The 58256-nt window shown below is 34.5% G+C and overlaps 4 protein-coding genes and 1 long non-coding RNA gene across 10 annotated transcripts; 2 read left to right on the top strand and 3 right to left on the bottom strand.

Moving 5' to 3' along the window:
* Window positions 2406–5458, bottom strand: LOC109720075 (probable leucine-rich repeat receptor-like protein kinase At5g63930). The gene is given in 2 exon segments (XM_020246954.1): window positions 2406–3254; window positions 3256–5458. Coding segments are annotated over 2 exon segments (2898 nt in total). The 5' UTR covers window positions 5395–5458; the 3' UTR covers window positions 2406–2495.
* LOC109720269 (GBF-interacting protein 1-like) lies at window positions 8304–22175 on the bottom strand. 2 transcript variants are annotated; one of them, XM_020247259.1, is made up of 10 exons: window positions 21910–22175; window positions 21200–21243; window positions 18620–18719; window positions 17669–17789; window positions 14363–14673; window positions 13119–13509; window positions 11561–11867; window positions 11096–11263; window positions 9991–10506; window positions 8304–9452 (listed from the first exon to the last, which is right to left on the bottom strand). In XM_020247259.1, exons 1-10 carry the CDS (start codon window positions 22070–22072, stop codon window positions 9159–9161), a joined length of 2415 nt encoding a protein of 804 aa, XP_020102848.1. In that variant the 5' UTR covers window positions 22073–22175; the 3' UTR covers window positions 8304–9158. The 2 variants fall into 2 exon arrangements, with proteins under 2 accessions (XP_020102848.1, XP_020102847.1); XM_020247258.1 differs by having other exon boundaries at window positions 11096–11107; window positions 21910–22170.
* LOC109720650 (phosphoglycolate phosphatase 2) lies at window positions 28498–40876 on the top strand. Of its 5 annotated transcripts, XM_020247899.1 has the most exons (12): window positions 28609–28676; window positions 28777–28844; window positions 30207–30238; window positions 30846–30938; window positions 31215–31286; window positions 32008–32079; window positions 32505–32564; window positions 32697–32749; window positions 33887–33984; window positions 39637–39736; window positions 40114–40217; window positions 40533–40876. In XM_020247899.1, exons 3-12 carry the CDS (start codon window positions 30212–30214, stop codon window positions 40631–40633), a joined length of 780 nt encoding a protein of 259 aa, XP_020103488.1. In that variant the 5' UTR covers window positions 28609–28676; window positions 28777–28844; window positions 30207–30211; the 3' UTR covers window positions 40634–40876. The 5 variants fall into 5 exon arrangements, 4 of the variants coding, with proteins under 4 accessions (XP_020103484.1, XP_020103485.1, XP_020103483.1 ...); XM_020247895.1 differs by lacking the exon at window positions 30207–30238 and having other exon boundaries at window positions 28499–28676; window positions 40646–40876; XM_020247896.1 differs by lacking the exon at window positions 30207–30238 and having other exon boundaries at window positions 28499–28676; window positions 40559–40876.
* On the top strand, window positions 51232–56217 carry LOC109720846 (oligopeptide transporter 5-like). Its single transcript, XM_020248196.1, has 7 exons — window positions 51232–51381; window positions 53324–53766; window positions 53858–53955; window positions 54039–54611; window positions 54684–54951; window positions 55043–55225; window positions 55336–56217. The coding sequence occupies exons 1-7, from the start codon at window positions 51327–51329 to the stop codon at window positions 55957–55959; spliced, it is 2244 nt and encodes a 747-aa protein (XP_020103785.1). The 5' UTR covers window positions 51232–51326; the 3' UTR covers window positions 55960–56217.
* On the bottom strand, window positions 57244–57899 carry LOC109720847. Its single transcript, XR_002219081.1, has 2 exons — window positions 57611–57899; window positions 57244–57501 (listed from the first exon to the last, which is right to left on the bottom strand). It is a non-coding gene; the product is annotated as an uncharacterized LOC109720847 (long non-coding RNA).

Below are 58256 nucleotides of genomic sequence, written 5' to 3'. Positions count from 1 at the left end.
CTTAAAGGTCTGAATGATCAGTTATTGATTTAGCTGATACTAGTTTACAACAATCAGATCTATTCTCCTTGGATTCGCTCATAATCATGGTTATTAAAAAGTAAAAAAAACATTATGATTAGTTTTATTCAAAAAGAACGTGTGATGACATGGATAAGAAAATGAGGGTATAAATGTTACAAGGATAGGAGTCGGCTAACTAAACTCATTATAAGTGACGATCGGCCCGTACTTAAGTTGCTTTTCGATGATGAGCTTCCAAATCGACGATCCACACGAAACTATTACAGGCATTTGAAACTTCTAGAATCAAATTTGTATAATTTTTTCGAATTTCATTTACTTACATCAGAGGTCAAAATTTGACAATTTTTAACGCAGTATGGGTACTTTGCTCAGTTTAACGGCTGTAAAGAATCGAAATTTGTTGAATTTTTTGATGAAGAAATTCTATTCACTAATAGTAAACGATAATAACTCCGATCTTGAATTGTAAGGATCGACATTACTTTTTAGATGACAGTCGGTTCGATTTTGCACCGTTCTTTTATTGCACCGCCTTGATGAATTTATTTTTCATTATAATTTCAAAATTTACGAATTATTTTCTTAGAAAATTCAAATACTCTAATCATATTTAACGGAGTGGATCGTCGATTCGGAAGCTCCATCATTGAAAACAACTTATGAGTACGAGGACTCCAATACTCATAATAGTATAGTAGCCTTGGCCACAATATAGACTTTCTTCTAGAGGTGCATGGCTTGGAACAAGTCAAATGATTACGATTTAGAACAGTATAAACAAATCGAAGTTTACCATTTAAAAAAAAAAAGTAAACTATAGACCTATGGTGGTCCTTTATGAATATCCTCACCTTTCGGAAATGTTAAGAAAATAAAATACAAGTTTTTAAAAATTAGAAAAGTAAAAAAAAAAATATTTATATGAGGATTTTTTATATTTTATCCAAAAAAAATTAGTATAGTGTAGAAAGTGAAAAAAAAAAAAATAAAGTACAGTGTAGCATAATATAATTAAATCTTTTAAATGTTAATTTTTTTTTTAATTTTATTTTTAAAATCTTTTTTTAACATGAGTTTTGCATAGTATGTATATAATTATTTATTCAGTAATTTATTATTAGATAATTTTTTAAAAACTATTTAAATTTTGAATAGTTTAAGTCATGCTTAAGAGAAATAAAACCCAAAAAACAAGAAAATTAAATGGGTGCTCCATTTTGCTAACTTGAGATGAAAAGTAAATTAATCTTGGCCTTTAAAACCTTCAATTTGATCACCTTAATTAATTCTGTATAGCTTTTATTAGTAACGTTTCAACCTGAGGAAGTTTAAAAGCCTTCTATGAGGTGTTTAACACTTCAGTCCTCGAACTTTGATTTGTTCTGAATTATTGCAATCAAGTACCACAACTCAACTTAGTTGGTTAAATATTGACAAAATATTGATGTAGAAATGATGTAACATTTTAATTATTGACGCATTTTCAATCAGAATACCAATAATTTGCCAACATTTGGCAAGTTAAATAAGATTGTGAGACTTAATTGCAGTAATTCAGAAAGTTCAAGCCAAAAACTAGAAATTAAAATTTAAAGACCAAAGTGTCACGCTCTTTATAGTTTGAGGACCAAAGTGTAATTTTACCCAAACTAAAACTATCCCCAGTATTACTTTGTTGCCTGCATCTTGCTGCATCCATCTCGTACTTTCAATTCAGCGCTATAATTTTCTAAATTGAAAAAGAAAAATATATATAACTGATAAGTGGCAGGATTAAAATACAGTGCTTGAGACTCTAAATTCTGGAGATATGTGAAGTTCATAGTATCTGCTTGTTTTAGAGGGTTAATTACACTATTGGTCCCCAGTGCTTAACTAATTTATCACTTTAATCCCTGACTTTTCTTTTTATTAATTTGGCAATTAGGTCAACTTTTTTATTATTTATACCGTCCAAAACTTTTGCTAAATTTGACAAAAGTCACCACATCATAAGGTTAGTCGGTATCTGCTAATATGGCAAATATTGTTCGGTGCTAAAGTGACAATTCTTGTTAGTGTGAATGATTTTTTTGACAACAGAGAATTAATTGAAAGAAATGATGAAGGTTAGGTATTTGATTGCAAAAATTAAAGAGTCTTAGACAAAAGCAAAAAAATTAAGTAAAAGTCGGGAACCAATGGTGCAATTAACCTAATTCGATAGGAAGACTAAGAGCAATTTCTTCTTTTTTTTTTTTTTCTTTTTGGGAAAACAGTGGTACTACAATCCCACATATATAAGAGTTAAGATGTTATCACGCAGGAAAAATTAAATTAAAAAAATGAATATTCCACTAACAGCAAGTTTATGAGAACAGAAACTTCAAAATCCATTTCGATTAGCATACAACAGATTATTGCATACCTTTACTGGTATGTATACAAACTTCTACAACTTCTAATACATATGATGATCTTACTGTGTCTCAATTGCCAGCAAAAAACTTGTAGTACATCTTGTCAATAATGTAGAAGTAAGTATTTCTCCATGCAGATTTGAAGAGCAAGACGCCATAAACTCCCCAAAGCCCCACAATAAATCCCAATCCCATAACGAGATAAATTTCTATGTTCTCCAAGCCACCATTGTGCTGTTTCTTCTCATCAGGAGTATATGTCGGTTCATTTCCAGAGCAATTCTTCGAAATCGGGGGACCGCAGAGATAGGGATTGCCAGCATATATAGTAGGATCAACCAATGTCTGTATTTGATCTCCAGATGGAATCCTTCCTGAGAGGTTATTGTATGATAAATTCAAGTTGCTCAGAGATTTCAAGGCCGTTATACTTTGGGGGATGGTTCCATTTAATTCGTTCATAGAAAGATCGAGAGACTCCAAAGATTGTAAGTTTCCTATCTTATCAGGAATCCTTCCTTTTAAGTGATTTCTTGATAAGTTCAAATTGTGCAGCGCTGATAGATCGGCTAGTTCCGCAGGGATCGCACCATCAAGTTTGTTACCTGAGAGGTCTATGCTCTTCTCGAAGAACAGATTCTTCGAAAATTGAAGATTTGACCCTTTTGTTGCAATATATAATCTTTGACTAGAATAATTATACAACATGCAGTTGAATCGATATCCATAGATTGTTTGTACTAGAAAAAAATTAACGTAAAGCCAATGTATATCAATCATGTATTTAGATAACTCGATTGAAGCCATCGCCGGGAAACTACCAAAAAGATTGAGGTATGTTTCCAGATAAATTGTTCCAAGAAAGATCCAATATTTGAAGATTCTCAAGTTGTCCGAGCTCTGCAGGAATGTTGCCGGCAAACATATTTGACATCAACCGAAGAACTATAAGATTTGTTAACTTTCCTAGCCACATAGGAATCTCACCTGATAACTTGTTTTGCCCGAGATCAAGTAGTACTAAGGGACAATTTTGTAAAGCCGAAGGAAGTTCCCCATATAAGCTGTTATTGTTTAAGTGCAAGAACTCAAGTTTACTGGCACAGCCCAATGAATCAGGAAGTTGTCCTGATAGCTTGTTACTGGATAGGTCTATAACATTCAAACTATTTGATACACCATTCCAGCAATTTGGCAGCTCACCAAATAAATTGTTGTTCGACATGTCAAGTATGGACAAAGATTGCATATTGCATATAGATGATGGGATGCCATCATCACTAATGGAGTTGTTCGATAAAAGAACGCCTATTAGGTTTGGCTTGAAGAAGGACTGTGAAAGTGATCCAAAAAACTCATTGCTTGAGAAATCAACCCATTTCAAAGAATCAGGCAAAAATGGTAAGAATCCTCGTAAATAATTAGAACGCAAATTTAACACCTCTAATGATGTCATGTTTCGCAAAGAAGATGGCAAAATGCCGCTAATTTGGTTATTGTAAAGGCCTAAGCTCCTGATAGATGAAGATATGTCCCAAAACCAATAAGGAATAGTGCCAGCGATCCAGTTGTTTGACAAATCTAAGACTTCAATTTCTTGTTGCAATCGGAGCCATCTTGGAAATCGTGGACCCAATCGACATGACCTCAAAACTAATTCTTGCACTTGAAAAGGGGGCACCCAATTATCCTCCACCTTCAACTCAAGAGATGTACCGCTCACCCGAAGAAACTTTAATCTTGTGAAGTTCATAAGATGAGTTTCAAGTATAACCCCAGCAAACGAATTTCCATGAAGATCAAGAAAAGCTAGATTAGATAGTTTATTTATTCCTACAGGTATCGAACCATTGAGGAAATTATTGCTGACATCGAGATATTTAAGACTCGTCATATGTTCAAGCCAGCCAGACAAATTTCCCTTTATATTTGTGTTCTGCAAATCCAATAGTCGCCAATTATTAAGAGAGACGCAAGAGAGTTCTGACAAAAATTCGATTATATCTCTATCTAGATTGCATCCTGACAAACTTAAAGTGTTTAATTTGCAAAGGTTCTTGATTGAATTCGGTACCGGGCCGGCCAAGTTGTTGGATCCTAAACACAAGGAAGTAAGTGAAGTCAAATTGCCTAATTCAACAGGAATTGGACCATAAAAATTGTTATGATTGAGATTGAGATCAGTTAGGCTAGTGAAGCTCCATAGCCAATCAGGCAAGGTCGAGTTGAAGTAGTTTTCTCGAAGATCAAGTGTGCTCAAACTTGTCAAGTTGAAACCAAAAGTGGGGTCGGGATTGCTTGGAAGAGAGCAACTCCCTAAGCGGAGCACTTGCAATGAAGACAACATGTTCACTGCTTGTAACCAATCATATGCATTTTGTAGCATCACAAAGGTCAAGTCAAGGTACTTCAAAGAAGAGAGACCTTTGATCCACGATAGTTTGCCATGAGAGGTAGTACTATCGTTATAGTATCTATTACTAAGGTCAAGATAACGAAGAGTTGACAAGTTTCCGAATTCAAGAGGTATCATTCCAGTAAAACCCGCATTAGAGAGGTCAAGATATCTTAACTTCTTATACGAAGCGATGAAATTAGGAAAACTGGTACTAAAGTTATTCATGCTGAGATCTAAGTGCTTCAAGTGGCTTAAAGATAGCAATGATGGATTGACCTCACCACCAAAACCTCCGTAGCTTGTGTCTGAGGAAGTTCCACAAGCCAATCTAAGGATGAGCTTCTCAACTCTGCTAGTCTTATTGTTGCACCGAACTCCCTTCCATCTGCAGCAGTCAGAGCCTTCCCAAGAAGACAAGCAGTTTCGTGGATCGACGACACCGGACTTGAATGCGAGAAGCGCCTCGCGCTCTACGCTGAGGCATCCATAGCTCTCCAAGATTTGGTTTTTTAGAAGCCAAACCACAAGTAATATTATAAAAAGTTGCATGCTTGTAGCTCTAGCCCTCATGCTTCAAGTGCCAGTTTAAAGCTTTTTATGATCAGAAGGTATGTAGAATTGTGTGCTCAAGCTATGTACATATTATTGCTATATATATTAGATTGATCAAACTTTTCGAACGAATCATTGGAGTATAAGATTACTATATTGTCCCTGATTGGACTCTCCATCAGCTTATTTAGCACGATATGAATGTTTTTTGGTATATCCTACGTACTTCATCCGCTGTAAGTAATACTTTTCTCTTTTCACACAGCTTGACCTAACTTTGGGTAGACTACTTGAGTTTTGTAATTTAATTATCTAACTCGTAATTTGTTTTACAATCCATTTTAAAATCAAATCTAAATAGCATTCAAGTGATTCAAATTTAGAGAAATTGAATTCAGAGCAATTAAGGGTGATTATTTTTGCTTGGAATAAATTGGAATTTAATAGAGTTCAACTCCAAATTATTGTTTGCAATGGGATGAAAAGTCATTTTAATATGTCGATGTCTCTTAATATATATCTTTATTTAAATTGTAAGAAAATTAATATCCATTTTGGGAAGGAATTATTTGGAAAATGGATATGAAATAACTCTCGGCGATTTAATTCTTACCAAACCAAAATCAATTGAAGGAAATTGATCCTATTTAGCATCGCGGGTTTATGTTAACAATACTTGTTTAAAATATTGGTTTGTTACTAGATCAGAGGTTCGAATCTCGGCATTGATATTTCGAAAAATTAGGAGCTGTAGCACTCCCAACTTTTCAGGTAGCATCTTAGCTTATAATCAAGAGCAATATGATAAATATAATAATTTTATAGTAAAGTAATGTTTAAAAAATAAATTATCTTTGTTCTTAGACAATCTTTGAATGCATGCCATTATTACTACGTGAAATAGTGCATCTCATTTCATGATCAAATTGTTTTTCATAATTTTATTTGCTAATGGAATTCCAAGCTAAAGATTGGTTTCAAACTGAAACAAAAAAAAAAAAAAAGAACCAAACTAAATAATGCAATTTGGTTCGGTCTTAAGTCATGAGCTAATTCAGTGCGGTTCGGGTCGGTCCTGGGAATAAATTGTTTTGGTCCACTTCTAATCAAATAAAAAAAAATTTAAAATCCGAACCAAATTGAACTGAACTAGCACACCCTTAACCATGACAAAGTTTTTTTTTTTTTTTTTTTTTTTTTTTTTGTGAGGTGTGAAATAGAGAAAATATGTTAAAAGAGGGTGTTGGACTTTGGGAGTCATCTAACAATAAGCAGCCCACGTTTTAAGTGTTTGATATTGAATTCATTTAAAACGTAAACATCAAAATATAAATTTAAGTGCACAATTTGGGATCTTTGTGTACTGCTTATGCAATTCCTAGTCATGATGATAATTAATTTTGTCACAGGAAAACGCCAAAAACTTAAAGTGGGGAGCGAATTATTGTCTCTATATATTCACTGTATCCATAATACATCCCCGAAACACATGAACATCGAGTACGAAGTAGACATTGTTCGATTGTAACTTGTAAGAGAACGGTGTCCAAATATTTATGACTTTTTTTTTTTATTTACAGGTCTTTTAAATTTTAATGAATATAATATCTAATTAATTAGATTTTAATTTTGAGGCCTTCGTCGATGATTCGAAGCGAAGTGAACAGGACGGATCCAAGCTGACTTCTTAATAGACAAATCAAACAGAACGCAAGTTGAATTTTTCAGCTAGATATTTTTACCGAGTCGGCTAGTGTTCGGCTCGTTTAATAAACGAGCGATCACGAGCCGGCCCGAGCTCGGTCGTGCTCGGCTTATCGACGGCCCTGACCTTAAAGGCAAAGCCAAGAAAGCACATAATAACGAGCCGAACACGAGTTGGCTCGTTAAAATATCGAGTCGAAAAATTCAGCTCGTGTTCGGCTCATTTATTAAACGAGCCGAACACGAGCCGGCCCCAACTTGCTCATGTTCGGCTCGTTTATTAACGAGCTGAACACGAGCTGGCTCACGAGCTGGCCAACAAACAATAAATTAAAAAAAAAATAGATTAAATATATATAAAAAATAAATTTATAAAATCTTATTCATTAGACTTTGATCTAATAATTGAAACTTTACATATAAATGAATCTTTTTATAATTAAGCTAGTATTTTTATTTTTATTTTGCTAAAATTTAAAAAATAAAAATATATATTATATATAATTATTTATTTATATATAAAAATATAAATTAAATAAATTATATAAATATAAAATATATGTATTCGAGCTGTTATCGAGCCGAACACGAGCGAGCTGACCCCAGCTCATGTTCGGCTTGTTTATTAAACGAGCTAAAATATCCAGCTTGTGTTCGGCTCATTTACTAAACGAGCAAGCTGATCTCAAGCTCATCTCGAACTGAACACGAACTGGCTCGCGAACAGCGAGCTAGATTGCCACCCCTACACACAGATTAGTCCCCATTCTTCAGTACTCATTTACTAAAGGTAAACTTTGACTACAAAACATAAGAGCAGAAGCATTGAACAGCTGAACAGTAACAAGCATTTTTTGCAATTAGTTAAAAGGTGCAGACACCATAACACTATATTCAGCTCAATATGAATATTTACAAAAAAACACTTACTACAAAAGAGACAAGCAGAAGCATTAAACAGCTGAATAGTGAAATAGTATAGAAAGCATTTTTCACAATTGTTAGATAAAAACTGTAAACAACAATCGTTTGCGAGGAGATTTTCCATAATATCTTTTGTCGATACCGTTTACTACGATCGACGCAACAGTAATGTGGAATCCTGTATGCTTCTTTACTTTCCTTGTCAATAACATTTAGTAATTATTACAAATGTAAATGCGCAGGGAACCAAATTATTTCAACTTTAGACCATGAAGGAACAGCACAAAAAGACAAGCATCTTACGAATTTCTTTTAGAGAAATGAAACTCAAGAAGGGAAAAAGTTGTTATCACACAAGTCTTTCTAGCACTATATCAATGTCTCTTATAAATAATGTCGACAACCCTAACTGTTCTTACAGGACAAACATGCTTCAAGAAACAGATCTCACTCAACTAATAAAAACCCGAAACTGATTAAAAAGCTTTAGGGTTGTTACCTCCTCCTCGGATGACCATCCTGGAGCTTAAAAGCAGCAAGAGGAATCCTACAGCTTATTGTCGGGAGCAAATCTGACTACAGCTTTTCGGCTGAAAAAAAAGGTATCAGAAGAGGTAGTTTTTCTAATGTTTCCAGAAGCACCGAGTACAACAAGTGTGATACATTCTCAAAACTATCAAAATTTAATTTACATAAAAAGGCATCGTAAAGAATGAAAAACCCCACTAGCTTTAAGCTCTTACCTTCCAAAGTTTATCTACTAATAATTCATTGGGAAGGATAGGTGGAACAGAAAAATCACAACACTTCACTACCCCTACCGAATTTTAGGGTTATAAAGATAAGAAGAAAGGAAGCTGAGTAAAACCTCTCGACTAACTTAAGAATGGGTCAGTTTTTGTCACAAGTTGAAAACCTCAACTATCAACTTCTTTCCAAACAACTTGGAATCCTCTGCCTTAAACTGCAGGTTGGCCACCCTTCAGATAAGTATATACATGTATACTCTTCGATTTCAGGGCCTTGTATGCCCAATACTTTAAAACCAATCCTTTAAATCACACTCAAGAATAGTAGTAGCCATAATCGTTTGTTTGCATATATAGCCGGAGCTTTTTTTGCCATTTGGCTACTACCAACATTTTGGGGGGATTTCAATAATTATTGGTCCAATTGATCTGCGGTCGTTGCGGCTGTTGGTAAAGACCGGTTGGAGGCACCATTTCGACGACTCCGGCTACGGACTGGGACTGCTGAAGAAGAGGATGAACAGCTTGTGCGGTAACCGTCTGAGTCGGGTGGTAGATCCCGCTGAAGGCGCCGTGGCCGGCTTGTGGAGGTGCAAAAGCCATGGGTTGGCCTTGTGGGGGAAGGCCATAGAAGGAACCTGCCTGAAGGCTGGAGATGTCCCGCCCATGCGTCGGTATCCACACGGCAGAGCCTTCGTTCTGACAGAAAACATAACTCGTTAGATAGAAGATACAAGATCAGGAACTTGAAACATAGATGAAAAGAATTACATCTATGCTTGCTCTGATGCTCTCTAAGAAAACCTTTTTTTTCTCTCGAAAGCCAGAAAAAAGAAGAAGAAAAAAAAAAAAAAAGGCATTAATCCACTTCTATAATTTTCAGATACAACTTTTCTCGCCATCTTTGTGTGTAGCCAAACAAGATAAGAGAAATTTATTCTTCATTTCTCCTCATTCGTTTTCTTTTCCTCTCTTTTCTCTTGCTCTCTTCTTCCCTCAATATCCGACAGAGACTAGAAGGACACGTTCCATAGATTTATACAATGGTCAGTTCTATTTTCTTATGCATCTGAGTGACACAGTTTTATATCATGTTTCCACTTTCCTGTGATTTGTGAACAATGATATACACTGACTAAGTATATCAAAGATTCCTCATAATCAGCAATCTGCGGTAGAACTCTTGCATTAACAGAGCAGACACCAATATAGCAAATCTATGTCAGGAAGTAATCACCTGCTGGCCAGCGATATAGACATTACTTTCCTTGAACTGTGCCGAGCTGATATCATCATTTCCACCTGAGTTTCCGCTGGCCGCAGCAGCGCTAGTAGAGTAGCCCGCTGAGCTCGAACTGTACGCTCCATAGCTAGTCGGCATTCCAACATGATTTGCTTGATTACCAGCATTACCACCAGACTTGTATTGAGAGAAGGGGTATTTGAGCGGGGCTGCAGCTGTTGCTGCTGCTGCTGCTGCTCCAGGTGGATATATGCCTCCGCTGGGAGGTTGTTGGGGAAATGCAGCGGCATTGCTTAAGAAATGGTGAAGAGGAGGAGGAACATAGTAGGGAGAGAAATATTGGTTGTAGGGGAAATAGTTGGGGGGATAATGGGATATGTGTACGCCGGTCGGCTGACGTAGGACAGGAACTGGTTGCGGCGGAATAGCAATAGAGCTTTGTGCGACACCAGCGGCTTGGGTGGTTAGAGGAGTAGAGGCAGATGAAGAAAAGACCAGCGAGTTCCCACTCTGCAGTAGCATAAAATAACAGCATCAGTAACTTAGGCAAAAAGTGAAGTTATACTGTCTTTCTGCAATTGCATTTTAACTTCTTCAACTGCAAATTTTGGCTGGAAAGGATCCCCAAACAATGTTACTTTTTCTTTTTCTTTTCACCAAAACACAGAGTTTAACTGATGTGCACATGATAGGACGTGACAAGTCCCAAGAGAACTCAGATTGCAGTAAAGATAAGCAAAATCATTGAGAAATCCCAGTTTACATGGCTTCATTCACCCCGAAATCCAGTTAAAAAGTCTTTCTCGTCATTGCAGTATTGTACATGTGAAGAAATAGTGAGTCATCATGAAAGCCAACAGCCTTTTACACTGTCAATGCGAAGAAGTGCCGAGTATCTATACTATTGTATAAGTAATGGAGTTCAGAGAAATTTAGGCCAAAACCATTTAATTTTATGGAGCTCAACACTTAAATCTTCAAATTAAATATTATAGAATAGACTGCTGATATACTTTGACAGCATAGTGAACAGAATAACAAATAGTAGTCTAAGGAAAACCAACATGTACCATGCAAAGTCCAACGTTGATGCACAAACCTCTTGAGAAGCCTGGCCAGTTTGAGAAGGCAGGACAGCAACGTTCCCATTGTATTTGGCAGCAGCACCGGGTGCAAGAAAGGGAGAGAAACGGCCATCAGCATCAGTTGTGGGTCGATAAAATTGGGTGTAATAGCTTGCAAACATATCAAATGGTTGCTGCTGGACCTAAATAAAAAACCACTTCACAATGATATGTAAAACGGAGAAACAAAATAAAATGAAATCCACGACTTCCAATCAAGAATGAGGTTTGAAGTACCAATACTAGGGATCACTCCCTTAAACTAGCAACTAACTGATAGGGGAAGGGAAAAAAAGAAGAAAGAGTGAACAGGCTGGCAATGTATATTGTGGATCATGCTACAAGGGAAGAATCATTGTGGGCAATAAACAAAAAGAACCAAAATAAATTGTCTACAATTGAACATAGGAATAATTAGTGATATGAAACTGAAGACATACCATGATGTTTGGTATGCGATTGGTGTCATGTGCCTGACTGTCAGAGGTCTCAAAGGATCCAAACTGATTTCCGAGCATCTGTGGTACCAACCCATATGTCGAATAAGACGGTGCAGTTTGAAGAAGGGGGTGGTGAGAAGCTTCCGGAGGTAAAGCAGCTGCTTCTTTGGATTGATCAGCTTCTTCTGTTTCATTGGTGCTGGATGACTTCTCCACCTCCCTAGATATATTTTCCGGCATCTCTGTAGGTGACTGCTCATGATCCAAAGCTTCTGTTTCTTCAACAGCAGAGGATGCATTCTGCATGCTGCAATGGAATATAAAAGGAAGTAATAAATGCAGTGCTTGGAAGACATATAGCCAAAAATGAAAAAGAAAAATAAGCTTCTCTGCCAGAATGAAACAGAATTTTGTACGATCCGACCCAAACACCTCATTCGGATTGCACATTTTTCAGAGAGCAATTGATAATTCCAACAATTAAGTGGTGAGATATAAGTTGCCAAAGCTTTACAAAAAGTTGATCGACAAATTTCAGAATGATGAGATCCTTCGAATTCTATGAAGAGAAAGTTCCCTCTGTTCTAAGTATATCATTTTCAGCTGATTAGTTCATTAATATGAAGCTAAAAGGGAGGTTTTAATTTTCAAATATACTTAAATTCATCAAGTGTAAGCTGAATCACTGAGTGTGTTATAGAATTCAGTGACCAAACGGACTAACGAAAGTACAGCCGATAAATAACAGCAGAGAATTTATCATTTGAATGCAAGATAGAGAAAAGTAAAAACCTGCTACTCGTTTAGGTGAACCATTTGTGTATTATACGCTCATTACATGGAAAACTGGCTGATGTAATTTGTTCTTAGCAGATCACATAATACATTTGAAAAATATAAAAGATAAATATAGAGTAAGGCCAGTATGCTTCTAGAAGACGGAGTCCTCCGTGCTTCCAAGTTGTTTTCGAAGTTGAGACTTTCGAATTGAAGATCGGCTCCGTTAAACTTGATCTAGAGTATTTGAAGTATCTAGAAAATAAATTTTGCAATTTTTCGATATCATTTGCCTAATCGAAGGGGCTCAAAATCAACGGCTGAAAATAAAAATTTTACAAAGTGTGATGATATGATATTAAAATTTTAGATCAAAGATATTGATCTTGTTTTATATAGTATAAAGAATTTTCTATAAAAATTTCACGTGATTTGGATATTTCTACACCGTTAAACTTGCAAACAGCGCACCACGGCCATTAAAATTATTGATTTTGAGCCCCTTCGATCACTAGGGGAATGATATCGAAAAATCACAAAATTTATTTTCTAGGTACTTCAATTACTCTAGATCAAGTCTAACGGAGCCGATCGTCGATTCGAAAATCCCAACATCAAAAATGACTTGGAAGCACGGAAGGCTCTGTGCTTCCAGAAGCATACCAGCCTCACTTGAGAAATATATACATTTCTTTTCAACAAAATACCAAAAACCCAACAAAGATGAAGAAAAGAGAACAAAACATTGATGTTGAAGGGAGAAAGCTAGAATATAACTAACCTTGAAAATGGCTCCTCAACAGTCCCCTCAATCCCCTGTGACAACTCAGAGTCAGATGGCACAGAATATTTGTCACTTGCCGGGCCATTTGCTGTGGTAATTTCAAAACCAGCATCGAAGCTCCCGAAACTCAAGCCATATCTCTCTGATTCTGGGACCTGAAGGTGGTCTGGGATGATAACATGTTGCCTGTCCAATAACTGCAAATCAGCGAGCTTTTTCTCGACCTTCAAAGCAGCTTCCTCCGTTGTCACGGAGCTCGATGCCTCAAGCGACCAAGTTACAGCTACAGCGGGGTTAGGGAGAATATCAGAAGCAGCAGCAGTAGCAGGTGCTTGAGCTGGATTCGCATTTGTTGTTTTTGGTTTCCACTCTTTGTTAGGACCAACTCCTGCATGAAAATTTGCATGACCGCCACTTTCTTTTGGAATAACATAATCTTCCAAAATAAACGTTTTTACAGAAAAACAGTTTGCACAAGCTAGCATGCACCTGGCACACAATGATAGCAAAATAGAGAAGGAAAAGAGGACAAAAACATAAATCAATTGCTTAGCAAGTTTTATAACTCAATTAGATTTACAGCAAATCCAGAATAAATATTTGTTCTTTCCATCAATCTCTTAGTACCACAATTCCCAACTCCTCAGGACATTATTAGTTCTCTTTGTTACTTATGGCCCCCCTGGGAATGAAAAATTCAGTAGACGAACAATGTTTTTCGTCCTCAAACCAATCTATCTTCCTTTTCCAAGACAATATCCTGGTGATTTTCTTTGTGTGAATCCTTCCATTAAACTATGGGGGGAGAGCACCTGAGAGATTTGTTGCTTAGACGCCACCCTAACTTTAGGCAAGAAAAATAGGCCAATTTTACAAATCTAACCTTAACTGCATAATTTCATCCTACAGTCACTTGTCTCCTTTTGTTACTCTTTCCATCGTTATTCCAAATTTCCATCTACATTTTCCTCATCATCGCATTTATATTCTCTCGTTCCCCAAGATCAGCCACTAGATAACACTATCTTTCCAGCTAGACTACTAATCTTTTATCGACACATAATATATGAATACTAACTGAGTATCATAAAACAAAAACAGAGATAAAGAACAGAACACAAACACTGAGACAAGATATCAAAGTACCTACTTTTAGCTCTTATACACCTAATAGAACACGAAAGCTTCCAAGAGATGGCGTATAAATGTTATGGAATGGGTCAAAGAACATAGATAACTACCTTTTTGCGGACCACCTAGCTGTTGTGACCGACTGCTGTAACTAGAAGAGGGCCTACTCCCAGAAGCCCGACCATGAGAAGATGAAGAAGGTCTACTTCCAGGACCTGATGCAAATTGTCCACCAGCAGAACCAATCTTGTTATCAATGGTAGTTGATGATGTGGAACTCGTCTTATTGTTGCTTTTAGAAGTAGAACTATTTTCTTCCGTCGAAACAGAACCACCAAGCCCAGGCAATTGAGGTGCATGGCCCTGAGAGGAAGTTGGATTGTTTATATTGCCCACACCATTCGCCAGGCCACCTGCTAAGCTGAAAACCAGATAGAATAGTACAAGTTTAGCGGTGCCTACATAGAAAGAATGTGAACAGCAAACCTTTTTTTTTTTTCAAATTCACAGTATATACTGGGAGTCTATGCGACGCTGTGATCCTATATAAATATATAGATGGACCTTTAGATTGCTATTCCAGAATCAATATAAGTTCCGTCCAAAAATGTGGTCCTGACGTGTCTTTTCTCTTTTCCTCATTTTCTAGGTTCTCCAGTAACCAGTGTTTGAAAAGGCGCAAGGCGTAAAAAGCGCAAAGGCCTTATGGAGCCTAGGCGCTAGGCGTACTGTGAAGCGCGCGCCTCAAGAAGGTGAGACACATATATAATAAAAATAAAACTCTTAATAAGCCTATTTTAAATGAATGTTTTATGTTAAAAAAATTCTAAAATAGCTATATACAAAAATAAAATAACCATAAAAAAGTAAAGAAATCGCATGCATAAATGTTCTCAGCCTAAAAATAAAAAAATTATATTTCAACTTTCAACTTAAAAGTATTTGCTGCTGCTTCTTGCTTCTTGCCGCTACTACTTATTGCCACTTGGGGGCGAAAAGAGAACGACCAAGAGAAAAGGGAAAGAAAACGTTCAATTCGAAATTTGTTTATATTGAAGAAACTCAAAATCCGAAAACCCAAACCCTAGACACATTAAACATAAATATCACAAGGCGCAACTGAGGCGCCCGCCTCACTCCTTGAGGCACCGAGACTCGCGCCTCGCGCCTAGGAGGCGCGCCTTTTCAAACACCGTCAGTAACTAACTCGAATTACAAGAAATGTAGTTCAGAACATGAAGAAGCACAAGCAATGAAATTTTAGAGAAAATAAGCAGCAGAATAAAGATGATTGCACCTATTTTTTGTAGAACAATGACAATGCTGCCATGTCCAAAAAGGATAAGAGAGTGAATCATTGTGAGCAATTTATTGAAACTTACAATCACAAAATAGGGAAAAATAAGGCCAAAAAGCACGGGATGAACTGAAAAAGGATTATGCAACAAAACCAAGTACGCAAAACTAGATGTTGAATTTTTCTTCTATAGTGTTCGTGAAATATTGAATAAGGATATTACCCTCTAGAATAAAATAATGTAATACTCGCAACAATTTGCCAATAAACTCTAATTAAATTAACACTTCATTAAAAGTTTTGTAAAATGCATCCAATCAAGTAATTAGGCAAATAATAGACGAGAATTTTCGTTCTCTTTTGTACCTCCAAATAAATGAGATTATATACTGAGTTACGTTTACTAACTCTTCCTCAAGTCACATGCAAAAGCAATGAAAATCCATCAATTCTAATTCAAGTTATACCATCTTTCTTTTCAATATCGTACGATCCAAAATGGTGCTTTAACAGACTGAGTTTAACACTAGAAATTAACCTATTGCACTCCCCCCATTTTCATCCATGCTTGGGACCTGCATTGACAATCTCGAAATCATTTTATAACCCCATCTATTATTGCGATAAGCAGGAATAAACAATAGGGATTAAAAAAAAAATAAATAAGGCATTTGCTCTAAGGTAGGAATAGGCCCTAAAGAGAATAAATTTAAAAAAAAATACTCTGACCATAAGAAACATGACGATGCAACAACATCAATTTGAAAATTGAAATGTTAAAGAAGTTGATGATATAAGAAGAACAACTCAAGTACTCAACTCAATTTGACCTTTGCCTCACACTAGGTGATGTTGCCCATGTGACTCCCCAAAAGAAATTATGTATGATCAATCACATTAATCCTTTTCTGCCACCAACTTAAGATAACAAATAACTTTCAAACGGACCATAGTTCATCAAGTTCAGAAAGTTAGAATGATTACTAAAATGTTACACCATTTTTGGAGGTTCTAAATACTGGCCAATATGAGAACTTCACTATTTGAAGTGTAACGAGGTAAAGCACAGACTTCCATGAGAAAGGTCATTAAGATATCAAAAAACCATGTTTGATTTGAGCAAAGATAGTCATATTCCTGAGAATGATAGAACTTCCCATGAATGCAGCGGTAATGTGTTGATAACAGCAGTGTATAATTACTAATTTAGCAAAAATTCACTGTACTAATTATATAAATCAAAAATACAGGAATTAAAACACTAAATCCAAAAAAGTCTTGCATCATACAATAAATTATCAGACACAATACAATGTGGTGGTAGAAGAGCACATATCAAACTAGATAATACTATATGATTTCACATAAGACACAATGTAGAATATATTTGATTCATAAACATGTAAAAAGTATAATATGTTTACTGCTGACCATGAAATTGCGTCGACCTGTATGCCCCTACAGGAGGCTACAAGATGCCTAGGTTAGACAAAGAAACATAAGAAGTCATCTGACTAACGTATCTGAGATTTTACTAGATATTATGTTTTTCTAAATATTTGTTTAAATATTTAGAAAAACTAAAAGACAAAGAAACATAATTAGTCATCTGACTAACGTATCTGAGGTTTTACTAGAAATATGATTCACAAGATCAATATGGTATGAACCTCAAATTGCTCAGCAGAAGGAAAAATAAAAACTATGCTGGACGAGTAAAATGCTAACTACAAGAGCTTACTAATGGTAAATTATAAAAATTATATAGTTTACGATCAAAAAGTTAGACACCAAAGAACTACTTTCGCAGGGTTTTACAACATCATACCAACCATATTGTAAACCAAGCATCACTAAAGTTGGCATCAGTGTTTAATTGCCTTAGACCCCTCTTAAAATGAAACCACAAGTAGCTCAATAACAGCTGTTAAATTTACCGTATGTAATAAATCTTTAAAAATTGAAAAGGCACATTGCTATAGTACAAGTATATGAACACAAGCAAATACAGAATCACATTCTTCCAGGAAACTACAGCTGAAGAAAATTTAACAGGATCTAGCTTAAAACGGAATATGATATTTCGATCAAAACAGCTGCTCAAGACTAAAGTAGTTACCTGGATATAGAAATTGATGGTTTGATCTCAGTGTCAATGGGAGTTGAAGTCGTACTACCTTTGTCTGTGCTTTGATTGGCTCCGTTCTCCTTTCCAGATGAAACATTTCTTCCACCAACATCTTATAGAAGAACAAGAATATTCAAATTGTATCAAACTATTAATGAAGGCGTAACCAGCATCCCTTATTCACAGCACGATAACACTGCGAATAAAGGCAAAGTAAAAATGTACAGACCATACCTGAACAATAGCACATTTTGAAATTGGGAACTAGACTTCAAAATTTATAATTTTTACCACCTATCCTTAAATAGATTTTAGTTAATTACTGCATTATTAGAACTTAATGATATTTTAAACTTTTCCTAACAGAATATTCTGTACCCTGATGGAATACACTTGTTAGGATCACCTTAGAGCCCAACCGGATGCTTCTTAGTAGATAAAGACTATTTAGTTTCCTCATCATATTAGGATCCTCAATTGCAATAGGAGGCTTTGAAGGAAAAACCTAGGCGACCATATTGTAACATGTAAGTTAGTTGATCAGTAAAGAGATTATTCTCTCAGGCTTCCTAATGGCAGAACAAGGCTTGTGGCTTAGGGTAAGTTAGAAGAGGGGGCTTCTTCTTCCCCTCGGAGTCGATGGATTCTTTGTAAGAGGACACCAGCCAAAAAAAATGGGTACCAGAGAGACTATTAGGAGGGTATCCTGACAAGTTCTGTTTCTTGGCACAATAATCTACAACTTGAACTTTTCTAACAAAAATCAGAACTTGACAGAATTTCTGAGATCGTAAGTTACAAAATGTGAGATTAAAACAAAAAAAAAAAAAAAATTTGAAGTTCAAGTACCCATTTTATAATATGCTATAGTTCTTACAAAGTATATACATTTTTATTTAGATGCAAAAAGGAAGATTTGGTATTAGAAGAGCATGCACATACCATTAACCAAATAGCGGGAAGGAAAGCTTCCTCGACCTCCCCTTCCCCCTCGCCCCTGTGGGCCTGGTCTCCACCTAGATTCACCAGATTCCTTGTTGGTCTGTTGAGCCAACGAAAACAAAATATATCAGTGAATATGCAGCACAGAATTACCAAAATAGTGCTCTATTTCATTATACATAAAATTTAAAAAAGTAATGGTATCATACAGAAGATCTGGTGTTCACAAACCAGATGACCAAAACCAAGTAAAGAGCATCTATGTCAAAGCATAAACAAGAATATAGCATAACAGCGAATGGTGAAAATGATTCAGACTATCCTTGCAGAAAATTGCCAACAAATGCAATAATAATATACTCTCAAACATAACTACAAATGAATTTAGATAAAGAAAAATTAGTACAGATAGACAAGTAAAAGTTTAAGATCATGCAAGTCAATAGACAATAAAGGACATATATGCAAGATGCAATACAGCAGAATGAGATTCAGGTATCAAAATTGGTCAATTACTTACATATTATCGGATGCTTGTAGAACTTGCTAACATCTAATCTTAACTGGAAAGTTTGTTCAAAAGCTTTAAATTAATTCGTTATGAAGGACAATCAATTTCTAAACCTTTATGGGTAATCAACCAACAATAAAATGGATCAGCACAAGACACTACTTACGTCACAATCCAGCCAAAAATATGATGTAAACTTAAACCCAAGGCCTGAACCCTATCGATGAGGTTTAGGCATCAAATTGCTACTAATAATAATCAAGTTGCCAACATTCTTTGTGCACCACCATAAAGGTGTACACTTCAAACAGGTCATGAAGCTTTGATGCTAAAAGGATTTGATATCTAAAAATACGCCTTATAACCATCTGCAATCAGCAGAATATCCATGTTCCAGCAACATCTTTCCAACATATTAAAGTATTAACCAAGCAAGTCATCGCATCTGACGTATCAATCGCTTCAGTACTCACAGGGAAAAGCCATCTATGCTAGGTTCCTTTGGTGTTTCATCAGACTGCTTGTCCTGTTTGAGGATAAAATAGTGGTAACATTTTGTTACAACTTCTATTGTTTTAAACTATCGAGTTCCAAAATCAATACATATTGCCAGGCTAAAAGTAAGTATCCTAAGGAAACTTTGCATCGACAAGACACAAGAAAACCAGAAAACTGTCCATCTAATAGAAGTCAGCCAGATATTAAAGCATGTCCATCCCACAGAAAAGTTGGGCCCCTATCTTAGTCCTATAGAATGCAATTATAACCAACCTTGGCATAGGTCAAAATAGCAAACTAGATTCAAAGAACTACTTTCAAAAGAAGATCAAGAACTGCCTCCAAAAATGATTTAAAGCAACAATAAATAGGTCAAAATGAAATGTCGTTTTAAAATGTAGAAAAAGTTAATTATTTTCCATTTGTCACTTGTTATTTATCTTTCTACTTTCTTTTCTTCTTCTTTATTTGTTCAATCTGCCTAAATCTTCTTACCCTGCATCTACAGCCACATCTTTCATTACCTGGAAACAACAGTTATCCCACCAACATAATTTGATTGTCTTAAACTCCAGAGTCCAGATAAGTTAATACTGAATTTTAATTCTTCATATTTTGCAACTTTGCCATTCTTACGAAACCCACAAGACAAATCCGCCTTTTATGGCTCCTGCAATATGGTTTGTTGGAAACAGAATGAGGAAAGTAGAACTCAAACATCTCACAATCCGTAGCTGTGGCTTGAACACTGCATGCAAGTTCTTCAAGAGGAGAGCCCATTTTGCCACTGTACAACAGCATTTTGAACTTGCCAGGGCGACAGCTGCCTTCCTGTCTGAAAATGACCTCTTTTTTTTTTAAAGAGAAAATGACCTCTTTTTTTTTTGAAAGAGAAAATGACCTCTTTAGCTTACTTTCAATACATAGAACACCTATCTTAGATCTCTCAAACTCCGGATTCTAAAATCTCAGCCTCCACTCCTCTAAATCCCTGTCCTCAATAAAAGACACTAAAACAACATTTGCTTCTCGACTCCTATGTTTTTAAAAGGTTTAATAATGATGCTTAAAACATGTGATACTGATTCTAAGGAATGTTTTCAACAAACTTTTGCATAGCAAACCAAACAGGAGGATATAGCTAAGATGATTTTTAAGATGTTAAAGAGCTTTTCTGTCTGTCCCAACCAATCCATCTATGCAGAATTTTACCAGAAGCCTATAGCCATGTGTAACATATGTAGTTATGATTTTGGTTGCTTAATGTCACGTTTCATTGCATGATTACTGTTGTTGGTTGAATGGCATACATCATTTAATGCCCTAAATAGCCCCATAAAGGAAAATAACTTATAACCAATGTTAATATGCTTACACTTTCTCTGCTGTATCATACAAAAGGAGTTACTCTCTTGAATCAAGAACAATCTTTTCTCGCTTCATGGCAAAATACAAATTACCACAAGAAACTAAAGCATTATTTCAAATCCTAATGGCTCACAACTAAAAAGCACAAAAGAAAATAAATGAAAATGTTTGACTAATGAAAATCAAAAGAGTAAAAAGTATACCTCTTTTTTCTTGTCGCGCTTCTTCTTGACCTCATGGAAAGTATCTGAAATCGATATGAATTAGTTACAAAACTAGCCGTGCTTCAAAATTCCTTCTTTTATGCTAAAAAAGAGTTACAGACATAAATAAATTTGCTATAATCATACTGGTCAAGTACTGTAAAGTGTCACTACACTGAAGAAGCTTCTATCCACCTCAAAGTCAACAATGATGTAATTCATCACAGAAACCAAGTAGAACTCCATTGAAAACATTGGTGGCAAACAGATCTGCGGCTTAAATCTATTAATTTGATAGATAAACACAAAAGAAGCAGCTATATATACGAAAGATACTACAACTGATGAATGATCCAACCTAATTTCCACACTCAAAAACCGAATTTTCTCACGCAGACACAGAAAAATCCCCAAATTTCTCCCACTAACTCAAATAACACACCCTGCTAGCTCCCAAAGCTGCAATAGCAAAACCCTAAATTGATGCTGAGCTCGAATCAACCTAAAACCAGCATTTACCATCGACCCAACCAAAGCCACATCCGAATCGAGCATACAAGGCGGTGAATCGAATCGTATCAAACGGCGCGACCCCGCACACACACACCCCAACCCCTGCCCCGACCCCGCAACAACAAAAAGAGACACACACACATATAGAGATAGAGACAGAGGGAGAGAGGGAGAGATTGAAGGAGGCGGGTGGGGACCTTGGAGGAGGAGCTTCTGCGCGGTCTCGTTGGGATCCATGGAGCACTCCTTGAGCATTGCATAGACCTCCTCGTCGCTGTGGTTCCCCGCGATCTCCTTGATGTTTTGGATCGTCCTGCGCACCCCCGCGGGGATCGAAACCCTAATCCCTCCTCCGCTCATGGTCGAAACCCACCCCCCACACGGAGCCACAGAGGAACAAGGAGAGAGAGACAGAGAGAAAGAGGAGAGAGAAAGAGAGAGAGGGAGAGAGAGAGAGATTTGGGGTTTTTGAGAGAGATGGGGCAGAGAAATGCGAAAGAGAAAAAAAATGTATGGAGACCCCTCACTTATAGTGAATTTGCAATGGATCCCTCCACTAAAATTTTTGAGTTAATTTCATTTAGGTCCCTGCAAACATAATGAATTATAAATATATTTTTACAAAGTTCAACTTTTACATCTTGTTCCTACAAAAGTTCTAATATTTTCATATATATCTCTATGTTTGTTACCGTTAAAATACTATTTATTTTATAAGTGAAATGACCTTTTTGCCATCACAAATAAGCCCCTTCAAAAGTCTCAACTATTAATTAAAAAAAGGGTAAAAAGGTCAATTTATCTTATTAACTAACTAGAGTTAAGTATTTTATCTATGGTTAACTAATTTTTTTTAACGGATCCTAATGGCAGGAATATATTTGAAAACATCAGGAATTTTGTAGGGACGATATATAGAAGTTAAATTTTGTAGGAATATATTTGTAATTTACTATTTTTGTAGGGACGTGTATGAAATGAATCCAAAATTTTTGTTTATACATTTTTGCATAGATTCTAAAAAAAAAATAATTGAAGAATTAATTTTGGTTTGAATAATTAATTTTTATTAAAAAATGTAGCGCGTGGCAGAATTTATATAAAAAATAATTTTCTGAAGTGATTTTTTAAATTGTTTGACAAAAAAATTGTACTATTTGTAAATAATTTCTAATTTAAAATTTGAATTTAAATTTAAATTTTAAATTTGCACAAAAAATTAAAATATGATAGTTTAATTAAAATATAATTGACATATACAAACAACCCCTGAACTTTATTAATTTGTCAAATGACTCCCTAAACTTTAATTTTGGTGACTAGACCAGTAGACCCTCTATTAAAATAGTCAATTGATATTTTCTCATTAGATAAAATATTAATTAAATAGGTAAATGATATGTCTTTTATATATAATTTTATAAAGCTTCAAAATTTTTCTCTCTCCATGATAAAGAAAAAGCATAAAAGGATTCAAGAATAAGATAATTTTTTTAATTTTTTTTTAAAAAAAATTGTAATAGTTAGAATAGAAAATACTAGATTTAACATGCCTTGAAATATTCAGTAATCATATGTAAAATATTTGTTGGAGCAGGGGTGGGTTTTTGGATGAGTGTTGGTAGATTAGGACAGATCAAAGGAAGAGTCATTCGTCCCCTGTTCCGCATCTGTGGCAAATCGAGGCTGATTCAAAACGTGTTATTTTTTTACATATAGATATATATTTTTAGTTTCTACTTATCACCTTATTCAAGGCGGATATGAGGCGGGAGCTCCACCAACCCGAATCTATTTGCATTGCTACTCTCTTGCCCTTAAATAATCTTTATTTTTCTCACTTAAAATTTAAAATTATAACACTTTAATCATGCGTCATTATTATTTTGTCACCGTTTATATATGAATTGTTTCGAAAATACCTATTATTATTTCTTTCGAAATTAGTCAAAATGTACAAGAATATATTCTTTTCTCTCAAATTATATAACTATATAAAAAAGTCTTATACAACATACTAATTCTTTTTTTATCATCATTTTAAGAGTAAAATTGGTAGGTTAGTAGTTATCTAATTATACCATACAATGCATAAAAATGGTGACAAAGTAGTAATAATGTTAGGTTAAGTACTACAACTATAAATTTTTGAGGGGTAAAATAAAGATTTTCAAAAGATAGGAAGGCGCAAACAAAAGCAAATGTTTATAGCAATTTTTCTGAACTTTTGTCTAATTTAAGATGAAAAAAGATAGTCTGTTGTGGTTTACCTTCTTTGTATTGTAGTACTTTATGATCTTAACTGTATCACGTAATTATTCTATAGTTTCCATTTTTCTTTTCTGTTATATTCTTGGTTCACTTCTTCATTAAAACAATGACTTGCCATGTACGTGCTTTGTGGATTGTTGCTTTTTTGCCGTTGGCACCTCACCAAGAACGGTCAGGATTAAGCCCTAAGGGGCTCCAAATATAATTTTAACAGATTTTAGGTGTTTCTATATTGATCTTTGTGAGACATCTTTGATATAAATATGCAATGCGTGATGTATTTAATACAAAAATTAATAGAACATGTAAGAAAAAAATAAAAATAAAAATTATAAAATGGCTAAATCACAGAAAATCTCCTTAGTAATACCCACTTTTTTTACTTTCCCCTATGTCACTCAAAAATATACACTTTGCCTTTTTAAAAAATAAAAAATATTCATTCCAACCCCCGCCGTTAGTGTTTCATTAGGGTTCCGTTTATATCTTATTTTTTACACCCAAAATATCTCTGAAATCCTCATCCATGCCCACACACATGCCCTTGGCGGCAGCCTCATCCTCGGCCACCCCTCTGTCAATACTAAGACACACGCTTTCACCCTCCTCCGCCGTCGGCACGAGCAAGATTATGGAGGAGGAGATGAAAAAGATGAGAACAATTTGGTCATTTTGTCATATCGTATCTTTCTGTGAATATTTTTTATTTTTCAGGAGGTAATGTGTAGGTTTTTGAATGACAGTAAGTAAAGTGAAAAAGCGGGTATTAACAGGGGGCTTTATGTAATTTAGCATTATAAAATACCATATATTATTATTATATTTTAATATAAAGATGTGTTTGAATAATAATGAATGAATGCCATGGAATCTGAATATTCTTCATGGAATTTTTCATTAGCCCACAAATATAACCACATTTACAAGTATACCCTTCTCAAACACACGTGCTATCAAAATGCTATTGAGGGCAAAATAGTCATTTCATAGTTTAAGGTTAAAAATCTCAGGAGACCCCTTCAATTATATGTGTTTCATGACATGCACCCTCAATCTCAACTCTTTTTTTAAATTTATTTATAATTTATGGTTCGTGTAGAATGGTATAAAGATTAGATTAAACTTTAGGTAAAAATATATAAAATTTATCTGAATTATGAATCATTTTGATTTGACTATCGAACTTTTTAATTTATTTGATTTGTATATTATTTATCTTTAAAGATTTAGTTAATATACTTTAGACAATTCTTGCAACTATAAATTTATTAAAATACATAATTAACTTAAATTTTGAAGATAAAATGTTGTTGACTAACTCAAATCAAACAAATTAAAAGGTAGGATAGTAAAATTGAAATTTTAAAAAATTTAGATAGCTGATTCAAAATGTTCCATAGTTTATATAATTTTTATACATTTTCACCTAAAATTTATTAAAGTTAATAATATTTTTAAAAAATATTTATTTAAGGGTAATATGATTAATTTTTATTAAAAAAGTTAATTTTAATCGGTCAATTAACAGGGAAAACCATACTAACAAGCAGTGCTATTTGTGAGGGATATATTTAATAATTAACCCACATTTTTTTCCCTTAAATTTTAAGTTGGTACATTTAGTAATCATTTGTTAGGATTCTGCCACTGTTCTATTTTTTTCTTATAATGTATACCAAAAATATATTTAAAAATAACAGAAATAGATTAAAGATTATTTCTTTCTTATAAAATAAATAAAAAAAATTTGTTCAATTTGCTCTTTCCAGTAACATCACTACCCTCTGAAAATATTTCTAAAAGTTTAAGAAGGCAAAATATAAACTTTTAAAAGTTAGAAAAGAAAAATAAAAAAATAAATATTTGTCAGAGTTTTCTATATTTTAGCCAAATTAAACTTTTGTAGGAGATAAACATACAATTTTACACCAGGATTTTTTTACATTTAGCCCCCTCAAATTTTTTTTTATAAATGACCCTAATAAACTTATATTTAACAAATTTATATTTGAATCATCGTGTTTTTTTTTTTTTATATTTTTTATTGCCCTTATGTTACAAAAGAAGAACTAAAGTATGAATAGAAATATAGTGATTGGATCACCGTTCTCAACTTAAAAGTATCAGTATAGCACTCGCGTGGCAAAACGAGGGCCATATATGCAAATATAAATTTGCGATTGTCATCTGTTAAAAAAAAAGTGAGGGGGTTAAAAGCAGAAAAAAGGGGTAAACTTCAAATGCCACTCCTGTAGTTTCGCACTTTCTCATTTTAGTACCTATGGTTTAAGGTGTATCAATTTACTATCCTGTGGTTTCATTTTTCTCTTTTCGTCAATCCCTTCTTAACTTTCGTTAAATTATATACAAAAAATTTCAGATACCTTTTAGTTTTATCTTTGTCATTAATTTAACAAAAAATATTAATGAAGGGGGTAACTAAAAAAGAGAAATAAAGCCGCAGGGTACGAAAGTGATACACTTTAAACTACAGTATTCTAAAGTGAAAAAGTACGAAACCAAAGAAATGATATTTGAAGTTTTTTCAAAAAAAAAAACCCTTTTTACAGCTTTCTAGGGGTACTTACGTAATATTAATAAAAAAAAGGGGATAATTTGACCAATACCCCTCTAGAAGACAGTAATTACATGCATAACCCTCTAAACTAAAAAATATTATCAATACCCCTCTTAAAATAAAAAATATTCACAGGTATCCTCTTAAATTAACTTTTCATCAAAAAGTCATCTAATATTTTATAAATACCAATTTTACCCCTAGCACGAATTTAACGGTGTAATAATTTTAATTTCAAAATTTGATATTCGATATGAAATTTAAATTTAAAATATGAAATTTAAAAAGGTAAATTCAAATTTAAAATTTTAAAATGTTACATTTTAAAATTTAAATTTAGATATCTAAAATTTAAAATTTAAAATTATTATATTTTAAATTTTAAATTATAAATTTCAAAATTTAAGCTAAGTATTAAATTTCTAATTTCAAAATTTAAACCTAGGTTTAAATTTTAAAATTTAAAATTTGAAAATTAGAAATTTAAAATTTAAATTTAGATTTTAAAATTTAAAATTTATATTTTAAATTTAAATTTTGAATTTCAAAATTTCAAATTTCAAATATCGAATATCGAATTTTGAATTAAAATTATTACACCGTTAAATTCGTGCTGGGGGTAAAATTGGTATTTATAAAATATTGGATGACTTTTTGATGAAAAGTTAATTTAAGAGGGTATCTTATTGGCTTAAATGGGTCAGCATTCAGCCCTGTGGTGAGAGGCCATGTTGGGCCGAGTCATATTCGAAATGACGTGAGGCTGGGTGGGCCAAATTATGTTCGAAGTGGTGTGAGGTTGGTAGGGCAAGTCACAATCGAGACTCGTGGGTACTGTTTCTATACGCTTTAAGTGGATTAGTTGCGTATTTCTAACCGCTCGATATTTTGGGATTAATGATTAGCGCCAACGATTCGACATATCTAAGAAGAGTATTGATGATATTTTCTAGTTTAGAGGGTTATTCATGAAATTACGATCTTCCGGAGTGTAGTGATGAAATTATCCCAAAAAAGAAAACGGCAAACTTCATATGCCACCCCTGTGGTTTCGCATTTTCTCATTTTGTTATCATATAATTTAAAGTGTATCAAGTTAGAGTCCTGTAGTTTTATTTTTATTTTTTCGTCAGCTTCTCTGTTAATATTTTGTTAAATTATATACAAAAAAAACTTCAGATACCCCACCTAGTTTTATCGAATATTCACTTTAGTACCTTTTAGTTTTAACTTTATCATTGATTTAACGAAAAAAATTAGTGAAATTGATAATAAAAAGATAAAAACGAAACCAGAATACTAACTTGATACACTTTAAGCCATATGGTACTAAAATGAGAAAGTCCGAAAAACATGAGCTAACTTGATACACTTTAAATTATAGAGTACTAAAGTGAGAAAGTGTGAAACCACAAGGGGGTATTTGAAGTTTTTCCAAAATAAAATGACGGTATACTAAATTGATACACTTTAAATTATAAGGTATTAAAATTGCTAAATTACATATAACCTCCCTGTTAAAACCCGAATTTTCACTTTTCCCCCTGTCATTTAAAAACCTACACTTTGCCACCTTGTAAAATGAAAAATATTCACTTCGCCTCCTGCCGTTCGTAATCCGTTAGAATTCCGTTTATAAAATATTATTATATATATTTTTTATGCCAAAAATACCCTCAGCCTTCTCTCTGTGAACATGGTGAGGGGCAAAATGATCATTTTGTCATCATAGTTCACACCGTACCCCTGTGAATATTTTTTATTTTACAAGAGGACAAAATTTAGATTTTTAAATGACAGAGGGAAAGTGAAAAATCAGATTTTGACATGGCGGTTTTCTGTAATTTAGCCTGTTAAAATAAAAAATGCGAAACTACAGGGTGGTATTTGAAAATTTTCCAAAAAAAACCATGGTTCGGAAACAAAAACTCGAAGTGCGTTTGGACGAAGCAGAAGCAAAAGCGATGGGTAGTAATAGCGACAACGACAATGGCTTCGCGGCGAAGCCCTCTTCTTCTTCTTCTTCCTCCTCGTCCCAAACCCTAAAACCCCTCACTCCCCACACCGCTCGATCCCTCGTCGACTCCGTCGACGCGTTCCTCTTCGATTGCGATGGTCTCATCCCTCCCCCTTTCTCTCTCTCTCTGAAATCGATCATGGGGTTTAGTTTTTTTTATTTTTTTATTTTTTTTGGTAATTTTTGGGGAATTTTCAGGGGTGATTTGGAAGGGGGATAAGCTCATCGAACGGGTTCCGGAAGCGCTGCGAACCCTTCGCTCGATGGTAATCGTTTCTCTCCCTTTTTTCTCTTTTTTTTTTTTTGATGATTTAATGCGATGTGAATTGGTTGAGATGGGTTTTTGATGGGTTTCTTGATCAGGGGAATTGGGTTTTTTTTTTTTTGTTTTTGTTTTTTTTTGTGCATTGCTATGTATTCTTTGTAATTTAGGAAGTGTTTGGTTCCTCAAAAGATCGTCAACAATATTTTTCGCCAATTTTTTTTTTATGAAAAGTATTTTTTTTTTCATAGTTTTTGTTTTTCGAATAAAAAAATCGGAAAACAAAACGTAGACTTTTTCATTAAATCTGGAAAAAAAATTTGGAGAAAAGCTATTTTTCCTGAGAACTAAAGAGGCCAAAACTATTTTTTCGTCTTTTTCTTTTCATTGATTGAATTGGTGGTTGATTGGATTTTAGGGTGTTGCATTTATGAGAATTTTTTGATGGGTTGGGTTTTTGTAGATCTTTTCCTTTTTCATTTTATTGTAATTAATGGTTTCTTTGTTCTTAGGCTAAAATGTATGGGGGAGAGCCCTTGATTATAGGGAATTTTGAATCAGGACTCTGAACCTTTTTTATGTACTTATTTCTTAATGATTAACACTCCATCAATCAGAAAAAGCCTTTTTTTATTGAAAAGGATGGTTAATTGGATTTTGGAGTGGTTATTTATGAGAAAGGTGGCCATTTATTGATGGGTTTTATGATGAGGGGAATTGGGTTTTTGTAGATATGTTCCATGCTTATTCATTTACTGTAATTAATGGTTTCTTTGTTCCTAGGTTAAAATATATGGGAAGAGGGAGTATACTTAGTTATTTGTTATCAAGAATTTAAGTGTTGTGGCTCGTGGCACGGGATTGTACCGAAAATTTTTCGGCACGGTACAACACGTTGCGTGTCATGCCGTATCAATACGTGCCGGTCACAAAAATACACGTGTACCGACACATAAGGGCATAAAATATTTATTTTCTTTGGCAATAAAATATTCTAATTGCTTATTATATATTTTTATCAAATCTTTTGAACTTTACTAAGAAAATTTCTTTTCTAATATAAAGAATAAAAGGTTTTGAACTGTGCCATTGGCATGAGAGCTGTATCGTGCCGATATCTTGCTGGCACGATACGGTATGATAGATACGGTCCATGTCGATGGACACTTAGATTCTTGTTTGTTATGATTAATAGCCCCTTAGTCAAAATAGCTTTTTTAAAAAAAAAAAAATTGATTGAAAAAGGTGGTCAATTGGAGTTTGGAGTGTTGTATTTTTGAGGCAGGTGGCTTCTTCTGATTGGTATTTTTTAGATATGTTCAATACCCTATTCATACTATTGTGATTGGTTGTTTTTTGTTCTTAGGTTAAATGTATGGGTGTACCCCTCAAATGCAGGCAAGTTTATTTATTTGTTTATTTATTTTATTTGATTTGACACCCCCTCAATCCGGAAAAAAAGAGCCTTTTCATTTATTGAAAGGGATCGTTAATTGGATTTTTGTGGTTTACAAAGGTGGCTTCTTTTTATCGGAAATTTGATGCGGGGAATTAGGTTTTGTTAGATATGTTGTGTAGCTGTCCATTCTCTTGTAATTGGTTCTTCTTTTTTCTGAGGTTTAAATGTATGAAGATCCTATCAATTATAGTCCATTGTGAAATCGGCCCCTGGACTTTGTTAGTACTTAGCTGCCAATAGCTAATGGAACCGTTAATTTTAACAAAATTATCGACAATTCAAATGACCGAAATAAGTGAATAGTGAAACAAACAAATGTTGAGGATTTCCCGGGTGTGAATGAGAGGTAAAAAAAAGAAGAAGAAGAGTTCAGCGACCTATCTCAGAATGGCTTATAGTTGAGGGGGTCCCTTTATACATTACGATGCTTCTTCTTATGATTAAACTCAGCTTTTGATGGTTTGGTTCGTATTGTTATGAGTTCGAATCCGAAATTGAATTATGCTAAGACACTGTGACGATCTGAATTTCGCGAAATTTGGGCAGGGCAAGAAGTTGTTTTTTGTAACTAATAATTCAACAAAATCGAGGAAGCAGTACACAAAGAAGTTCTCCACACTTGGTCTCGAAGTTAGTGAGGTCATGCTCTATTCAATTATTTTTCCAAGAGAAGAAAGCTCCAGAGCAATTGAACTTTACCGCAATTTAAGATCGCCACCTGAATTCTAAAAACAATATATAACCACTTAAACAATCTGCTTTCATTGCACATTTTTGTGTCATTTTCAAGCTTTGAATGGTGATCCTAAATTGCATTAAAGTTCAGGTTTGTTTAGGACTCTTCTCTCTTTCTTGAATTGAGGAATTCATTGTTGTTTTATGCTGACTTTTGCTCGTTGATTCCTTTTTCGGCAGGAAGAGGTATTCAGTTCGTCATTTGCGGCGGCAATGTTTTTGAAGTTGAATAAGTTTCCTAGAGAAAAGAAGGTTAGCTGGACACTTCCTTTTCCAATTATATTATTCTCCTCTTGTTGGGCAGGCATAGTTTGTCATAGAATGCCCGACTTTATTTACTTTTTCAGTTGATACCCTCTGAGTCGTTTTGCTTTTAGTTTCTTCCATCAGTAAATTTGGGAATTCTTCTGTATGCAGTGCTCTCTACCTGTTGTGGAGTTGTTAACTTTAAAAGAAACCTCAATTCGACCAATTGAAATCGCTGAAATCAAAACGAGCAAAAGTTTGTGCTATGTCAATCATAGAAATTAAAGTTGGGGCGTCTATATCAAGGTGGCCTATACTTGAGGGAATCTCCATATATCATTACCCAAATTTTTATGCAATCTAGTCTACATCGTTTTGTTAATGTGAATCTTTGGTAATGTTCAGATTACTGCTTGTAGCATCTCCAAGTTATGAAGGAAAGAACTTATCTCATTCTTGTGGTTTTCGAAACATAGCAATAAATGTATTAGCATTTAATAAAATGGACTGTTTTGTGTGAATTAGTACAAACAAAGGATGTTTGTCTCATTGATTGGAAGTCAGCCCCCTTTCTTCTGATGGGTGCTTTAACTGTGATTAGTTGTAAAACTCTCTACGTAGATAGTCTTGCCTTGATTTTTTTTTCCTATATGGATCTTATCTTATCTGCTTATGCCACTTTTTGTGGTGTTCGTTATGTAGTAAATAGCATCCTTGTTTTTGTCAGGTTTATGTTTTTGGTGAGGAAGGCATTATGGAAGAACTCAAACTGGCTGGTTTTGAGTGTTTAGGTGGTCCGGTAAGATACAATCGACTTACCTTTTGCTTTTACATATATTTACTCCATGCATTGTTGGGCCACTTTTTTTCGAAACGATATAGACAGCCATGTAATCGGAGTTAGGTAAAACGGACAAGAGAAATAGACTTTGTTCACTTTTGAGTTTTTCCCGTTCTTTTTACTCATCATTTTGCACCAAACAGCTAAGTGTAGTATTTCAAAGTGACCTCAAAGCCAGGATATATCTGCTTCTGAACATAATCTTTAATAGTTCTTTCAAAGTTATCGCATGTGCCTCATCTTTTGCATCTATGTACGATAAATTACGCTTTCTGTGGCATGCATATTTCTACAAAAAAAAAAAAAAGAGAATCAATTCTGTATTTTAATGCATACAGATAATCTAGTTTCCTCTCTGCTTAAGTTTGCGTGCTTTGCTACAGGAAGACGGAAAGAAGAACATAACGCTGAAGTCAAACTACCACTTCGACCATGACAAAAATGTAACATCATAGCCATTTCTTCTGTTACTACACTATTTTATAACAGCGAATGGCTGTTCAATACTATTCAGAGTGAAATTGGGTTTTCCTGATAAATTATATGATAATCATGTGAAAATTTTCTTATTTCAGGTTGGAGCTGTTATTGTTGGACTTGATCATCATATTAACTACTACAAGATCCAGTAAGGCACCTTATCCTTTATTTTCTATCTCTACAATGTGAGAACATGAATCGAATTGTTCTTGTTGGTCATTATGATCATAATCAAAAGTCGCATGATCCTAGTTACTAGACCAAGAAGTAGTAGTTCTTGTACAGGGGATGCACATGCTTAGGTCCTGTTCGGATGTCGGAATAAGTTATCCAGTCATATCTTATTTAGTACGAAGCTTTTCTACTGTGATTAAAAGCTAGGAGTGTGGTCGAATGTGTCAAATGGAATAGCATATTCTGCCCTCAAGTCATTTTTTTGTAATAAGATGAATCACATCGTAGGTGAAATATGCGCTTTTCAAGGTGCAAAAATTAAACTCCTTTCCAGTTGCACAAGAAATTTTCGTACCGAATAAGTTATCATCAGATAACTTCTTCCCACATCCAATCTAGGCCTCTTTTTTTTTTTTTCATGTATAAATATTTAATTTTACCAAAAAGAAATGAAATAGTACTTTAACAGAAATAAAATAAACCAAATTGTTATGTTATTGATCCTATGTAATAATGTCTTTCTTCTTGCTTGAATTAATGTCGGATGGTTTTTATGCTTCAGCGAGTGCAACTGAAGGTGTTTGATTTGGATTATGCTTTAATACTTCGACATAACAAGAACGAAAATGAGCCTCTTTTCCTCTTAATATTTGGCTAGAGACTTTCAATAGGACTATGGATAGTTGTTGTAACTTGAAAGTAATTGTTTATCTGAATCCAAAATTTGCAAGGTTGATCAAATTTTATACTTGAAGTGGCTATAAAGAAAAAGCATCATTTAAAAGTTAAAATATTGTCTAAAAAAGTTCAAAAGTTATATATTAGCATTTCTAGTTTTGCAGTATTAAGCCCCGCACATTATCGTACTATGATTGAAAACTGAAAGAGTTCTAATCGTATTGTTGTGGTAGTTGAAAATTACAGAAATTTACCCAAGTAAAATAATTATGAGACAAAGTGAGTTGGATATTTGATGATTTTTCTTACATTTATGATTTGTGCTTTGTTTTCTCATTGTACACACTAGAAACAATCTTAGCTATTCAAGCAGTAATTTAACTGTTTATACTGTTGGAATGCTAATCAGATTGTATCATGTTAATTTTGGCAGGTATGCGACTTTGTGTATTCGTGAGAACCCCGGCTGCCTTTTCATTGCTACCAACCGTGACGCCACTGGGAATTTAACAGATTTGCAAGAATGGCCAGGTTCTTTACTGAAAAACTACATATTTACATGCATGCATGCATACATACATACACATATATTTATATATATATATATATATACTTATACATATATATTTCCATAGAGTTGAGCTAGAATGCTATCAGTAGCAAACAAACTCCGTTGCCACCTATTTGTTTTCAATGATGGAGCCTCCAAATCGATGATCGGTAACGTTAAATATGATCTATAACATGTGAAGTATCTAGAAATCAAATTTCAAATATTTTCGACATCATTGGCCTAATGATCAAAGGGTCTTAAAATTTGTAATTTTAATGGTCGATATGAGATGTTTTCTCATTTAACGGCATAAAGATATCAAAATCAATTGAATTTTTGTTAGAAAATTCTTCAAACTATTTAGAACAAGATTTATACTCTTGATCTTGATTACAAGACTCCTATCATCACTTTTTAAAAGATATTCATTTTCAGCCGTTCATTTTTGTGTCGGCACATATGAATTTTTTATGACTGGCACGCTTCGGCATGGCCCGGCACGCACCGTGCTGTACCGTGCCAGCAAGTTTTCGGCACGACCCCCTGCCATGACACTTAAATCCTTGATTGATAGTATTTGGCCCTTTTTGCTATCAAATTTTTAACCCTTGAATGAGAAATTGTAAGGTTAGGATGATATTAGTTCTTAGGGTTGAGTGGTCCCTAGTGGATTATAATATTTAATCCAATAGTTAGAAATGATCAAAGAAACCGATCCAAAGGCTAAAAACTTGATAGCAAAAGGGGGCAAATACTATTAATAGTATTCTAGCCCAACTCTCTTTCTCTCTCTTCTCTCTCTTTCTCTCTCTCTCTCTCTCTCTATATATATATATATATATGGGTTAATTTCATATAGGTTCCTATGAATATAGTGAATGACAAGTATATCCCTACAAAGTTCAACTTTTATATTTTGTCCCTACAGAAGTCCTGATGTTTTTTAATATGTCCCTCTAGTTTATTACTGTTAGAGAACCATTAGAGAACTATTTATATTTTCAATTTTGCCATCACAAATATGTCCCACCAAAAATTACAACAGTATAATATAAGAGGGGTAAAAATGTCAAAAACTAAACAGGGTTACGTATTTAACATATGGTTAACTAAATTTTTCTAACAGATTTTAACGGCAGGGATATATTTGAAAACATCAGGACTTTTGCAGGGATAATATATGAAAGTTGAACTTTGTAGGGATATATTTGCCATTCACTATATTTGTCGGGACCTATATGAAATTAACCCTATATATATATATATATATATATATATATATATAGAGTGGGCCGGTATGCTTCTGGAAGCACGGAGGGCTCCGTGCTTCCAAGTTGTTTTCGATGTTCGGACTTTCGAATCGACGATCAACTCCGTTAGACTTGATCTAGAGTATTTGAAGTATCTAGAAAATAAATTTTGTGATTTTTCGATATCATTTGCCTAGTGATCGAAGGGGCTCAAATCAATAATTTTAACGGCCGTGGTGAGCCGTTTGCAAGTTTAAGGGTGTAGAAATATTCAAATCACATAAAATTTTGATAGAAAATTCTTTATACCATATAAAACAAGATCAATAACTTTGATCTAAAATTTTAATGTCATATCATCATATTTTGTAAGATTTTTATTTTTAGCCATTGATTTTGAGCCACTTCGATCACTAGGCAAATGATATCAAAAAATCGCAAAATTTATTTTCTAGGTACTTCAAATACTGTAGATCAAGTCTAACGGAGCCGATCGTCGATTCGAAAGTCCGAACATCGAAAACAACTTGGAAGCCGGAGTGCTCCGTGCTTCCAGAAGCATACCAGACGCACTCTATATATATATATTTACATAAATATATATATAAGAGTTGAGTTGGAATGCCATCGGTAGCAAACGAGCTCCGTTGCACCCGTTTGTTTTTAATGATGGAGCTTCCAAATCGACGATCGTGTCAAATCGACGATCGACACCGTTGAACAAGATCTATACAACTTTAACACACCACACACACATAATACACACACACATATATATATATATAATTATATATATATATATATATATATATCCCTTTTGATCATTTTCACACCGTTAGATCATACTATTCACCCAACCACCCACTCAACCCTAGGGGCCCACTCATCCTAACCGCACATCTCTTAATCCAATGGCACAAAACTTGGAGCACCAATGACTTGGTGCTATTAATAGCATAGTAGCCTAGTTCTATTTATATATATATATGTGTGTGTGTGTGTTGTGTGTGTGTGCGCGCGTGTGGTGCGCGTGCACGTGTGTGTGTGTGTGCGCGTGTGTGCGCGTGTATATACATATATATATATATGTATATGTGTGTGTGTAATACACACAAACACACATATATAAAATATACACACACATATACATATATAAATATATGTATATATATATATATATATATATATATATATATATATATATATATATTTTAATACATGTGTGTGTGTGTGTGTGTGTGTGTGTGTGTGTGTATCTGTGTGTGTGTCTGTGTGTGTGTGTGTATACATATACATATACATATATATGTGTGTGTGTATACATACATATACATATATATGTGTGTGTGTATATATATATTTACATATTTATGTAAATAGAGTTGAACTGGAATGCTATCGGTAGCAAACGGGCTCCGTTACCACTCATTTGTTTTCGATGATAGAGCCTTCAAATCGACGATCGGCACCGTTGAACAAGATCTATACAATTTGAAGCATCTAGAAACCAAATTTCGTTCTTTTCTAATATTTTTCTCTTGTCCATCAAATGGACACAAAAATGCACGGCTGAGAATGAATATCTTTTAAAAAGTGATGATAGGAATCTTGTAATCAAGATCAAGAGTATATATTTATATACATACATATATATATATACATACATATATATATATTTATTTATTTATTTACATATATATATATAGAGAGAGAGAGAGAGAGAGAGAGAGAGTAGGGCTACTGCGCTATTAGGAGCATAGCAGCCCTTATGCTCCTAAGTTCCTAACCATTCATCAATTTTCAGGATGAGAGAGGAGAAATTGAGGAGAAATTGAAAGAGAGGAGAAATTGAGAATCCCAATTTCTCCCTAATTTCTCTTCTCTCTCTTACCTTAATCATCCATCAAAATTGATGGATGGTTAAAAACGCAGGAGCACAGGGGCTGCTGTGCTCGTAAGCCCTGCTATATATATATATATATATATATATAGAATTGAGCTCCTATGCTTTTAAAAGTACCAAGTTATTGGTACTTATAAGTTTTTGGCCCTTGGATTAAGGGATGTGCGGTTAGGATGATGTGAGCTCCTTAGGGTTGAGTGGGTGGTTGGTTGAATAGTATAATCTAACGGGTGAAAATGATCAAAGTGGTAGATCTAACGGTAGAAAATTCACAAGCACCAAGTGCTTGGTGCTTTTACAAGCACCATAGCCGGACTCTATATATATATATATATATATATATATATATATATATATAGTCCGGTTGCTATGCTATTGATATCACCAAGCACTTGGTGCTATCAAGTTTTCTGCCGTTAGATTAACCCGTTAGATTATACTATTCAACTAACCACCCACTCAACTCTAGGGAGCCCATATCATTCTAACCGCACATCTTTTAATCTAATGGTGGAAAACTTAATAGCACCAAGTCATTGGTGCTATTAATAGTATTCCAGCCTAGTTCTATATATATGTATAGAGAGAGAGAGAGAGAGAGCTAGGCTGCTATACTATCGGTAGCACGGAGGCCTCCGTGCTACCAAGTTGTTTTTAATGATGCAGCTTCCAAATCGACCATCGGCTTCGTTAGACTTGATCTATACTATTGAAAGTATTTGGAAATTAAATTTCATAATTTTTTGGCATCATTTACCTATCAAACGAGTAGTCTAAAAATGAACAGCTGAAAATAAAATTCTCATAAAAAATAATGATAAAAGACTTGAATTTAAGATGAGAGCTACTGATCTTATTCTAAATAGTGAAAAGAATTTTCTATAAAAATTATCAGATTTGGATTGTTTTACACCGTTAGATTCACAAACGCATCATATCTACCATTAAAATTGTCAATTTTGAGACCTTTTGATCACTAGCCAAATGATGTCGAAAAATTATGAAATTTAGTTTCCAAATACTTTCAATAGTGTAGATCAAGTCTAACGGAGCCGATCGTCGATTTGGAAGCGGCATCATTGAAAACAACTTGGTAGCACGGAGGCCTCCGTGCTACCGATAGTATACCAGCCTAGCTCTATATATATATATATATATAGTTTGAGCTAGAATACCATCGATAGCAAACCGGCTCTGTTGCCACCCATTTTGTTTCGATGATGGAGCCTCCAAATCGACGATCGCATCGGTTGAACATGATCTATACCACTTGAAGTGTTTAGAAATCAAATTTCATACATTTTCGACATTGTTCTCTTATCCATCGAGTGGACACAAAAATGAACGGCTGAAAATGAATATTTTTTAAAAAATGATGATAGGAGCCTTGTAATCAAGATCAAGAGTATAGATCTTTGTTTTAAATAGTTTAAAGAATTTTCTAACAAAAGTTCAATTAATTTGGATATCTTTACGCCGTTAAACGAGAAAACACATCATATCGACCATTAAAATTACAAATTTTGAAACCCTTTGATCATTAGGCAAATGATGTTGAAAAGATTTGAAATTTGATTTCTAAACACTTCAAGTGGTATAGATCATGTTCAACGGTGCCGATCGTCGATTTGGAGGCTCCATCATCGAAAATAAATGGGTGGCAACGGAGCTCGTTTGCTATCGATAGTATTTTAGCTCAACTCTCTCTCTCTCTCTCTCTCTCTCTCTATATATATATATATATATATAGCTGAGTTAGAATACTATTAATAGTATGAGAATAGTGTTTACTATCAATTTTTTAATCATTGGATGCCTAGAGTTTAGTGGGGGTTGGTGGAAGTAGTAATAATCCAAGGGTGCAAAGTTGATAGTAAACACTATTTACTATCAATAGTGTACTAGCTCAACTCTTTCTCTCTCTCTCTCTGTATATATATGTATATAAAATATATATCGACTCGTATGTGGAAGCCAAACCATCTGCTCTACAAAGCCGCTTTATATATAGAAAAGCGGTACTTGGTACGGTACGCTTCCCTTTTGGCAAGGTGACAGGCTCCCACATGGAATTGGATTCTGGACATAGGCTTTGTCTTTCGGGCTGGGTTGTTGTTACTGCTCTTGTAGGTAGTCCTGTCATGATCGCGCACACGACGAAAGAGCTTTACAAGCGGTATTTCAGAGTTTGCCTCGATTTGGTGCCCGCTCTCGTGGCCCGCAATGTCCTTTTCCTCCCCATGTAGAGAAGGAATAAATCAATCAATCAAATTACGATGAACGGGTCGGGAAGGAACGATGAATGAACGGATGCATAAGTAGAAAATAAATAAATAAACAAAAGCAACTTTTCAGACACCAGGGCATAGTGATTACCTTCCTTTACTCCTTAAAAAACCGAAGCTATATATATATGTATATTAAAAGTCCCACATAGTGATGATGCCTTTTCACAATACATAATCTCTTATGTACAGGTGCCGGATGTATGGTTGCTACAGTCTGCGCCTCGACGGAGAAGGAGCCTATCGTGGTTGGGAAGCCATCAACCTTCATGATGGATTTTCTACAAGAGAGGTCCATAAATATTTACTAAGATTCTGTCTTTAGCGTCCATTTGGCCAGGCCAGAGCTTCAACAGAAGTGTTGTTGGGTAAAGCTATTCAAAAAAGCACTAGGAGCCTTTTCCATTCATTAATATCTGCAACTATTCATACAGCAGAAGAGCTCAGAAGCTCATTTTAGCTTTCGACCTCAACAGAAGCTTCCTATTCTATTGAAACTGTATATGCTTTTCCGATTAGAAGAGGAGTTCTAGAAGCCAGGCCAAATGGGCCCTTAATTATACAATAGAGATGCCATACAGGGCATTTACTGTATTTCTCATTACGTCCTCGAAAAAGAATGTTTGTGCATGTACAATTTATGATATCTTGGTTTTGTAATCGCCGCAGGTTCCAGATCGAAACTTCGAGGATGTGCATGGTTGGTGATAGGTTGGACACCGACATACTATTTGGGCAAAATGCTGGTTGCAAGACCCTTCTTGTTCTTTCAGGTCAGCATCAGCTGTATACTCTTTCCGTAAAAAATGTACCTGCACCCCCCTCAACTATAAGAAATTGTGGAATAGAACCCCTTGTCGCACCCTCAACTTTTGATTATTTTGATTTAGGTTACTTTTATTAAAAAACAATCTAAAGTTGACGTGGTGTGAATCGAAACAAAAATAAAGTTGAAGTCAATGGTGTCTCCGATACATTTTTATTTGTATTTTTCATAATTAACCCACCAAGAGGGGGAAATGGAGAAAGATTGAAACTGCTTTTTATCAACTGTTGTTTGTTTTATGCACATTTTATATAATCTGCAGGTGTCACTAACTTATCAACACTTCAGGATCCTTCAAACAACATCCACCCAAATTTTTATGCGAATAATTTATCCGACGCTGTCGAACTGCTAAAAAGCTGAGCCGCTTCGCAGGTTCGAGATCGAACACTCCCACAAACCGTCGATTGGGCGACAAAAATTCATTTGTCATTTGAAGAAATATAGCTGCTGAATAAAGCATATGATTATACACCACCAATGTGCTTGAGTTACAGGTGTTTGTATGATTATTTATGATAACAACCCAATTCTTTTCAATTCTCTGAATTTCATGAATGAAATTTATTTCCTACTCTATACTAGCAAGAATTGTTCTTTTTGTTCTTTGATTGCATTTTATTTATGAACATTTTTCCTTCTATTTTAGTAATTTTTTAACATGGAGTAGCTAATTAATATGCTTAAATTCTACAACAAATAAAATGTAGAGCCTAATTTGGGGCCTTATATAAGATAATTCTGTATATTTAAGAGAATTACGTGTTTTTTAGTTATTTTTGATGATGAGATATTTAATGCGGTGATTAGTTTCGTTTGAAATGATCTATTGTATTAGAACTATCTAGAAATTAAATTTTATAATTTTTTGAGTTTATTTACCTAATGAACGAATAGTATTCGTTCAAAAATAAACGGCCGAAAATAAAAATCTCATACAAAACAGTGATAGAAGACTGAAGTTTCAGATAGGAAGAAATGATTTTGCTTTCGATCATAAATAACATTTTTGATAAAAATTTCACATGATTTGAATTGTTTTATATCGTTGAATTTATAAACGTGTTATACTGGCTGTTAAAATAGTTATTTATGAGATCCTTTGATCATTTGACAAAGAATGTCAAAAATTTATAAAATTTAATTTTCTAAATAGTTCTAGTAGTATAAATTTTGTTTAACAGAGCTGATCGCCGAATTCGATGTTTTATCCTAAAAAATAATTTGAAAGCACAGCAGTCGTGCTAATATAAGGGTAAGTTGATTCCTACAGTTTGTTAAATCTTGTATTTGGATGTATGAATATTTTGTTCTATATATTTTCATAATTTACTTGAGAACTTTACATTTGGTAAATGAGGAGTGTGATTAAATGTTTAGAATTTAATACTATATTCGGCTTTCAAGTTATTGTTTCGAATAAAATAAATTATCTTGCACATGGAATATGCTATCCTACCAAATTATTAAAATCAAAATCTTTAAAAAATTTCCTACAATCACACTAAAATATTCTTATGCGGAGATAATTTATTCTGATCTCCAAACAAAGGCCTATATATAGTTCTTAAGATATCCAATTTAATACATTAGGACCTGCTTGGATTCATAAATATAATTTTTTTTTTCTGGAATATAATAACTTTATAAGTGGAATGCATTACTGTTTGAAAATCATGGTTATTTGGACCTTACATTGTTGTGATCTCAAAATGAAACTCCCATCTAACACAAGTGTTTTTTTTTTTTTTTTTTTTTTTTTTTTTTTTTTTTTTGTGAAGCTACTCTGATCCAACACAAGTTATAACCTGATAACTTATTTTGAAATTTAAATATAAGTGTTATAATTCCTAGGTTAAAATGTACAAAACTTATCTAAACTAATAAATCATTTTAAATTATTTATCCAACCTTTTAAAATATAGATTAAATAAATTGAAAGATTTGATAGTAAAATCTAAACTTTGAAAAGTGGGGTTGATGATTTAAAATGATTCATAGCTCAGATAAGTCATGTTATTTATATCCGCATGCATATCTCGAAATGCATGCCGTCTTGATATATGTAGTCAATTATTGGGCTGAGCAGTCGGCATGCACGTTTGTTATCAAACATATAAAGATAAATGACACATTAAAATTTTGAAATCAAAATGTCGTTGACTGAATCAGACCAAACAAGCTGAAAGATTGGAAAGTAAAATTTTAAATTTTGAAAGTTACATAGCCAATTCAAAATGGTGCACGGTATAAGTTCCGTTATTTACGTTCGCATGCATGTCTCGAAATGCGTGCCGTCTTGATATATGTAGTCAGTCAATTATTGGGCCGTGCAGCGGGCACATCTCTTATCAAAGAGAATAAAATTAGAGCACAAATAAGTTGGAAACCAAAAAAAAAAAAAAAAGGAAAATAAAAGAGCATAGAAGGTGTGAATTAAACTTATTATAGGTGTCAGCTAAAATTTGTCTTATACATGTCAGTAACATAGGCTCTGAATCATAGCTAGATAAGAAAGGGTCAAATTTGGGATTTTTGTCCCATTGATCATAATAGTATGGGTCCACCTCATAAATAATTTTTTTTAAAAGAATTAAATGCCCCCTATGTGATTTACCTTGTTTTTTTTTTTTCATTTTAGTATCTTATAATTTAATAGTATCGCTTAAATATTTTATAATTTTTATTTTCATGTTCGGTTACACCCTCCAATAATTTCTCTTATAAAATAATGACTTACTGTGCACGTGCGTCATGAAACGTCGCTTTTTCACCGTTGAGAACCCATCAAGAATTATAAGGGTTAAGCTCTAACGAGTCCCATATCTTTTCTAATGACGCACTGTGCAACACGTGATAGAATTAATGAAGATGTTTTCAAAGGGTATAAAAATAAAAATCAAAGAATATTTAAGTGATATAATTAAATTTACAGAATACTAAAGTGAAAAATAAACAGGATGAATTAGAGAGTATCTTTATTTACTTAAAATATATGTTCTAAAAAAAAAGAAAAGGAATTATATTATCCATTCTAAAAAATAGTAATAATAATGCATTGAAGGAACAAACCATTGCACATGTAACCAATTGTCACAATGACAGGTGGCAGAACATTATTGGATGCCACAAATTCTCCCTAAATATAAAAACTATTATATTATTTTAAGGAATTTGACAATTATACAGCTGGCTTTGCCACAATTATAAGAGAGATTCACATCTCATTAATATTTTGACTATTTTGCCATACTAAAAATGGAAAACTAGCTTTATTTACATCAATTCCTATTTTTGGAAAGTGAACATTTGTTTCCAAGCAATTAATGTCCCTCGTATTGCCAACATTTATGTTGATTCCGACTAGACCCGACAATCTCAATCCGTACTACAGGTATTCACGATTCACGAATTATTCTCAAAATTACGGACAAGAATAATAATTCTTTTTATCCAACAGATTATGAATAAAATAGGAGGATATATGCTAAATTATATATATTTTGGGTAATTCGCAGATATCGATGATTACTGGCATATGTAATTTTTTAAAAACTTTAAAAAATTGGAAAATGAATATTTCTTTCGTTTTATTCGTCTCTAGAACCCTGATACTAATTTCTCTTAGTGTCTTTTTTTTTATTGGCTACTATATGTTATAATATTTTAAATAAAACGATCTGATCGTTGTCTAGTTTATAAAACAGTTCGATTCAACCTTTTGAACTGGATAAGTTAAAAAATTGCTTTGAACTTTTTGAACTAGCTAACTATTTGGTTTTAATTTAACTGGCGGGCTTTTCTTTTCATCAAGTCAAATTAAAATCCAGAGGCTTAAAATCAACTTAGCTGATTTTATTTTCTATTAGTACATATTAAGCTTATAAAAAGTGAAGCCGGGTAGTTTATATCTACTTAATTTGGTCTAGAAATTAGTATTTTACAATTAAGCATGATACTAAATATATGTATTAACGTGTTAGTTAGTTATACTGATGTCATTAGTTCAAACAGTGTCCGACCCGTTAGATGAATCAGTGATTCTTGACCCAGTAATGCTTTCGGGTCGCTGTTCCACCCAATTTTTAAAACATTGGTTAAGACAATTCAAAACACTTATTAGAAAAAAAGCAACCTTCAATGTATGCTAGAAAAGAGCTCAATCATATAAACCACATCATTGGTTAAAAATTGTTTGAAAAAAACACTTATTAGAAAAAAGAAAAAAAAACACAAAACTTGTATCTTATGAGGATGATTGATGGTTTTTCGCTTGTTGTATTCTACTCTTTTATTAAGTTCTTTCAATGGAATCCTCCGGGCTTTTACCTCAAAAATATTAAAAAAAATTATTGAATACCATTAGTTGTTGTGGATATGATTTGAATTTATTTGTGATCATTTGTGTCAGTTGAATTTAGAGGGCAGCGGAAACTTACAAACTGAATAGCCAACGTATTCAGGAAACGGAATCGGATCGGATTGCTTGTTTTACTAGTTTGCTTGGATCGTTCTGGTTTCGATGCTTTTAGATCTCTCATGTATCTCGCCTTTTCCCACACCTACGTCTTACGTCGCGAATCGGATGGTCGGATGTAAATTAAAGAGGGCTGCCAGTCCTTTTCTATCTCCATACTTCAAAACCTCGGAAGCGCAGATGGAAATCCCAGACAGAAAAAAGAGAGAGAGAAGAAGATAGATTGTAGATTCTCTTATATCGAATTAAATCTGATAATAACACGAGAGAGAAAAGGGATATATTTATAGAATAATGAAACCCCCCAAAATATCCTGCATCTCACATGAAGATTAGAATTAGGATATTCATAATAGATATCCACTAAAAAATACGTTTACTAATTAATAAGAAACGTATAATACATCACTATTCTTAACATAACATATTAGGATAAATCTCAATCCACATTTTATGTGGATCGGGTTAAATTATGATCCGCCAATGTGGGCACACCACATAGCAATATTAACCATTAATTCCAAAAATTCGAGCCGTTAGAAATATACAATTAATTCATTGAAAGCGTAAGGACACGACACTCGAACCTCTTGGTTTGGGTCTTGCGGCAATCGACATGCAAAATGGCGTTTGTAATTAGGTTCCGAAGTCAAAAATAGCAATTTTTGAAAATCCGGTATGACTAGTTTTGAAGTTTGCGCATCCGAATCGGACCACTTGATGTGCAACTATTCCGATACTGAAAAATGAATATTCTGGGACAATAAGGGATGGTTGGGCGTACATACACAACACTCAGGTCTAACTAGTCTCATATCACAGGGTAGAATACTGGCCCTTATAAGCTAATAACCTCTTCCAGCACCTGCATAAATTCGTAGCATGTGAAAATCGATCCTGTAATCTCTGGCTCCGATACCATTTATTGGATTGTTGGCATCAACTATTAACACCAAAGACTCAAACTGTTGGAAATACACAACTGATTCACTTAAAGTGTACAGACACAGCACCCATAGGTTTTGATTGTAAATCGTTCCAGCCAGCCTTACGCCACTTCGAATATGATTCAGCTCAACCCTATTTCCCGCCATTTCGAACATGACTCGATCCAGTTTGGTCTTCCGCCATAGAACAGAATGCTGGTCCTTTTAAACCAATAATTTGGACTGGTTTCGTTAATGGGATTTGACATGATGGGTATTTCTTACACATAAAACTAAAGATGTGTGTCCAAAACTATTCTCCCTAATTTCTTCATAAGCCATGTAACTACACCCCAAAAAAAAAAAGTGTAAATAATGAAATTAATTTCCATTCAATTCCATTCATTCCAAACAGAATAGGGATGTTGATGGCACGGATACCCAAAATTTTATTTGAATCCAAAATCGAATAGAGCGAATTTATCATATGCTATATGGATACAATTTCGGACGCAGATATCAAAAATGAAACCCGATGAATTGGAATTTGGATATAGATTTTATTTGTATCCGATCAAAACCAGAACCAAACCCTGAATTGATTTTACATTATATATATGTGTGTGTGTGTGTGTGTGTGAGATATAATAAAAAGAAGGAAAAATTTCAAAAACCCCCATGTAGTTTCACACTTTTTCATTTTAGTACCCTGTGGTTTAAAATGTATCAAGTTAGTACCCCGTGGTTTCTCACTTTATCACTTTAGTACCTTGTGGTTTAAAGTGTATCAAGTTAGTACCATGTGGTTTTGCACTTTATCACTTTAGTACCCTATGATTTCACACTTTATCACTTTAGTACCCTATGGTTTAAAAAATCACAGGATACTAATTTGATACAAAATTAAAACCACAGGATACTAATTTGATACAAAATTAAAACCACAGGATACTAAAGTGATAAAGTGCAAAACCACAGTGTACTAATTTGATACATTTTAAACCACAGGGTATTAAAGTGATAGAGTGAGAAACCACTGGGTACTAACTTGATACATTTTAAACCACATGGTACTAACATGAAAAAAATTGAAACCACAAGGGGGGTTTTTGAAGTTTTTTCTAAAAAGAAATAATTGTTTCGGGTTCGGATTTGAATTATTGGATTTGTTGCCGGGTTCAAGTTTGGATCTTGAAAATCCGCCCTAAGTCTGATCCGTTGACATCCCTATCTACAAAATGAGATAGTTTCATTCACCGTCTATCATGTGGACTACACGACTCTCAAACCATGATGGACAGGTGGATGAGACTGCTTTATTCCCCTCCTTCCTCCCCCTGCCCGCCCCCCCCCCCCCGCCCCAACATTTTGTGCCAATAATAATGCATTATTAATCCAGCGACACTTTAATATTTAATCAACTAAATTAGATTATAAATTTATATTAATAATTTAAAATATTGACATTAAAAAATGACAATAAATTAAAGTTTGAGAACCAAACTGTCACCCTCCTGATTGTTGGAGGACCAAACATGTAATTTAGCCATACGAATTTATACGCACACAAAATAAAATAAATGGCATTTCTAGAGATGTCAACAGGTCAGATTCGGGGCGATTTTCAAAACCCGAACGGAGATCCTAACCCGACTCCAAACCCGGAGATCCGAATACGAACCCGAACCCGACGATTTTAAAATTCATATCGCAAAAGCAAACCCGACAAAAATATCGAAACCCGAACCCGAACCCGAAAATTTGAACCCGAAACAATTATTTTTTTTTCAATATTTCAAATATATTATATTAAATCTAAATTTTAAAATAAATTAAATATAATCAAATTATATATATATATATATATATATATATATGAGTGAGGCTACTATGCTATCGGAAGCACGGAGCCATTCCGTGCTTCCAGCTCGTTTTCGATGTTGCGATTTCGAATCGTGATCGGCTCCATTAAACTTGATCTAGAGTATTTGGAGTCTAGAAAATAAATTTTATGATTTTACGAATTCATTGCCTAGTGGAACGAAGGGGCTCAAAATCAACGGCTGAAAATAAAACATCTTACAAAATATAATAATATTGACATTAAAATTTTAATCAAAGATATTGATCTTTTACTTATAGTATAAAGAATTTTCTATCAAAATTTCATGTGATTTGGATATTTCTACACCGTTAAACTTGGTAAACGGCTCACTACGCCATTAAAATTTGTTGATTTTTGAGCCCATTCGATCATTAGGAAATGATATCGAAAATATAAAAATTTATTTTTCTAGGTACTCCAAATACTGTAGATCAAGTTTATCGGAGCCAATCGACATTCGAAAGTCGCAACATCGAAAACGAGCTGGCAGCACGGAAAGGGCTCTGTGCTCCCGATAGGCATAGTAGCCTCACTTATTTATATATATTATATATGAGCTAGGCTACTATACTATCTATATACGAGCTCTGGTACTTATAGTGTGGTTTTCGATCTTAGGACGTTCAAATCAACGATCCACACCGTTAAAACTGATCTAGGGTATTTAAAGTTCTAGAAATAAAATTTATATTTTGTTCGACATAGTTATTTTATGATCAAACTATTTAAAATTGGTCTAATTTTCAATGGCCTATTATTGACGAGTTTGGAGTTTAACGGTGTAGAGAATCTAAATTCTTCAATTTTGATAGAAAATTACTTAAACTATATAGATTAAGGTTAAACATTCTTGATCTTGAATTTAAAAGTCCTTTGGCTCAAATTTTAAAGATTATTCAATTTCCACCGTCCATTTTGATATAATTTATTTACTAAGTACACGAAATCGAAAAAAACTAAAATTTTATTCCTAAGAAATTCATAAACCAGATTTATATTTAACGTGTGTGGATCGTTGATTTGAATGCCCTAAGTCGAAAACAAACGACTATAGTACCGAGCTCGATACTATAGATAGTGTAGTAACCCAATTCTATTACTATAGTATGTATAGTTATATTATATATATATATATAATGAATCTGGTACAGTAAAAGGGTTTAATTAACTTGGGAGGTAAAAGTGGAAGGCGCACATACATATCCATATTTAGCCTCATAATTATAAAATGGTTTAGAAATTATTCGCTACACCATGTGTACCCGTACATCCCGTGCACCGCATTTGACATTTTAATAATTTCTAAATTTTAAAATTTAAATGTGATTTTCAATCTAAAAAAAAAATCTATGCACAAAAATCATAACTTTTAAATACCTTTTTTAAAAAAAAAAAAAAAATCCTGGCATTGTAACATAAAAGGATAATTTTAGATTTATAAAAAATAGTGTACGAAATTTATGTTTTGTTTAGTGCTAAATTTATTTGGCAATTCAAAATTCCACTTCAAATCATCATATATTTTAGTGAATTTTAATGTGCAAAATTATTTAAATTAGAAATGGCAAATAGTTTTATGAATCTGGTCCAAGTTGTAAGGTTAATTAATTTCCATTTTTTAAACCCAATAAAGTTTTTTTAAAAAAATTAAAAATTACCCTTGTAGCATTGCCCTATTTCTATAGTAAAAAATGTATGGAGGGCACCTGAACTATAGGCCGTTTTAAAATAGAGCCCTCAAATTTAAAATTCTTTTTTTAAAATTCTATTTTTTCTTTTTTGAGAAACTCATAGTTTGTTACATTAACATTTTTTCTTAATATAAAACTCAAATAAACATCAATAGTTAATTAATTTAGTTTTGTGTGCTAAAAATGATTAAAACAGTTAAATCACTTGATAAAGTTCCTAATTTATTTGGCCAAATCACTTAATTCAAAAAATAGAAGGGAAAACTTCAAATACTACCTCTGTAGTTTCGTACTTTTTTATTTTAGTACCATATAGTTTACAGTGTATTAATTTAGTATTCTATGATTTTATTTTTCTCTTTTCATTAGCTCCCTTGTTAATATTTTGTTAAATTATATACGAAAAATTTTAGATACCTTACCGAGATTTATCGAATATTCATTTTAGTTCCTTATAGTTTTAACTTTGTCACTGATTTAAGGAAAAAAAAAATAGTGAAAAGAATAATAAAAAGAAAAAAATGAAACCACGGATACCAAATTGATACACTTCAAATCATACGGTACTAAAATATAAAAGTCAAACCACAGGGGTGGCATTTGAAGTTTTTTCAAAAATAAAATAATCAAAGTTTACAAGGGTGTCATTTAAAAAAAGAAAAAAATTTGGGGGCCAATTCAAAATACTCTACACTTGAGGGGTCTCCATGCGGTTTTACTCTACTCTTTCCATATTTAGTCCCATAAAGTGTAACCAAAAAAAAAAAAAAAAAAAAAAAAAAAAAAAAAAGGTGCCCAGTGTTTTTTTAGCTGTAATTTTCCAATAAGAATAACAAAAAAAAAAGCTGTAATTTACCAAGCACACCCTGAAACTTTCCAAAATTGCATCAGTTAAAATTTTCCTGTACAATTTTGGACAGATTCTGAACATTACCCGAGAATCTGGGTAGGTTCAGTGTATGCACCAACAAAATCCCACTCATTTAGCAAAAAATTAGTATCAATAAATAAATAAATAAACATTCTAAAATAAATTGACTAAATCTATAGGGTTTTTGTGTAAATTACTTCTTGGTCCTAGTCCACTATGTCCACATGTTACTACTATCTCTAATTAGAATTTAAATTTAAATTTAGGGTAAATTTCAAATACCACCTTATGATTTCGCGTGTTCTCACTGTACTACTCTGTGGTTTAGAGTGTATCAATTTAATACTCTGTGGTTTCATTTTTTTCTTTTCGTCAGTCCGTCCGTTAAATCATATACAACAATTTCAGACATCCCACCTGTAGTTTATCGAATATTCACTTTAGTACTCTTTAGTTTTAACTTTATTACTGATTTAACGAAAAAAATTAGTGAAGGGAATAACAAAAAGAGAAAAATAAAACCACAGAGTACGAAAGTGATACTCTTTAAATCACAGGGTACTAAAGTGAGAAAGTGCGAAACCACAGGAGTGGTATTTGAAATTTTTTCTTAAATTTCAGGGAAAACTACAAAAACCTCCTGTGATTTCGCACTTTCTCACTTGAATGCCCTGTGATTTAAAGTGTATTAATTTGGTGTGGTTTCATTTTTAACTTTTCATTATCAATTTTACTATTTTTTTTCTCTTAAATCAGTGACAAAGTTAAAATTAAAGGGTACTAAAGTGAATATTCGATAAATCTAGGTGGGTATCTGAAGTGTTTAAATTAAAATAGCAGATTCACTGGGTGGTCCACGGCTAAAATAGTGGACACGGTGTAGCGAAAAAAAGGGGTCCAATAAGGGAATGTTGTGACATTGACCTCTTCAATGACAAAATTAATGAAATTATTAACCAAAATTAATTAACTTAATTAAATCATCAATTAAATTAAATTAATTACACATCACCCATGCTATAAATAACGTGGGGTGGTGGTGAGCGCTCAATTGCTTCGTCTATAAATCCCCTCTAATTTGATTCATTCGAAGAGGAGAGGGGGAGTAAAAAAAAAAAAAAAAGGGGGCTAAAAAAGAATTGAGAAAAGTTGAGGGGGAAGTTTAAAAAAAATTGTACATATTTTTTTTATTGAAAAAAAATTATAATGGCTCAATTGCAAGAACAAAATGATCTTCCTCTCTCAAACCGCCCTGCGATCGGTATGTTTGTATTTTTTTTGTAATTTTTTTTCCAATTTTTTGGGTGAATTTTTGATGTTTAAATTGTGTTATTTGGATTGTGCACAATGTTGTGAGAATAATTAGAAAATTTAAGTAAATTATGGTAAATTTTTATATACTTTTCCTATTTACAATGTTTTGAATATGGGAAAAATAAGTTTTATTTTTATATTGTTGTTTTATTTTAACAGTTTAAGTAAACTTATTAAAAAACGATGATAATTACCACGAACATATCATTATTTACTTCTTTTTTTTTTGTGTGTTTTTTTTTATGGATATCGATTCGTGTTATGTTTTGTTTTAGAAGTTTAAGTTATTAGAAAATGATGGTAATTATTATAAAACTTAGCATCAANAAGTTTTATAATAATTACCATCATTTTCTAATAACTTAAACTTCTAAAACGATGATAATTACCACGAACATATCATTATTTACTTCTTAAAACATACATAGTTTTTTTTTATGGATATCGATTCGTGTTATGTTTTGTTTTAGAAGTTTAAGTTATTAGAAAATGATGGTAATTATTATAAAACTTAGCATCAATAAATGTAGCAAAATTTATTTATTTATATTTTGAATTTTTGTATTTTTCTAGATAAATATGGAATTTTGTTTTGTGTCGCATTATCGCATATAATAAAACTATGTATGTTTTATGTGATTAATTTTTTTTTAAAAAATTTTTAAGTAATTAGAAAATAATATTTTTGTTATTTACATGCATTCACATACATGATCACAAACAAAGCATTATATTATTAATTTGTGCTTGTTTCTTTTTTTTATTTCATAGATATGAGTGTTTAATTTTTTTTTATAAAACTCATTTAATTTAAAATTTTAAGATGTCAAAAACCCTATGGTTTATGTATTATTGGTTATGAACCCTTTTTTTATATATATATTTTTTAATTTTGTAATTGAGGAACCTTATAAATATATATTGACAAATCTTTTTTTTGTTTTTATTTCTATACAATTAATATATGTATTCGTTTAGTATCCGACCCGTATTTGAATTCACTTTTACCGGACATGGATTTGCAATTTTAGTACCCGAATTCGCTTACTTTCATCTCTTTTTTTTAAAAAAATTTATTACTCTTTTTTCCATTTATGTTAGATAAGGAATAAATAATGTCATCACAATTAGGTTATTTGTAGTAATTAATGTATAAATAATGAGATTTAATGTTGTAAATAAATACAATTAATAATTATGTGTTCTAAGAAAAGTAAAATAAAATAAATAATAGCAAAGATATTAAGGAGGTGAAGTGTTATAATTTCTAGTAGTTTGAGTTTGGTGGGAATTTGATAGGTTAAAATGTACTCTCACCCCCTCAACTATAGTCCATTTTAAAATAGATCCCTCAACAATGTTATTAACTTATGCTATTTTTTTTATTCAGAATAATTTAAATATTATGGTGCTACTTCAAAATTGACTATGGTTGAGGGGTCTTTCATACATTTTTACCAAAACTTTCCTTAAATAGTAGTGTATAATTTTTTCTTTTTTTCTTTTGATCAATCCAATCACCATTTTTGCTTAAAAGTACGACACAAAAACACTACTTTTTCATGAAATTTAATTTTTTTTTTTCAAAAAAAAAACTATCTTTAACAAATGAAAAATGGTTTTGTAGCCAAAGTACTATTTTTTGAGATATTTTTCGAAAAACTTTTTATACTAATTAATTAGATACATTAATTGCAGCATTGGTAATGTTAACTAATGTTAGGAGGGAAAAAAAACACCTTTGATTTTAGCAGAGTAATAAGATTTCAAACCCAATATGTTGAAATGTGCATAACATATGAACGAGTTATTATGCATGGTAAAATTCAGAATCAGTAGGGTAACGTAATGCGCACCGATGCGTAATTCGTCGTGTTCGCGTCGCGCAGAGGAAGAGATCAACGACAGCCCGATCGAGGAGGTGCGTCACATCGTGTCGATCGCCGACGACCCGTCCCAGCCGGTTCTGACGTTCCGAGTGTGGGCCGTGGGCATTCTGTCGTGCGTGATGCTCGCGTTCATCAACGAATTCTTCAGCTACCGGCAGAACCAGCTCGGCATCGGCACGATCTGCGTGCAGATCGTGTCCCTCCCGATCGGCAGGTTCATGGCCGCCACCCTCCCGACGAAGCCCGTGAAAGTCCCGCTGACGAACTGGTCCTTCTCGTTCAACCCCGGGCCCTTCAATCTCAAAGAGCACGTCCTGATCACCATTTTCGCGGGCGCGGGCGCGAGCAGCGTCTACGCGCTGAACATCGTCGCCATCGTCAAGGCCTTCTACCACCGCGGCCTCCACCCCATGGCTGCCATGCTGCTGACACAGACAACTCAGGTCAGACAGACAAACTGTCAGAAAACTGCAGCAGAAACTTGTACTTTCTTCTTTTGCAGTCTGCTTTGAATTCCATGTTACTTGTTTGTAGTTGCTCGGCTACGGGTGGGCCGGTTTGTTCCGAAAGTACCTGGTCGACTCCCCCTACATGTGGTGGCCGATAAACCTCGTTCAAGTCTCCCTCTTCAGGTCCGTGTGTCGGGTCGCGCTATTGATTTTTCGTTCTTCGAGTAACTGAAATAACTAACTTTCTGTGAAATGGTGATGCGAAGAGCGCTGAACGAAGAGGAGAAGAGGCCGAAGGGACGGCTGTCGAGGCTTCAGTTCTTCCTCATAGTCCTGACCAGCAGCTTCGCCTACTACATCGTCCCCAGCTACTTCTTCCCCGCGCTCTCGTGCCTCTCCGTCGCTTGCTGGATATGGAAGGACTCGGTGACGGCACATCAGATCGGGTCGGGGCTCAGAGGGCTCGGCATCGGGTCGTTCGCTCTCGACTGGAACACGGTCGCCGGCTTCATGGGCAACCCCTTGGCCACGCCCGCGTTCGCGATCATCAACACGCTGGCGGGCTTCTTCCTGATGATGTACGTCATAACCCCGATCGCCTACTGGCAGAACGCATTCAACGCGAGGCACTTCCCCTTCTTCTCCAACCGCGTGTTCGACCATTTCGGCAAGCAGTATAACACGACCCGCATCCTCGACGAGAGCACCTTCTCCCTGGACCTCGCGGAGTACGACTCCTACAGCAGGATCAATCTCAGCATCACATTTGCCTACACCTACGGATTCGGCTTCGCAGGGCTCATGGCCACTCTGTCGCACGTAGCGCTCTTCCACGGAAGGTGCAGTAGCTCTTTCTCCGTTTTTCTTTAGGTTCCGACGCTCGTCGCTCACCTCTTCTGTCGTTCTCTTAGATCGATATGGGAAATGTGGCGTCGGACGACGGAGAAGGTGAGCGAGAACTTCGGCGATGTCCACACGAGGCTGATGAAGAAGAACTACAAGGCCGTCCCGCAGTGGTGGTTCCATCTTCTGCTGCTGGTTGTTTTAGGACTCTCCTTGTTCGCCTGCGAAGGGTTCAACAGGCAGCTGCAGCTCCCGTACTGGGGCCTCTTTCTAGCGATGGCCTTAGCCCTCATCTTCACCCTCCCCGTCGGCGTAATCACCGCGACGACCAATCAGGTAAAACGTCGGGCTCACTACTACAAATATTCATCACAATCGAATCGAATCAATCAATTGATGGACCGGAATGATGCTTGTTCTGAGCCAGCAACCAGGGCTCAACATCATCACCGAGCTGATCATCGGTTACCTCTACCCCGGGAAGCCCTTAGCCAACGTCGTGTTCAAGACCTACGGTTATATAAGCATGGCGCAGGCGCTCACGTTCCTCGCCGACTTCAAGCTCGGGCACTACATGAAGATCCCTCCGCGGTCTATGTTCTTCGCGCAGGTAATGAACCTCTGTTCCAATCAGCTGAGCTATTTTACGCATGTTGTTCGTTGGGCGAAAAGAGCGAAACTCGTTGTTTCTCGTCATCATCGACGTGCCTTTTTGAGCAGCTGGTGGGCACGGTAGTTGGGTCGACGGTCCACTTCAGCACGGCGTGGTGGCTGCTGACGACGGTGAAGGGGATCTGCGACGTCGACAACCTGCCCAAGGGCAGCCCGTGGACGTGCCCGGGCGACGACGTGTTCTACAACGCGTCGATCATCTGGGGGGTCGTCGGCCCGCTGCGCATGTTCGGGCGGCTGGGCAACTACTGGAAGATGAACTACTTCTTCCTCATCGGCACCCTCGCGCCCGTCCCCGTGTGGTTCCTCGCCAGGTGCTTCCCGGATAAGAAATGGATCCGGCTCATCAACATGCCGATCATCCTCGGCGGCGCTAGCATCATGTTCCCGACGCGGGCCGTCAACGTCATCATGTGGGGGTTCACCGGACTCATATTCAACTACACGATCTACCGGCGGTACAAGGGGTGGTGGATGCGCCACACCTACGTGCTCGCCGCGGGCCTCGACGCCGGCATCGCCTTCATGGGGGTGCTGACGTTCATCGCGCTCGGCTCCTTCAACATCTACGGGCTGGACTGGTGGGGCGGCGTGCAGGACGACTACTGCCCGCTCGCCACCTGCCCGACGGCGCCCGGCTTCACCGCCCCGGGATGCCCGCTCGTCCAATAAGAAAAAAAAAAAAAGGCTATCGACTTCGGGATTCGCGCCAAATAGGAAAAAACAAAACAAAAGAGGCCCCCATTGGCCGGTTTGCTCCTCGAATTCAGTGCTAAGTTGTACATATCTGACACTTGGTTTGATTTTTGCTGGGTTTGTGAATTGTGGCTGATTACAAAACCACAAAAAAAAAAAGAAAAGAAAGAAAAATTGTTGGAAATTATTGAATATTTGAATGAGATTATTATTTCAGCCTAGGTTTCATTTTAAGACTCTGTATTGGAATCAAATTGGTGATTCAATTTAACTGCTTTTAGTTCGTCGAAATTTAGTTGGATTCTGTTGGAAATAAATTGCTTTTTCTTCGAATTTGAATTGGAGATGAATTGAATTTATGTTTTTTTTTTAATATGCCCTTGTTGTCGAACAATGAAAGAAAAGCTGATAAATTTTGTTATAAGCTAGTTGGTTTCAGTTTATAAAAAATCAGTTTAATTTAGGTTGAAAATAAGGTGTTTTTCTTCGAATTTGAATTAAATTTATGTTCAATTTAAAATTACTGGATTCGATTCAAGCACATTTCTAGATTCAGCAGCAGCCACTTTTAGCAGATCATTTTTCTGCTGCAGCAGGAATCAGAACTGAGATTCTGATAGGCCCGAAAGTAAAAGCGATAATATAATGCTTTTCCTAAAAGCACTACTCAGACCATTTCAAAGCAGTAATTTGATCGCAACAATCGGATAATTAGTTCTGAAAAGCATGAAATATTAGACATTTATGCAGTAATTTGCTCGCGACAATCGGATATTTAGATGCATACAAATGAACTTGAGTTTTGGTCACCCTTTTAATACCACTTTTAATAGATCATTCCGCAAACCAAAAATGTCAGAATTTTCTGCTTCACCAGGAATCAGAAATGAGATTCTGAGAGGCCCAAAAGCAGAAGCGCCAATACAATGCTTTTCTTAAAAGCACTACTCAGAACGCTTCATCCAACAACACTACACCCAAACAGATCCTAAATGTAAACAAATTTCGGTTCTCATAGTCATATCATCAAACAGCTCCTAAACAGATTGAGACTACAAATCAAACACTTTGTAAAGAGTCTTACTACCACTTTTAATAGATCATTCCGCAAACCCAAATGTCAGATTTTTCTGCTTCACCAGGAATCAGAAATGAGATTCTGAGAGGCCCAAAAGCAGAAGCGCCAATACAGTGCTTTTCTTAAAAGCACTACTCAGTACACTTCATCCAACAACGCTACACCCAAACAGATCCTAAATGTAAACAAATTTCGGTTCTCATAGTCATATCATCAAACAGCTCCTAAACAGTTTGAGACTACAAATCAAACACTTTGTAAAGAGTCTTAATACCACTTTTAATAGATTATTCCGCAAACGAAAATGTCAGATTTTTTTGCTTCACTAGGAATCAGAAATGAGATTCTGAGAGGCCCAAAAGCAGAAGCGCCAATACAGTGCTTTTCTTAAAAGCACTACTCAGAACATTTCATCCAACAACACTACACCCAAACAGATCCTAAATGTAAACAAATTTTGGTTCTCATAGTCACATCATCAAACAGCTCCTAAACAGATTGAGACTACAAATCAAACACTTTGTAAAGAGTCGTTCGATATATGCGTACCGTTCGATCGTGCGAAAATAGTTCCGGTTTCTTGTGGCCATTTCGTCGAACACTTGGTGGGCACAAATGTAGAGTCCATTGTCAATTGGTAACCAGGTGGAGAGATTCTTTGAACTGTAGACACCATTTTGAGATAAGAGCTCCAAACTCTTTTATCTTTCCATTGAATTGTAAGAGCTCCAAACTCTTTTATCTTTCCATTGCAATTCACTCAATTTTGTTTGCTTTGATTCGAGTTGTTACTTAGCCATGAAAAATGCTATGCCTCTCCAATCGGTTGTACGTGTGCGTATATATATATATATAGGGTTAATTTCATGTAGGTTCCTGTAAATACAGTGAATTACAAATATATCTTTATAAAGTTTAATTTTATATGTTTGTTCCTACAAAAGTCTTAATATTTTCAAATATATTTCTCTAGTTTATTACCTTTAAAGCAGTGGTCATTTTATAAATAAAATGACCTTTTTATCATCATAAATATGTCCCTCCAAAAGTCTTAATGGTTAATTGAAGAGGAGTAAAAATGTCAATTTACCTCATTAACTAATTAGGGTTAAGTATTTTACCTATGGTTAATTAATTTTGGCTAAATTATAGAAAACCCCCCTGTAATAATCCGCTTTTTTACTTTCCCCCTTTA

Source organism: Ananas comosus, linkage group 14 (assembly GCF_001540865.1).
Source record: "Ananas comosus cultivar F153 linkage group 14, ASM154086v1, whole genome shotgun sequence".
NCBI classification, from domain to species: domain Eukaryota; kingdom Viridiplantae; phylum Streptophyta; class Magnoliopsida; order Poales; family Bromeliaceae; genus Ananas; species Ananas comosus.
Note: the sequence above shows the minus strand (reverse complement) of the source record. Positions and strands in the feature narration are given on the sequence as shown.

Excerpts from the sequence above, each read along its gene's own strand:
- LOC109720269 (XM_020247259.1), bottom strand. The coding sequence starts at position 22,072 with ATGAGCGGAGGAGGGATTAGGGTTTCGATCCCCGCGGGGGTGCGCAGG. Across the intron at positions 11,264-11,560 it reads ATCGCATACCAAACATCATG|GTCCAGCAGCAACCATTTGA; the intron begins GTATGTCTTCAG and ends TTTTTTATTTAG. Across the intron at positions 9,453-9,990 it reads TCTATATCGCTGGCCAGCAG|AACGAAGGCTCTGCCGTGTG; the intron begins GTGATTACTTCC and ends GTTTTCTGTCAG.
- LOC109720846 (XM_020248196.1), top strand. The coding sequence starts at position 51,327 with ATGGCTCAATTGCAAGAACAAAATGATCTTCCTCTCTCAAACCGCCCT. Across the intron at positions 53,767-53,857 it reads TGCTGACACAGACAACTCAG|TTGCTCGGCTACGGGTGGGC; the intron begins GTCAGACAGACA and ends ACTTGTTTGTAG. Across the intron at positions 55,226-55,335 it reads GGTCTATGTTCTTCGCGCAG|CTGGTGGGCACGGTAGTTGG; the intron begins GTAATGAACCTC and ends CTTTTTGAGCAG.
- LOC109720650 (XM_020247894.1), top strand. The coding sequence starts at position 28,526 with ATGGGTAGTAATAGCGACAACGACAATGGCTTCGCGGCGAAGCCCTCT. Across the intron at positions 32,080-32,504 it reads TTGAGTGTTTAGGTGGTCCG|GAAGACGGAAAGAAGAACAT; the intron begins GTAAGATACAAT and ends GCTTTGCTACAG. Across the intron at positions 39,737-40,113 it reads ATGGATTTTCTACAAGAGAG|GTTCCAGATCGAAACTTCGA; the intron begins GTCCATAAATAT and ends TAATCGCCGCAG.